Genomic DNA, 71263 nt, shown 5'->3' with positions numbered 1-71263 from the left:
ACAATGTGGCTAGTGTGTCTGAGAAACTGAATTTTAAATTTTGTTTGATTTAAATAACCACGAGTGACTGGTGTCTCCCTCATCTCCTCATTCCACGCTGGAGGTAACCCTGATGACCCTGCTGTGTGTGACCTTACAGGTCTTTCTTTGTGCATTCACAGCGTATTTCACGCACATATTTACACATGCACCACTGAGGGTTTGGCCAGTGAGGATTTCGCACACATGACATCAGGGAGAGCTATCAGAGTGGCGCTGTCAGCTCTGCTTTATTCATCTCAACTGCTGCACAGTGTCCGTTGCTCCCTGGTCTATTTGGTCATTTCCCTATTGAGGTACATTTAGGTTATTCCAAACAAAGCCACCAATTCATTCATATCTGCTTCCTTGTACATATGAGCAGGTGCCAGTACTAAGAATGGGATTTCTGAGCCAAGGAGAGGAAAAGTGCTGATATTCCCTCTGTGAACCTCCTAGCACTGGTTCTCCTGGGCTGCCGTACAGGGTCAGAGCTGATGTGACCTACCAGCCCCCGTATCTGAGACAGTGTTGGGGAGCCTTTGTTATTATTATTACTTTTTTGTAGTTGGCTGGCAGCTGTGTTCTACTCTGATCTTTGTTTTCACTCCCCATGCTGAGAAGCTGAAACCTAGATTTTATCAAACAGGCTGTGATGAGCTCTGAAAATACTGAGATGTTAATAACAGTTTGAGGATGACAGGCACAGACAGCATCCATCTACAAGCTGAGTTCAGTGCGGACTTGGACAATCTGGAATGTTGAGTGCCTCGTATTCAGTTAGATTTCCTGAACCGTGTTCGCTAGACCCATCTTGGGACACAAATATACTGATAAGATAACTCGGTTTAAAGATCTGTGTATTTGCTAGCATTTGATACTGGGTGTTGAGCAATGAGTAAAACAAAGACTCATTGTCTGATCTGTACCAGAGTCACTTTCTAATTGAGGGAAAGGAGGCCCAGGCCCTAGGGATGGCTGGGAGTCAGTGACATAAAAGTGAGGAGAGAAGCTGTCGCGCATTGTGGCGGTCACAGTTTATCTCAGGCCATACTTCCCCCCACCCCACTCCCCTTTTCAAAGTGTGCTGAAATAAAAGTTATTAAAGATTCCACAGCAAGTTTTTTCTCTCCCAGTAGTAATTCAACCCTGGAGGGGTTAGTGATGGCTGAGCTGAAATAAAAAATGGAGGAAGAAAAGGGTGAGCAGCCCATAGCATCCTTTAAATTAGAAATGCCCCATCACAGCCAGGAGTGGGCGTGGTTCCCTCTGCAGCAAAGAGCTGGAAAAGGAGAGAGGAGTGAAGTGAGCCCAGAAAAGGGAGCAGAGGCTCAGAGAAAGCAGACCCTGCTCACCAGGCTCTGTTGTTGTCAGTCGCTCAGTCGTGTCCGACTCTGTGACCCCATGGACTGTAGCCTGCCAGGCTCCTCTGTCCATGGGATTTCCCAGGCAGCAATACTGGAGTGGGTTGCCATTTCCTTCTCCAAGCTTACAGACAAGCAAAATTGAGGCAAGAGGGAATTGCAAATATCCAAACAGTGTTCATGGAAATGAAAATCAAGGAGAAAATTTCCTGTGGTTTGATACACCAGCAGGTCAAGCTGTTTTTCTTTTCTCCAAATCCCCTGTCCTAATTTAATCATAATTTTCATGTGAAAGTAAATGAAGTATATGAAAGTGAGTCTCTCAGTCATGTCCGACTCTTTGCAACCCCATGGACCATACAGTGCATGGAATTCTCCAGGCCAGAATACTGGAGTGGGTAGCCTTTCCCATCTCCAGGGGATCTTCCCAACCCAGGGATCGAACCCAGGTCTCCTGCATTGCGGGTGGATTCTTTACCAGCTGAGCTATCAGGGAAGCCCTTAATTTTCATAGCTTGGGCCATACTGTGGATATAGTTTTGTGCATATATACCTTTCTCATCCATCACTCCACTCTAGGCATTTTTCCATGCTGTCACCTGGTCTTCCAAAGTATGCCAGTAAGGTTTGCACTTAAATTATTTATTCAAATACGTTGCAGCCATCTGGCTAAGTTACACTGGGTTCCTTCATTTGCAAACATCATGGTAGTAGTGCACGCCTATGATTAATAGACATCAGAAAACAGAGTGCAATGCTACAGGCTTCTGTCTGTTGTTTGCCTTCCAGATTTGTAATCGGCTTTCGGTGCATTGATTTTACTGGGTGGTGTTATGGCCCTAATCTACCTTTTCTCATGGCCGGTCCCCAACCTTGCATGTCACTGTGGTGATGTGATATTACTGACATTGTCATTCCACAGTGGCAGGAAGAGTTTCTAAGCCCATTTCCAAGACCAGTGTGGGCAGGAAGCCACCGCTGGGGGGTGAGACATCCCCATTTCTATCATTAATTCCAAGCTCTGGACCCCTCCCCCCACCTTTATGCAGTCAGTCATGGCTGTGGGTTGTTCTCACTCAGGTTTGGCCCATCTGGCTCTTCCTTTCTCTTTTGCCGCTACCCATATTTCCCTATGTCTTCATTCCAGCTCCTTTAAAAGAAAAATTATTTATTTGGCTGCCCTGGGTCTTAGTTCAGAGAAGGCGATAGCACCCCACTCCAGTACTCTTGCCTGGAAAACCCTGTGGACGGAGGAGCCTGGTAGGCTGCAGTCCATGGGGTCGCTGAGGGTCAGACACGACTGAGTGGCTTCACTTTCACTTTTCACTTTCATGCACTGGAGAAGGAAATGGCAACCCACTCCAGTGTTCTTGCCTGGAGAATCCCAGGGATTGGGGAGCCTGGTGGGCTGCCATCTATGCGGTCGCGCAGAGTTGGACACGACTGAAGCGACTTAGCAGCAGCAGCAGCAGGGTCTTAGTTGTGGCATGCAGGATCTAGTTCCCTGACCAAGGATCAAACCCAGGCCCCCTGCATTGGGAGCACAGAGTCTTAGCCACTGGACTACCAGGGAAGTCCCAGATTTGGCATCATCTGGCTCTTTCTTTTCCCACCACCTGTATTTCCCTACGTCTTGGTCCCAGCTCCTCTTGATGGCCTTCCTTCTTCTGCTGTCTCTAAACTCAAACTCCAGTGATGATATTACTCTTGATTGGTCTTCCTAGAGTACACTAATCTCATCCTCTTACACCTCCTTTTCAACAAACCTTCAAATAATTCCCCCTTACCTAGAAGATCAAATCTGGATTCCTTACCTGGGCAGTCAGAGCTTCTTGTATCCTAAGGACTTGAGAGGCTTCTGCTTGAAACCGCCTCTCGACCTAGTCTTGGCCATTTCCTGTTCCTGAAGAGGCAGTTCAAAGTCTCAAGTCTTAAAAATATCCATATCTCTTGACTTGAATTCTGAACATCTATCCTAGGAGATAATCCAGAAAGTGAAACAATCTGTAAGGTACACACCCTCATTTCAACCTTATATCTTTATTTTTTTAATTTTAAGTTTATTTATTTTTTAATTGAAAGATACTTGCTTTACAGAATCGTGTTGGTTTCTGCCAAACATCAACAATGAATCAGTCATAGTCAACCTTATTTTTTAATAGCATGAAAATATAAATGAGGTAAATGTCAAATAATATGGAAACAGTTCAGTAAATTGTCATAGATCTTCTCCCTGGAAATTTGAGCCACGCTAACAATGATAGTTCTGATGACAATTCAGCAACAGGAAAAATGCTTATGAAATAGGATGAAGAGACCAGAGAGCTCACCTCTATGGCGTGCCTACTGTGTGATGGCTTCCCTGGTGGCTTAGCAGGTAAAGCATCTGCCTGCAATGTGGGAGACCCAGGTTCGATCCCTAGGTTGGGAAGATCCCGTGGAGAAGGAAATGGCAACCCATTCCAGTACTCTTGCCTGAAAAATCCCATGGACGGAGGAGCCTGGTAGGCTACAGCCCATGGGGACACAACCGAGCAACTTCACTTTCCACTTTCCACTGTGTACCAGCTCATGCTAGGTGCCTTGCTCATCTCCCACAGAGGAAGAAATCAGCAGAGAGCTTGGATGACCTATCTGAGGTCACACAGCTCATAGTCCCGTGCTAAGTCACTTCAGTCGTGCGTGACTCTGTGTGACCCTGTGGACTATAGCCACTGTAGAACTTTCTTTAAGGCTCTTGAAATTCTACTGCCCCTGAGAAGTCTTCCTTAACCAATCCAGCCTAGGGAGCGTGTTCTTACCTTTGAGTTGCTGCCGTAACACGTGAAACTTTCCTTGAGAAACTTCAAGAAAAGTACACCCAGGCCAGCTTAGATTTTATTGACTGTGCCTTTTCTCTCCAACTAGACTGTAAGAGCCCCAAAAGCCAGACTTGTGTCTTGGTAACACTTCACATCTCCAGGAAGCCTTTGGCACAACAGGGGCCTGTGATAGGTGCTCAGTATGTGTGTTGGCAAACCTTATTTCTCCCTCCAGTTGTAGGCAACTGAGTGTGGGGCTGGCTGGCTACCCAAAGGACTTGTGGGAGAGGTTCTGGTGTGACACCGTGCTCCCCACCCCACGAGCAGATCAGTCCTGTATCAAGTTCCTCTACTAGTTACTGTCTCCACTCAAAGGAAGTGAACTCTGCCTTCGTTGTATGCCACCTTTTTTTTTTTTTGACGGACTTTCTGTAGTTGCAGTGACCAGGGGCTATCTTGATTGTGGTGCCCAGGCTTCTCTTGTGGCATGCAGGATCTAGGTGGGCGGGCTCCGTAGTTGTGGCAATGGGCTTAGCTGCTCTGCAGCAAGTGGAATCTTCCCCGACCAGGGATCAAAGTGGTGTGCCCTGCATTGGCAGGTGGATTCTTACCCACTGTACTACCAGGGAAGTCCTATATGCCATGCTTTAAAAAAAAAACTTCTTATTTTGAGGGCTTCCCTGGTGGTCCAGTGGTTAAGAATCTGCCCTGCATGGGTTCAGTCCCTGATCCAAGAACTAAGATTCCACATGCTGCAGGGCAACTGAGTCCGCGGGCCTCAACTACTGAATCCCGCACACCCTAGAGCCGATGCTCCCCGACAAGAGAAGCCGCCGCAGTGAGAATCCCATGCCCTGCAACTGGAGAAAGCCAGAGCATGGCAACAAAGACCCCAGCAAAGACCCAGCTCAGCCATAAATAAGTTTAAAAAGATTTATTATTTTGAAATATAGATTCCTAAGTAATTGCAAAGAAATGTACAGGAAGGGCCCCCGTACCTTCCATACAGCCTCCTCCAATGTTAGCATCTTGCACAAGGATAGTTCAGTATCAATTCCAGGAAATTGGTGTGGATACCGTCCACAGAGCTGGCTCAGATTTCCCCCATCATCAGCTGTACATAAATTTTATCATTTTCTACTCAAGTACTTTTTCTTCATATCCCTGCCTAACATATTTACTCTCACTTCAAATTGTATTGCTCTGAAATCAGAGGGCCTTCCTTGTTCTGTTCCTGGCCTTGTTCATTGCTCCCTGAGTGATCCTGGGCAAATTAATTAACCTCTCTGAGCTCTGCTTTTTCTCCCCTAGAAAGTGATAATACTTCATGGGATTAAAAAAAAAAAAAACTGGAAAGTGTTTAAGTTAGGCACATAATATAATAAGCACTCAGGAACTGTCAGTGTTTTCTTTCTACCCTCTTGCTTCATGGAAAGCCCTCTTTTTGTCACAATTGAAAGCCCTCTTTTTGTCTTATTAAGGCTAGTTTTGTCAAAATTAGCCTCCTCTGACGTGTTCCAATTCCATTTCTTAGCAATCCTACTCTGTGGATGTGTAGCACTTAATTAGAATGATCCTGATTATTTGGTCCACATCTCTGTTGATTGTATTTTCATTTCTGTTTTTACCTATCAACTCAGTGCTTTATTTTCTACAAGCCAACAGGTTGAAAGAGCCTTGGTTTGGTGCCATCTACAGAACAAGGATACTTGTATCAACCTCATAGACTTTTGTAAATAGTAAATGCATAGACGCAGGTGAGACACATAGGGTGGTGCCTGGCACAGACCATCTGAAAACATGGTAGCTGCTGCCGTTGGTCAGAATAACCCCCAATCAGTTGTGCTTCTACTCGGAGATTTGTCCTTGGGCATCCCAGAGGTCATGTTTGTCTATGTGGATTTGGATTTAGATTTCTTAATAGCTGTTTGTGCACTCCAAGTATAAAATGAAAACAAAAGGCTTTAAGGGCCGTTCTTGCTCTAAAATTCCTTTTTATTCTATCCTGCCTTCTCTCTCCTACGTAGGTGGCACTAGTGGTAAAGAACCCACCTGCCCGTGCAGGAGACACAGGAGACCAGGGTTCGATCCTTGGGTCAGAAAGATCCCCTGGAGGAGGAAATGGCAACCCACTCTAGTAATATTTCCTGGAGAATCCCATGGACAGAGGACCCTGGTGGGCTATAGTCCATAGCATCATAAAGAGTCGGGCATGACTGAAGCAATTTAGCACACCTTCTCTCTCCTAAGTTAGGGAAGAGATTTTAATAATAACTACCATATTGGTATCGATGATGATAACAGCTACTATTTTTTTAATGCTTATTATATGCCAGGAACAGTTCTAATAACTTCACTTCTGTTACCTTATCTAATGAGTTGAGTGAGTGCAAGTCGCTCAGTCATGTCCAACTCTTTGTGACCCCGTGGACCACAGAGTCTATGGAATTCACCAGGCCAGAATACTGGAGTGGGTAGCCATTTCTTTCTCCAGGGGGTCTTCCCAACCCAGGGATAGAACTCAGGTCTCCTGCATTGAAGGCAGATTCTTTACCAGCTGAGCCACCAGGGAAGCCCAAGAATACTGGAGTAGGTAGCCTATCCTTTCTCCAGCACCTTTTCTAGGCTTCACCACAAATCTATGAAGTAGGTTCTATTGTTCCCATTTTGCAGATGAGTAGCCCAAGGCACAGAAAGCTTGAAACCCTGCCTAAGTTTGCACAGCTTGTGAGAGCTGAAACTAGGGTTGGAAATTAGGCTGCCTGGTTCCTGAAAATAGTTGGGATACATTTTTCCTGCTGTTAGTGTTTCCAAGAGACAAGGAATGGAAAAACATTCTGTTTATCTATTATTTGCTTGAAGTGTGATACCCAAGCCCAGGGAAGCTTACATTTCGTAAAGAATAGAAGCCCAACTGGACACATTTCTCTGTTTTTAAATGCCCATTCTCAATTAAGATGGCAATCAGATTAGCCAAGATTGGCCAGAAAGCAGTGAGCGTATTGGAAGTGACGGAGTTCGAAAAAGTCAGGCTACTGACTGCTACTGGTTGTCGGTGAATTCAGACACAGCCTGGTCCAAACTGTCTCCCCAGGGAGAATTCAGCTGCTGTTTAATTCCACTTCCAATAAAATCTGTCTGGAAACTCGGACTCTGCCTCATTCCCCAAACACGTTTGCGTCAGCACCTCCTCTTGGTCTTTCGATCCTCATCCTTGGACAAGATAACCAGGTCCTGGTGCCTAGAGATGCCCCCTCCCCAGCACTGCTGGCCTCTCAGACACCTGGCGCCACTTGAGTTCCTTATCACCAAAAAAACCAGATCAGGCTCTCCCTGTACAATTTCTGGCTTTAATTATCAAAGGCAAATCACTGTATCATTCAGAATAATGAAAAATTGGAAACAGCCATGAGGATCTGGTCAAAAGATGGAATAATAAGTAACCTCTGAAATGAGGTTCTGAAAAAATTTAGTGAGATGACAGGCACAGTATAAGAACATAGGTTTTAATGCTATACTGTATGAGCCCAATTTTATGTGCATATTTTCAATATGCATAAACACAGAAACTAGAACAAATACATTAAAATGTTAATAATTACAAACAGTGCGATTACAAGTGATGTTTGCATTCATTTTAATTTTTTTCCTATTTTACACTTTTATATGCATGAGCATGTATTCATTTGAAAATCTGAAATAGGGGAAAACAGAAAAGAGAACCTTTATGATTTTCTTAAAGTTTTTCCCTTTGAAGACCTGTTGACTTTTCCTTTCATGGGTTTACCAGTACTTACCAGCTCTCTCCGCCTCAGGTCTTGCCTCTTCCAGGAAGCTTTCCTGGACTCATCAAACTCCCAGAGATTTCTTCAGTTTTGGAGCTACTTAGTCTCATTGTGAAATATCATTGACTTTAAATGTGGGTGGGTTTTATGTCCCAAACTAGAGAGTAAGTTCTTTGATGGCAGAACCTATCTATTTCAAACTTTTTCCTTTTCCTAACCCCACCCAGCAAGAATACTGTACAAAGTGCTAAAGTTCAGTTCACATCAGCTGGATACAAGACCTGGTCCTCATGGGAGGTACTTGAATCTAACACCCCTTTCTGTCTGAACTTTGTTCTGTTTCCTCCAATTCATTTCAAAGGAGTGTCTGTGCCATTAGCTGTGGGTTAAGTTTTATTGTAAATTGTTTAAAAAGAATTCAGTTTTCTTTGGTTAGGACGAGCAAGTCCAGCCCTTGCCTTTACAAGGGGATTGTAAAGCTAAGAAAATAAATATGAACTATTTTGAGCAAAAAGGCATTTTTCTTGGTGAATGGGGATAATGGCATTGATGTTTATAAAAAGGAAGCCAAGGTCTAGGAGAGTAGGTGACTTCCCTGGATCTCACGCTGATCAAAGGCATCACGCGTCATGCCAGCTTTCCTCAAGTCCTGCTGGGCTCCAAATACTGTACTGAGGTTGGGAGGAAATGAGACCTGAGGAATTTACAGTTTATCTGGGGGGGTAGAAAATACGATTCACTGAAAAACAGCTTGAGCAAGCAGGAAGCAAGTAGAAGACGGTGTGGTATAACATGGTACTAGACTTCCCCGGTGGCACGGCGATTAAGAATCAATCCTCCTGCCCTTGCAGGCGACACAGGTTTGATTCCTGGTCTGGGAAGATTCTGCATACTGGGAAGCAACAAATCCTATGTGCCACAACTGCAGAGCCCTGCTCTAAAGCCCATGCTCTGCAGCAAGAGAAGCCACCGCAGTGAGAAGCTGGCACACCACAACGAAGGGTAGCTCCCACTTTCCATATCTAGAGAAATCCATGCTAAGTAATGAAGATCCAGCACAGCCAAAAATAATTAATTACTTAATTTCTAAAGAAAGATAATATGGTACAAGGGGTATACAGAAGTTAGCTGGCAGAGGGGAAATAAAGCCTAGAGTTGGGGGTGTTATTAATGAAGGTCTTCTAAGGAGGACTCAGCAGGAGCTGGGGTCTGCCAGCCGCCCAACCCCACCCAGTGTGATGACTTCTAGGCCCCCAGGACACTCTTGGGGCTCTGATTCCCCTGCTCCTTTACCGTCTCCAGTTTTTGCCTGGTCCTTATCACCTGAACATCCTCTCCTCCTCAGCTGTGGGCCTCAGCATGGTTGCATGGTCCCCCTCAGTCTGCTCCTCAGACCACCCTGTCCTTCTCACAGCTGGACTCTGCTGTGACTTCTGGCTGCTGGACAAGAGCTGTGCCAAGAGGAAGGACGTGAAGGCAGAACAACCCCCACCTTTCCAGGGCATCCCTTGTTGAATGCTAAGTGGCAGGATTGACGTGTAATGGAATGGTGAGCCACGTTCACAGCTTGGCTGTGCAGCAAACTAAAGCAAGCAAAGATTTACCTCAGAACTACCCAGGGAATGAATGGAAGCAAGGAAATGGGCCCAGTGGCATTCACAAGGACTGGATATCAGGTATCAAGAAGGTGACCTTAGAACAGCAGCTGTGGCAAAGGAGAGTGCAAGGTGAAGCTGAGAAACTGTTGAGGATTTATTTTGAGGGAACGTGATGGGAAAAAAAAATTAGGGGACCCTTATTGCAGAAATGGAGAAGGAAATGGCAACCCACTGCAGTATTCTTGCTTGGGAAATCCCATGGACAGAGGAGCCTGGTGGGGGTCCATGGGACAGTCCATGGGTTTGCAAAGAGTCAGACATGATTGAGTGCACACACACATACACATTGCAGAAGAGCACATGCTGTGTGACTTTGAGCAGGCATCTGACCTCTCTGATCCTGCTTCTTTTTTGATAAAATGAGAATAATAGTACATACCTTAGTGCTTTGTTATGAGTATTATACATATGAAAATATTTATAAAGTGTTTGGCCTAGTGCTTTGCACAGAGGTGGTAAACAGTGGTATTTTTTAGGTATTAAAGATCAGCATGACAGAGGCTGGATCAGCGATGAATCAATCTAAAGAATCTAATATTATATCTCAGGGGGCCTGGCAGACGATGCTGGGCTAGAAATAGGGAATTGGAGGGGAAGTGGCCTGGATGTTTAGAAGCATGATGTGCTTGGTGTTTTGAGAGCATTTGCTTGTTTCAAGCCTCCCATCACCCTAGGTAGTGAGTAAGCTCTGATCAAGGGGTCAGCTGAGTCGAAAAAACAGGATCAGGCAAGCGGAGCAAAGGAGGCCAGGGCAACGGCATGCGGGAGGTGTGAGCACACAGCTGCGGCCAGTGAGAGGTTAGAGTCCACAGATGCTGCCAGCAACTGTGAGATCTGCCGTCGCATGCCGCCAGGCAGAGAGCTGGGCCAGGGCTTCTTACTCTGGCCATGCGCCAGAGTCACAGAGGATCTCCTCGGGCCCCTCCTCGGAGACAGGAGGAGATTCTGATAGCAGGCTGGACTGGAGCCAGCAAGCGGGGCTGTGGGGGTTTGGGGCTAGCAGGCAGAGGGCCAGCGGGAGGCAGGGGAAGAGCAATGGAACCCAAAGACCCCCTTCCCCCACTCACACACCTGGAGGGAGTTTGGCCCCAGCGAGCCTGGCTCTGAGCCTCAGGTGCCAACCCCAGAAGACAAGCTGGGCAGGATTCAGGAACTGGAGCCAACGGTTCTCAATAGAAACATTCCCCTAGCCCTCCCAGGACAAGGTCTTGTGAGCACCTGGGGACCTTTTGTTAAATGCCCTGTCATTCCCTTAAAGTGAGTGAAAGTGTTAGTCGCTCAGTCAAATCTGACTTTGCGACCCCCTGGACTGTAGCCCACCGGGCTCCTCTGTCCATTGGATTTCCCAGGCAAGAACACTGGAGTAGATTACCATTCCTTTCCCTTACTGACTTTGAAATCCATGATTGCTTTTCTCCCAATCACACAATCTTTCCTTTATTCAACAGACGTGTGTGACCATTGCCCCCCACCTCCCCGTCACAGGTTACACCCTGTTCAGGCTCCGGGATGCACAGGGTAAAATAGGCATGTCTCCTGCTCTCCACGAACTTAGCTTCGAAGGGGGCAGACAGAGTGTGGACACAGACGAAGGATGTTGATCGGTTAAAAGTGCTACGAAAGGAAATAGAGATCAAAAATTAAAGGAGGATGGTGGTTGGGGAAATTCTCTAGTTAGGTGACACTGGGGCAAACCCTTGAGGGAAATGAGCGTGGGAGCCTGGAGGAAACACAGAGAAAAAACCCTCTGGTGGGTAATATTAAGTCAAGGGTCCTGAAGCAGGATGGTGTGCAAGGAGGCCCCTGAGGTTGGGGCAGGATGAACTATAGGGAGATGACTGGGGCAGGTCTAAAGATTCTTAAGAGTTTGCAAAGTTGGAAAAAGCCACTGAAATGAAGCCACTGAGTGTCATTAGACACTCTGTTAATCTCACTGATTTGATTTTTCAGTAAAACCAGAGCAGCTGTATATTTACTAGCGAAACTGGCCATATCACGTTTCCCTCTCTTTCTTAAAAAATAGGTATAAAAATATTAGATAAGACAAGTCCTAGTGACAGAAAAGCATCCTTATTAAATTTACTTTTGGCATCCATGGTTTAATCTGCCAGACCTGATCCCCAGAGAAGGGGAGAAGGCCCTAGTAGAGAGTGCTTCTCTCTTAAAAATAAAATGGCTCAGAATCTAAAAGGTTCTTTTAATAGGCACTTGGCTGTGAGTTGAACTCCATATACTTCTATGTATGAACATTAAGGATAAATACCATTAGAGGCCGGACTAAAGAAATATGCTAAAATGTATCACAATCTCTCGTAACAAAGAACTGCTTTCAATTCCTTTTAAATATCTTCTGTTCTTTGGGCTTCTTTTCTCTTGGCCTGGTTGTGGCTACTTTGAAATGACCTTCTTCTGGTGGGAAGCTTTCGAGGGGTGCCTGTGGGTTCCGGTCACCTCCTGGGCTGCTGTGGCATGCAGAGGCCAGGGGTTCCTGACCAAGCCTTCAGACTCTTGGCCTTATCAGAGAGGAGAGCTTTATCTGCTGCTTTGATTACCTACCCAGGAAGATTTCGGTGCCACTCAGGGTTTTCTGCCTTCTGGCTGAGATTCCAAATCTCTTTACTTATATGACTGGTCATCTGCTTTCTAAGTAGAGCAGATTTAAATTGGTAAATCGCTTTGGGTTTATTTCCCTCAATGATCCCTTCTTGTGTTTCTTTCCTTGAATTAGGATATGGTCAGCTCTATGGCTTCATAGTTGCCTACCCTCATCCTCTTTTGAAAGTTACTGTGATTACTTAAAAACAAACAAAAAGTGGTTAACATTTTCTATACTACTCCACCCCCAACCCCTGGCCAAAACAGTGCTATTAACTTTGCTTCTTACTTTTCTTAAAATGGGGTATGTAAAAGGTTAAATAACAAACTTTAGAGCCCAACATAGCAGAACAGTTTTCAGACACTTGTATGCTGATTTCCTCATGTAAATACTCTCCACTACCTAAATTTTTTCAAAGTTCAACTATTAGACATTATTTTACTTGGCTTCAAGCCTTTATAAATGCATATGAAGAAAAATGCATAAACCTTCTGGAAGACTATTGATCAGCTACCAGCATCTCTAGAATTAGATAATCAGACAGGGATTTTGATGGAGTGGGTGCTAATAAGGGAGTATTTCTGGGGTCAGTGTGAGCAGCTTGAAGTCCCCAAATGTCTTAGCTGGGAGGACCTTGGGGAACAGGCACAGAAATGAGAAAAAGAAAGGTGAAAGGCTTTATAGGAAAGTAGTGGGTGGGGAAAACAGGAAGAAAGTGACAGAGAAAGTGGACAAGGCAGCCATCCTTGGGGATCTGCTCCTCCATCCTGCTCCTCCTCCCCTGAGCAATCAGGTTCTCTCTGCTGCACCAGTGCTCACTGAGCGCCAGTGATGCTCAGATCTTCAGCCTAGTCTCTCCCATGAGTCTCAGCGCTCCCCACGACTAACTGGATGATCCGAACTAGTTGACGCCGCGCCCCCAGTCCCAGCCACCTCCGTCTCCTCCATTTCAGTCAAGGGGGTTGTGGTCTCCAGTCGCTGGAACAGAAAGCCCGCAGTCATGCTTCATACCTTCCTCTTCTTCTTTCCTACAGAACCCCTCACGTCTTGCTGATTCTTCCGAAATCACCCAGTTCAGGTATCTGCCCCTCACCTGGGGTGATTCACGAGGTTCCTAGAGCTCACGGTTCATCCAGGCAAAATCTAACCGCTTCAGCCTGTTGTTCAAGGCTGTGCTCAGTCTGGCCTCAATCTGGTCTTCTGTATTTTTCCTTCTAGAAATTTAGAGGAAAAAAAGAAAAAGAGAGAATCCAGGAAGATGCTATCATTTAATCTCCAGCCCTCTAGGAAGACGGGAGAAGGAAATGGCAACCCACTACAGTACTCTTGCCTGGAAAATCCCATGGACGGAGGAGCCCGATAGGCTACAGTCCATGGGGTCGCAAAGAGTTGGACATAACTGAGTGACTTCACTTTCACTTTCTTTTACTTTCCTCTAAGAAGGAACCATATCATCTTCATTTTTCATATGAGGAAACTTGGCTTTAGGTTAAGTAACTTAAGATCAAACAAGTAAGAAATTAGGAGAGCTGAGGTTTCAACTTGAGCCTGCCTGACTCGAGCCCAAATTCTTAGCCGCTGTGCTCTGGTGCCTTGCAATCTCAAAGTGTGGTCCCTGGACCAGGGCCATCAGCATCACCTGGAGCCTGGTGGGAATGCAGAGCCTCAGGCCCCAGCCCTGGTCTGCTGAAGCAGAATCTGCATTTTAATAAGATCCCCAGATGATGAGTGTGCTCTTTTCAGTTTGCAGTTGTAGAGGAGGAAAAAGTTTTCTTTGACCCTCTTAGGGTCCCCGGCTGGGTCTGAAAATGAAGCTGACAGAGAGATTAACAGGAGAGACACAGACAAATGTGATTGAATTCTCACATGTGCATGGAAGCCTTCTCAAGAGAATGAAAACCCGAAGAAGTGACCAGAGCAAAGAGATTTTATACCTTTTAGGCAAAGAAACAATGCATTTGTGAAGAACTGACCTATGGGTAGTGAAGGCTGAAGAAATAAGTGGGAGGATAAGGGTTCAGTTCAGTTCAGTTCAATCGCTCAGTCGTGTCCGACTCTTTGGGACCCCATGAATCACAGAACGCCAGGGCTCCCTGTCCATCACCAACTCCCGGAGTTCACTCAGACATCGAATCAGTGATGCCATCCAGCCATCTCATCCTCTGTCGTCCCCTTCTCCTCCTGCCCCCAATCCCTCCCAGCATCAGAATCTTTTCCAATGAGTCAACTCTTCGCATGAGGTGGCCAAAGTACTGGAGTTTCAGCTTCAGCATCATTCCTTCCAAAGAACACCCAGGGCTGATGTCCTTCAGGATGGACTGGTTGGATCTCCTTGCAGTCCAAGGGACTCTCAAGAGTCTTCTCCAACACCACAGTTCAAAAGCATCAATTCTTAAGTGCTCAGCTTTCTTCACAGTCCAACTCTCACATCCATACATGACCACTGGAAAAACCATAGCCTTGACTAGACTGACCTTTGTTGGATAAGGGTTAGTTTAACAAGGTTTGTTTGCAGATTTCTCTGGTGACTTCTTAAAAATCTGCCTCCAGTTTGTCGTTGTTGTTTAGTCGCTAAAGTAAGAGAAACATTTATTTCCTGTCTTTAGGCCAAAAGGGGGGAGCTTTTTCAGCCTTTTGCTGCCACTTAATTGCTTTCAGCTCAAGACAGTTTTTTATGTCAAAGAGGCATATTTGGGACGACATACTCTGGTTTCCTTCAAGATGGACTGCCTTAGTGGTCCTTGCCTTTCTGTATAAGCCTGGTCTAGCTCCCTAGCTAATGCATCCCTTCCCTAGAATAGTACCTAAGAACGTCAGTGTCTCTAGAGGTAGATTTTGGGGTTTCAAATCCTGCCACTTATTAACTATGAGGCTCTAGGCAGGTAACTTAACCTATTGGTGCCTCGACTTCCACATCTGTAAAAATAGGAATAAAAACAATACCTACCTCAAGGGGTTGTAGGCTTAATGAGTTGATGCTTGTAAAGTATTTCAGCACTGTGTCTGACACATAGGTCCATCTAGTGTGCCAACAAAGGTCCATCTAGTCAAAGCTATGGTTTTTCCAATAGTCATGTGTGGATGTGAGAGTTTGACCATAAAGAAAGCTGAGCACCGAAGAATTGATGCTTTTGAACGATGGTGTTGGAGAAGACTCTTGAGAGTCCCTTGGACTGCAAGGAGATCAAACCAGTATCCTGATGGAAATCAGTCCTAAATATTAATTGGAAAGACTGATGCTGAAGCTGAAGCTCCAATCCTTTGGCCACCTGATGCAAAGAACCGACTCATTGGAAAAGACCCTGATGCTGGGAAAGATTGAAGGCAGGAGGAGAAGGGGATGACAGAGGATGAGATGGTTGGATAGCATCCCCAAGTCAATGGACATAAGTTTGAGCAAGCACTGGGAGTTGATGATGGACGAGGAAGCCTGGCATGCTGAAGTCCATGGGGTCGCAAAGAGTCGGACATGACTGAGCAACTGAACTGAACTGACACATAAGAAGTAAAGCAGCCACTGCCCTGTGACTCCCGCCCCTCATCGTCTTGTCTGTCCTCTCCTGAGAAGCCTTCTCCCAACCAGCAGAGCTCAAGGTGTTTTCTCCCTTTCTAGATTCTATTGCAAATGGTCTGGGACTTCAATCATAGGATTGTACCTTAGGGGAAAATCTTCTCTTATTATATTAATGAGAAAACTGAGTCTCAAAGATCAAATGGCAGAACTGGGACTTGAACTCAAAACCTTTTAAACTCCAAAATTTGCACTGTTTCTGTTAATAGTGACTCTATGGAGCAAAATTGCCACCAATAACCCCTGTTGTTTGAAGAGTTGACAACAGTCACCTTGGTGCCTCCTGTAGAGCCAGATCAATAATACCATTTGGATTTCTTTTCTGGTCTTGATCTATTCAAGTATGCTACTGGGCCATTTTGACTAATTTTACACTTTTAAAAAAGTGTCCATTTCATCTGATATTAAGGTGTGCCTTTGTCAACACTTTTCTCCCCGTGTATGTTCCATTTTTGTTCCTAAACTTATTATTTGGTGTATCTCTTTTTCTTTGATAACTGGCAGTGTGTATCTTTTGGTGTGTGCCTATGAGTATTTTCAAATAATGAGGTCGTATTTTGTGATTATTTTGCTATTTGTTTTCTGTTTCCTTAACGTCTTCTCATATTTTAACTCTGTTTCTCTTTTCATTTTGTTAAGTTTCAAACATAATCCACTTATTTTAATTATTTCTTATATTCTAAAATAAAATCCTATTTAAGACCTAGAAAAAAAATAGCACTGTTTCCAATGTACTCTATTTACAGCAGTGTATAGCTTTCTGTTCCCACCTAGTGCATACATGTTGTCGCTTGTGTCCGACTCTTTGCAACCCTATGGGCTGTAGCCTGCCAGGCTCCTATGTCCATGGGATTTCCCAAGCAAGAATACTGGAGTGGGTTGCCATGGCCTCCTCTAGGGGATCTTCCTGATACAGGGCGTCTAACCTGTGTCCCTTGCATCTCCTGCATTGGCAGGCGGGTTCTTTACCACTAGCGCCACTTGTGAAGCCCTCCCACATAGTAGGCAATATATATGCCTTGAAAAAGGAATATTAAAAGTATTCATCATGTTGCTATTTATAACAGTGAAAAATGGGGAGATGTTGATTTGAAATTTTAAATAGATTTCTTTGCCTTATGACTTTTCAGAGGCTTTAGTAAGCTTATTGGCCTGCAAATCTAAAATGAGGGATTTGGTGTGCATGGTTTCATAGATTTATTTGTCCTCAGACCCTTTTTCTGAAGAGTGCTTGTTAGTTACCCACCACAGCTGCTCTCCGGGTGACCCTCCAACAGCCAGCCAGTCCCATGGGCTCTCTCCAGTGAGCCTCTTGCTTTATCTTTCAACAGCATTTGACTCTGGTCTGTTGTGTACGCTGGAAATATGTCATATTTGCATTGAGGTTTGTGGAGCTGATGCTGAGGCAGGAAATTTTGGGAATGCTGACTTTGAGAAGCCAGCTGGCAGTGACTGGAGGTTCAGGTCAATTTATCATTGCAGACCCATAGGCCAGTGAGGTTAGGTCTTCTGAAGGAATGTTCTGGGACTCTCACTTCTTAGGCCTCCAGTTGTCCCTTTCCCTTGGTCACCATTACTGAGTAAGAGAATGGTGGGGAAGCTGCACTAAGATGTACCAGCCAGCATGGACCAGCTGGCAGTCTGGGAAGGGCTCTGCCGCCCTGGGCTGGGGAATGTGGAAGGAAGGGTGGCTGGTGGTGATCTGCCCTGAGTGCTTTGCAGCATAAACTCACTTTGGCCTCATAGCAGCCCCAAGCGCTAAACCAGGACACTCGCACCCACAGAATGCCACTCCTTGCGCAGCATCACATCTGGGAAGTGGCAGTGCCAGGATTTAATTTGAAACTTATGCTGTTGCCCACTTGGCCTCAACTAGCCCCTGCCCTCCAGGAGTAAGAGGAGGCTGGAATGAAAGAGTGGACAAGAAGGAATCACAGGATGTAAGTCAAGTTAGTTGCTCAGTCATGTCCAGCTCTTTGCAATCCCATGGACTGTAGCCTCTGTCCGTGGGATTCTCCAGGCAAGAATACTGGATTGGGTTGCCATTTCCTTCTCCAGGTGATCTTCCTAACCCAGGGATTGAACCCCAGTCTCCTGCACTACAGGCAGATTGTTTACCGTCAGAGCCACCGAGGAAGTCTGTAGGTCTGGAAGCACCCAGAAGCAGGGCAGTTCTGCTGACCGGGCACCTGCTTGCCTCTCTTGTTCTACAGTTTTCTCACCTCTCCCCGCAGGAGGGAAATGCCCGGGCCTCCATGTGATGGGTTCCCCCTGCCTTATGGCTTCTGGGGGCCTCTGTGCTGGAAGAGGGACCCCTGCACGGAGATTTATACCCTAAGTACCCAAAATAGGCTTGTGCTTTCTCAGATAAGTCTGGGTTTCTAACAACCGTGAGCTTGGCCTCAGTGCAGGGCAGGTCCCAGCTCATGGGTCCTTCAGAAAGGTTTGAAAATGGGACTGACATTGGAGGGCTTGGGGGCTCTAATTTCTCCTTGTCTCTAGTTCTAACTCCCTTGAAGATGCAAACATCCATGTTGCTGTTTTAGCGCGCAGGGCCCATGCTCCGGGGCATCCTAGAAGAAGTGCACTGATGGCCGCACTGGGCAGAGGGCCCAAGGGCAGGTTTCAATCCTGAGCCTCGGGGTCAGGGTCCCCCCAGGGAGCTGCCCTGGATGCCAGCCAGTTGGAGCCCTCACACCTTCTCCCAGGTGGGCAGGGAGGAGATGAGGCGACGTCAGTGCCAGTTCAGCCCAGAAAGATGGAACCCAGAGGCCACTGTGCAGCTGTGGACTGCTTCTACCATCCTCCTTGTGCCTGGGGTGGGTGAGGGATTGGGGGACACACTGGGACCCTGGTGGTCTTTTGATATCAGAAATCTGATATCCTGCCTTTGGAGTGCCCCATTTCCCCAGGGACATGCCCATCCCCTAACACCTGGGTCTCTCTGGGAGCCCAGATTGCCCCGTTCCTTCCTCCTCCTGGTGGTGCCGCCTACCCCTGACCCCCTCCCAGTCCAGGTCCCCCCACTCCACCCCCCAACAGCTTTTCTCTCCACTGTAAAGCTCTTTGTGGCTCTTTGTGTGATTAAAGTAATTCCCACTAAAGTAATTCATTCTTCTCTGAATGACCTGTAGGCTTGATTCTTCCAGGGCACCTTTGCGTTTCAAGTAGAGCATTTGTACAAAAAAAATTAAGCGTTAATTGGTAGAGTGAGAAGGCAATTATTTTGGAAGGGAGTGGACTTTCCCAGGCCCTTCCCTGCCATCCTCTCCACTCCCTCAGGGGTCACTGCCCCCCTTCCCAGTTCTTGGAGGGTGCAGCTGGGATATGCCAAGGGAGGTGTCTGCCGAGGATGAAAGGGAGGAAAAGAGCAGTGGTTCTAACTGAAAACTTTTTACGGTGGGACCTCTAGAATCAAGTTTTTATTTTTCCAAGGTTTGTTCTATTATCACTGATTTCTTAACACTGTCTCACAAAGGAGCTCACATCAGTCTGCAGCTTTCTGACAACGTACATTATTCTTTCTCTCAGTCACTTCGGTCGTGCCTAACTCTTTGTGACCCCGTGAACTGCAGCCCACCATGCTCCTCTGTCTATGGGATTTCCTAAGCAAGAATACTGGAGTGGGTTGCCATTTCCTTTTTCAGCGAATCTTCCCGACCCAGGAATCAAACACGAGTCTCCTACGGCTCCTGCATTGCAGGAATCTTTACCACTGAGCCACCAGAGAAGCCCACATTATCTTAGGTTTTTGTTTTGCCCCAGACTGGTGAGAATCTCCTGTGGTGGGAGAGGGCTGGTGTTGGGAACCACCGACCAGGTGGCCCTTGGAAACCCTCCAGCTCTCAAAACCACGGCTTTCAAACACCGTGGTCTCGCTGTATTAAAGATGCATTTTCAAAGGTTAATAATTAATGGCAATGTTAATTTATCATAGTTTCACATAACATTCTGTAATAGAAATGGCCCCAGGAGAGAGGATGGTAAAGGAGATTGAGGACCAGATAGAGAAGAAGTGGACAGAAAGCTAGAGGGTAGGGTAGGTGGAGTAACCGCCCTTCCCAGCTGGATGATCTCCCAGGACCTGGGGAAGAGTCTTGGGCTACAGGAGGCAGTTTTATATAGTCTTGGCCCAGAGTGTATGTGTGTGTGCTTGCGTGTGCATGCACACGCAAATGCGCGCACACGTGTGTGTTCAATGGCCTGGCTTCCTGAACTAATTCTAATCTGCTGGCACCTATGCCTGATCCCCAAGCGAAAGACACCAAACAAGAAAAGCAATGTCTTAGAGTGGGGGAGGGGTAGAGAAACAGCAGGAAGTGCCGAGGCCCTGATACTCTAACAGAGGGACCCTTCTGTTTCCAGTCTGGATTTGGTTTCTCAGAAGCCGCCCAGCCTGGCCCCAGGAGGCTTAGCTCACAGGGCATTCTCGTTGCTGTTCCAGGTGTGTGCGGCTGCTGCGGTGCCCTGCGTCCCAGGTACAAAAGGCTGGTGGACAACATCTTCCCTGAGGATCCCGAGGTGGGTCGCATCTCCTGCCACCAGTGTGCCTCTCACTGTCTCACCCGATCCAGGGCCCTAGGGGCTTCCACAAGGAGAGGCGAGCCCCCCAAGGTCATTCAGACACACCGAAACCACAGCCACAGCCCTGTCAGTGACCAGAAGCAGTTGGAAGCCTGAAAGCTGAGGATCTTTGGACCCCTCTGAAGGCAAGATCTGCAGAGGGTTCGGAAGTTTGTCTTGGTGCTTCTGGCCACTGCTGAGCATCTTGCTCACTCGTCTCTCTCTGAGTGATAGTTCCTGGAGCCACTAACTCTCTGGAGGGTACTATTTCCCTGACATCAGGTGTGAGCATTTCCCTTCCTGGGTTTTGGCTCTGGAGCTCATGGTCTTCTGTGTGCTCCCTCGGGTATCTGCTAGGTGTCAGGTGGGCACACGAGACGCCTGGTTTCTTGGTTTCCAAGCCGCCACTAAACTGTCAGACTGCAATGTGGGTCATGTGGTTTCAGAAATGTCAAGGTTTGATGTACTTGATTTGCTCTCTAGAAATCAATGGACTTTTCTTGATGGGCAGGGGTTGGGGAGGTCACATTTCCAGCATCCTCTGGACTCTTCCCTGAAAGCTATAGAATAGAGCTGCCTTCTTTCTGTTCACTTCTTGATTTTGGAGATCCAAAACATTTTAATTCTGGGTTGCTTTCATTGAAGTCTTGTCGTCCATTCATATACACATGCATTCACACACATATATATACATTCATGAACATATACATATAAGTGTGTAAACCCATATCATATACACATACACACATATATGTACATTTCTGTCACTATTTTTATTTATAGCTAGCACACTTTGGGCTAGGTTGTGAGCTCCTAGAGAGCGGGGTCTATGTTTTAATCATCTCTGTATCCCCGAAACCCACATGATACCTGTCACATACATGATGGGCACTCTGTTAAACATTGATTAAATTGCATGATCACTTACCTTTGGACTTGAACTCTTCTAGCCATCACATGGCCACAGTGAAGATGACCTGTCTTTTACAGGATGGCCTGGTGAAGACCAACATGGAGAAGCTGACCTTCTATGCTCTCTCAGCTCCTGAAAAGCTCGATCGCATTGGCGCCTACCTCTCCGAAAGGCTCATCCGTGACGTGGGTCGTCATCGATATGGGTAAGTAGTATGAGAGGGGGAGAGAGATTTTCAGAAATTATATAATATTATATTTTTAGGGCAATACTTGGGGTCCTCAATGGAAAAAGTCAACTGCAGGAGAGACATGTCTGTTACCTACTGTCACGATCTGGAGTGGGGTGGATGTAAAGGGAACACTAAGAGGTTTCTAGTGGCGCTGTTGATGGGACAGAGGGAAAAGCAGATCCAGGGCAGTTGTCTGTAAGTCCCATTGGTTCTATTCTCCATGAAGCCTTTTATATCCATCCCCTACTTTCCTCTGCTCCTACCTTTTCCCTGGTGCAGACTCCGGGTTACTGCAGTGGCCTTGGAAATAGTCTCCCTGCTTCCCATCTTTCCTGTTCTGGCCCTTCCAGATCAATACTGCTAGCTATGATCATTAAAACAGACCCAAAGCTATACTTTCCTGGCTCCTTTAGCTTCCAATCCAAGCTCCTCAGCCTGACTTCTAAGGTCTTCCACTGCTGCTGCTGCTGCTAAGTCGCTTCAGTCGTGTCCGACTCTGTATGACCCCATAGACGGCAGCCCACCAGGCTCCACCATCCCTGGGATTCTCCAGGCAAGAACACTGGAGTGGGTTGCCATTTCCTTCTCCAATGCATGAAAGTGAAAAGTGAAAGTGAAGTCGCTTAGTCGTGTCCAACTCTTCACGACCCCATGGACTGCAGCCTACCAGGCTCCTCTGTCCATGGGATTTTCCAGGCAAGAGTGCTGGAGTGGGTTGCCATTGCCTTCTCCAAGGTCTTCCATTACCTGCCCCCAAATGGCCTTTGCGTGCGTGCTCAGTCACTTCAATCATGTCCAACTGTTTGCGACCCTATGGGCGACAGCACACCAGGCTCCTCTGCCCCTGGGATTCTCCAGGCAAGAATACTAGAGTGGATTGCCACACCCTCCTCCAGGAGATCTTCCTGATCCAGGGATTGAACCTGTATCTCCTATGTTTCCTGAATTGCAGGTGGATATTTTTTACCACTGAGCCACCAAGGAAGCCCCAAACTGCCTTTAACCCCAGCCAAACCCACCACAACTGCCATAGCTGCTCTACACCTCCTCCAGATGGACTAGCTAATGACCCCCCACCTCACTCTCTGGCTTCTGTGCTTTTGCAGTGATCACCTCCCTGGACCCTCTCTGTCCTGCCCCCCAGCTACCACCTGTCACCCCCACCATCCTCCAAGGCCCTTTCCTCCTGATGAGGAAGGTGGAGTGAGAACCGGAGGGTGCGAGTATGCACTGTGCCGACAGTGTGTAGAGGTCCACCCTCCACAGGACCCACCAGCCACTCTCACATCAAGCTATCCCTGATAGAAAAACAAGGCTGAAAACAATTCATTTCTATGATCCCTTTCTATTAATATAATAAAATTAGGTTAACATGCTCAGTAAAAAGGGCATGAATATACTGAACATGCTGATTATATAAATCGCCTTGACATATTATAAAGCAGGCTCAAGCAAGTACAATAAAAATATCTTTATCCTAGATTGAACCTGAAACTAATATGCAAGCAATGACATTAAACATTTAATACTAATTTTGCCTGCCCTCTCTGCAGTGATGGTTCTCTCAGTAAAAAATGTCCTGTAGCTAGCAGAGCCACTTAGAAGCATTCCACTGCCCTCAGAACTATCACTCAAAATTGGCCACATTCTGTTAAAAATAGCCATTGCAGTGTCTAAGTATTTAAAGCCTTGATGGCCTCACTGGGGGCTTTAATCATAAACATTGGGAGAGAGAAATCTGTTAGATCTGTTCTCTGGGTCTCTTCCTGCTTCTTCCCCGAGTTTCCTTACCCAGCTCCACACTCATCACCATTGTCCTAACCACTGATGGCAGCTTTGGAGTAGCAAAATATTCACCTACAGACAGGTGAGATGGTGTGAGGAGCCGTCTCCCTGCCATCATTCAGGTGTTTGTGTTTATGATTTGACCATATACATGAGAACTTTGGGTGTTGGACCAAGTGGTAGAACCACCCTCCTCAACAGGCATGTGTTTAGCATCAGGGGTGATAACTCAGTGTGGGCGGAGAGAGAATAAGATAAGAATTTCAAGGTATTTCTCCTTGGTGTGGGCTACGATGGACAGTGAGATGCAGAGCTACAAAAAGCAAGAATTCCTCCTATTTTCCTCCCTTCAGTTCAGCCCAATTGCTAGAGCACCCCTGGAAACTGAAGAGTAAGGGAGGTGACAGCAGTTATGGGTCAGACTCGGGGTTGAGTGACCCCAGAGCAATGACCACACGTAGAAGGCTGCATTGGAACCTGTCAGATTGGGACTTCGCTGGTGGTCCAGTGGCTAAGACTCCAAGCTCCCAGTGCAGGGGCCCCAGGGTTTGATCCCTGGTCAGGGAACTAGATCCCACATGCTGCAACTAAGAGTTTGAACACCATAACTAAAAAAAAAAAAAAAAAAAAAAAAATCCCAAATGTCACAATGATGATTCAAGATCCTGTGTGTTACAGCTAAGACCTGGTGCAGCCAAATAAGTCAACGAAAAAAAAATTATTTAAGAAAGTGAATCGTCAGGTTCCCCAGTGACTGGAGGATGGAGACACCCATGCCGAAAGAGTTGAGCTACTTCCCCAGGAGCCTGGGCCTGGTACTGACTTAGTGGGGCTCCCAAGAGATATACAGTCCCCCAGAGGGACTCTGAACCCTGTTAGAGAGTGGAGCTGACCCTGCAGACAGAGATTTTGCAGATTCCTACCAGACAGGAAGGTTCATCCTTCCCTGCCTTGGCTGACGTCAACCCCTGCTTCTGGGCTCCTAAAACCAGGAAGTTTCTGTTCGGTAGGGAGAACTTGACTGCATACATTCAGACTGCCCAGAATGAGAGGTTCTTCGTCAAGACTACCGCTCTCGGAGTGATTCTCAGTCGACGACTGACCCAGCTAAAGCTGCCCCCTCTCTCTGCCAGCTGGTCCCCATCTCGGACCCTGCATCTGCACTCCTTTCCAACCAAGTCTGGTACCTAGACCTTGCATGCTGGCTCCTCCTTTCCCAGAGGGTCCTAAGGCCACTCCTTGCTGAATGAGAGGTGTTCAAGCAGCAAGTGTGACAGTGTTAGTAGCTCAGTTGTGCCCGACTCTTTGCAACCCCGTGGACTGTAGCCCACCAGGCTCCCCTATCCATGGAATTCTCCAGGAAAGAATACTGGAGTGGGTTGCCATTTCCTGCTCCCAGGGATCCTCCCCCAAGGAGTGAACCTGGGGCTCCTGCATTGCAGGCAGATTCTTTGCCATCCCAGCCACCAGGGAAGCAGAAGCAGCTGCATATTCTAGAATTCAATTCAAGGAACTTCCTGACTCTCCCCAAGCACCAGGCCCCCTGCGTCTTTTTCTCAGTTGTTATAACTCACCTTCTGCTTTGATTGGCCCATGACCCTGAGTTCCTGTTGTTGTAACCTACTAACTGGCCACTCCTGACCCCAGTGACTGCCCATGAACTCCAGTCCATCCCAGATTCCTTGATTTCTGCTGGGAAGCCCTACTAGTGGATCCAAGACCCTTGGTCATCCCCTGCTGCTGTGGTCTGTGTGCCGCTCTTGCCTTCTCCCCTAGGCCTCTGCAGTAGGTTAGTCTTCACCACCTTCGACCTTCCCCACCCTGCTCCAACAACCCAGTCAAGTCCATTTCTCAGACCTATTATTACACTGGATCCCTTTCAGGATCCCAAGTTCAGATTAGATCTCAGCTGAGACTGATCTGGTCCCAGTCCTGCTCAGTGAACATCACCCTGAGAAGCCTGTGCTCTCTCCCTTTGAGATTATGGATATAAAGCATAGGATGTACCCAGGAAGGTTATTGTAAGATAGGACCAAAGCAGTGAGCATTAAACTAGGAGGTTCCAAGATCCCACTAAGTTCTAGTCTTCTGAGATACTTTGAAAAGTTTAAGTTCTCAATTACAGTCCTTCCTTCCCTAGTGTTAGGATTAAAGATGAGGATTGAAAGAGAGTGTATTCAAAGGGGCTTCTCAGGTGGCGCTAGTGGTGAAGAACCTGCCTCCCAATGCAGGAGACCTGAGAGATGCAGGTTCAATCCCTGGGTTGGAAAGATACCCTGGAGAAGGAAATGGCAACCTGCTCCAATATTCTTGCCTGGAGAATTCCATGGATAGGGGAGCCTGGCGGGCTGCAGTCCATGGGGTCACACAGAGTCAGACACAACTGAAGTGACTGAGCACACAGCATGTATGTGTTCAAATAACAAGGCTTTAGAACTTCCCTAGTGGTCCAGTGATTAAGGCTCTATCTTTCAATGCAGAGAGTTCAAGTTTGACCCCTGGTCAGGGAGCTAGGATCCCACATGCCTCTTGGCCTAAAAGCCAAAACATGAAACAGAAGCAATATTGAAACAAATTCAATAAAAACTTCAAAAATGATCCACATCAAAAGAAAACAAAAATCTTCAAGAAAAAGAAGGGAACTTAAACTTCATTTACTTTTCAGTTTCACTTCTACCATAATTTTCACTTTCCATCAAAATTTCCACTCCTGGTAATTAGACAATTTTTTTTCTTCCCCTGGCTAGCAAAGGACAGTTTTCCTTATCAGGACTTTCTGGGAGTTTTTTTACAGGAAAAGGAAAAGCAGCAATCTAAGCTCTGGGGTTTGGGAGGCCTTCTAGTTTCTTCTCTTGCCAAACCCCACCCCGTCCCTTCCTTTCCCTCATTTAAACTCTGTAAAATAATGGTGAAACCCTTCATATTGAAGGACACTGGGATGATTCATGTCATGTCTGACTCTTTGTGACTCCCATGGACCATAGCCCGCCAGGTTCTTCTGTCCATGGAATTTTTTAAGCAAGAATACTGGAGTGGGTTGCCATTTCCTACTCCAGGGGATCATCCCAACCCAGGAATTGAACCTGCGTCTCTTGCATCTCCTGCATTGGCAGGCGGATTCTTTACCACTGTGTCACCTGGCATGCTCTGGGATGATTCATAGAAGAAGAGAATTCCATGCTGCTGTCTGCTCCCATTTCTCAGCTGCCGTGTTTCATTGCCAGAATATGTGCATGTTTCCCTGCCAGCCCTTTGGAAGGGCCCCACCCCAGGCTGCTCCCTCAACCCTGCAAGAGTCAGCCTGCTTCATGACCTACACGGTGGACCCAGGATGTGCCAGGCTTGGGTCTGCAAGATCTTAAGATTTTAATAACTTCCTAAGTTCTTTTCAATTTTTACTAATTTGTTTATTTTGGCATGGGTAAGATCTTAGTTCTCCCACCAGGGATTGAACCTGTGCCCCCTGCAGTGAACTCTGGAGTCTTAACCACTGGGCTGCCAGGGCAGTCCTTAGAACGAATCTTTTAATTCATCCCCTATTATATACGTGGCCTATAAACCTGACGCTGGGCAGCTTCTTGAAGAGAGGCCTTTTCCTACTTGCTCTGACTTACAGGCTTCAGCCTGATTCCTCAGCACCCTGGTAGGTTTGGAGTTGTCCACTCTCTCTGTCTGGCCTGCATTTTGTTTCTATCAGGAAGTACTTTTCTGTTCCATGGGGTTTGACTCTGCGAGTAGAGGGATCGCTGCCCTGTAATAGGCACATGAGCCACACTCCTCATCCACAGAGTCTTGAGTGACTCCCGCCTCCTACAGGATGGAGTCATGTTCAGCCCTCACTTCTCTTGCCTGTGAGTTGCTTTGGATTGCTCAGGTTCTACTTTTATTTGTGCCCTCAGGTTTCTAAAGCACTCCTAAATCTGAATATCAGATACTTGTGTGATTTAGGTATAAAGAGACTTAAATATACTGGCTCCAGCAGTAGAAGAAATCAACCCTGAATATTCATTGGAAGGACTGATGCTGAAGCTGAAGCTCCAATAATTTGGCCACCTGATGCAAACGGCTGACTCAGAAAAGACCCCGATGCTAGGAAAGATTGAGGGCAGGATGAGAGGGAGTGACAGAAGATGAGATGGTTGGGTGGCATCATCGACTCAATGGACATGAGTTTGAGCAAGCTCCGGGAGATGGTGAAGGACAGGGATGTCTGGCGTGCTGCAGTCCATGGGACTGCAAAGAATCAGACACGACAGAGCGACTGAAAAACAACCAGCAGTAGAGAAGTATTTTTTCTCTCTCTCAAGCAGTAATCCAGTCTGGGCCAATAGGCTCTGTTCCACAAGGTCATCTGGGGCTTTCACCTCTTGCCATCCAGTTGCCCCCACTCCACAACCAGCAGGAAGAGAGAAGAGAGGACTCAGAGGACAGGGCAAGCCTGTTTTTCAAGCAAATGATGCTCGACACCGCTTGCATCACTCCCCCTCATTTTAATGGCAATGTTTAAGTCATGTGGCCTCACCTAGCAGCAGGAGAGCCTGGGAAATGTTCCCAATGAGCAGCCACAGTTCAGATAAACTTCTAAATAACCAGTGAGAAGGGCAAAAATAGTTTCCAGGGGAGACATCTAGCATTCTGCCCCAGACACCTAAATCCTTAATGAAAACTATAACATTTTTAACCAGGTTAGCTTTGCTGAGGCTGCCTTATTAGAAGTTAAAAATAACCCTTTTTTCTGTGTATGTCTGCCTTGCTTTCTTTAGAATGCAAATACTTTGTAAGTGGGGGATGTATCTTTCCTGACATGCCTTACCTGACCGTATGCTCGTTACATCACTATTGTGGGATAAATGTTGGGTTTGAGTTTAGGCATGCATCCCTAATTCTCAGTAGGAATTTGATTTGTGGCATTTTTCTTGGGATTTAAGAGAGGCATTGAAGACGATCACAATTAGGGGTTGTCCTACAAAGACTAGCCTGGAAAGGATTGGGTATTTTAACTTTTTCAATGTAATTTAATTTTTTTTTTAATTTGGTCATGCCATGCTGCTTGTGGGTATCTTAGTTCCCTGACCAGAGATTGAACCTAGGCCCTCAGAAGTGAAAGTGCAGAGTCCTAACTGCTAGACTGCCAGGGAATTCCCAGGGCTGGGTATTTTTAGCACGAAGAAGAGAAGAACATGGTAAAAGAGATTGTTGTTATCAAGTGGTTAAAGGGCTGGCAGGTAGAAGGTTCAGTCCTCTTTTTTGCTGTTTCTGAAAGTAGAATTGTGAATAAAGGATAGGGGTTATTAGGTTTTCTTTCTGCTCAAATTTCCTCGTGAAATGGTATACCTTGTCTGTCCTCATATTCTTCGTGTGTAAAATAAGGGGCTTGATGAATTCACCTCTAGGCTCCCTTGCAGCTCTGCTTCATTCTGCTTCTCAGTGCTGGGCTGGAGTGGGTACTTGATGGAACAGCTGTCCAGACATGGCAACCTGGGAAGAGCTGTATTAGCTGGATGCTGCCCAGGTGGTCACTGCACTGCCATCGAGGTTGTCCCAGACATGTGGTGCAGGTGATTGAGTGATGAGGCTGAATACTTTGTGATGAGTACTGAGTACTCAGCATGAGGCTGAGTGATGGCAGTGGCGCTGCTTTCCCCAGATACGTGTGCATCGCCATGGAGGCGCTGGACCAGCTGCTCATGGCCTGTCACTGCCAGAGCATCAATCTCTTTGTGGAGAGTTTCCTCAAGATGGTGGCCAAGCTGCTTGAGTCAGAGAAACCCAATCTGCAGATCCTCGGCACCAACTCGGTAAGGAGGTCTGAGGGGCCCTGGAGGGTGGGCATGGTGGGGAGAGCAGGGCAGAACCTCTGGGTCGGCTTTGTTATGATCCATTCCTATTTGTTTTCTGATGTTTAAAAATGAATTTTCCCTTAAATAATTATAGGTGGGGCCCCAATAGATATTAAAGTAGAAAGGTGGGTATTCCTTTGAGAGCAGGCGGTGCCCAGCACCCTCAAAGCTTGGCCCCTGACTCCATGGGGCATACGTTGAAAGCTGTCCAGGTTGTGCTTCTTTCAAAGATAGAATACATTGATGTTCACAGGACAGAGGCATCAGATAAGTGGAAAGATCACGGGGAAGCAGGAGGCAGGGCTTCTGGCTTAGTTCTGCCCTTTCTTAGCTGGGTAACCTCGAGAAGGTTATCTTTCATGAGCCTAGCTTTTCACTGATACCATGAGTGGATTGGACTCAGTCCAAGCTCTGTAACATAACTTATCCCTGAACAAGTGGCTGCTATCTGCTGGTGTGTGGAGAGAAGAACTATCAGTTGTGTCAAGAATTCCCAAGTTTGAAGGGATAGTTTGAGAGTTTGGAATGGACATGTACACACTGCTGTGTTTAAAATAGGTAACCAAGAAGGACCAACTATATGGCACATGGAACTCTGCTCAATGTTATATGGCAGCCTGGATGGATGGGAGGAGAATTTGGGAGAGAATGGATGCAGGTATACGTATGGCTGAGTTTGTTCGCTGTTCACCTGAAACTATCACAACACTTAATCAGCTATACCCTGATACAAAATAAAAAGTTTAAACAACAACAAAAAAGAGCTCCCAACTTCCTAAGCATCTCTTCTACTTGAATATCCCAGTTGCTTTCTTCAATTTCTTGCTCTCTCTCTCCGTTCCTTTCCCTTCAGGGAATACTTTCAGCTCTAGGCCTTCAAGCAGCTTGGTGTTGAAAGCCCTGACATGCAACTATTTTACAGATATCACCAGAAAAAAAAGGAAGGTTTAAGGTTTGTGCTCTTAGCTTTCCCAACCTGACTTTTCTGAATCTTTATTGCACAGGTCACAACTGCTTTCCTCTTCTAAAGTTGATTTAACCAGAAGATAGTCTTTCAACTCTTCTCTCAAAGACCAAAACTAACCACCTATTCCCCTCTTTCCTTTCTCTGTGAACCAGCTGCCTTTGATAAATTACATATACAGTAGCAAGGGTGAAGTCTTTTGTCACATTGCCCTGGCAACAGCTTCAGATACCATTTCACTTGTCCTGTTTAAGATAACTATAGTCTGGAAAAGAACATCTAAATGGAAGATAAACCACTCATCAATGTGTCCGCACGGCACCTCCCCAGGGGGAGATATAGAAGCAGGTGGCTGCCAGCCCCAGAGTTCCCTGCAGCACATCCTGGCCCCTGGTACACATTTGTTAGCAACAGCCTTGAAAATTCCAGATCCTGCAAATTCCTCAATTCCTCATCACAGTGAATCACTGACTTAGCAAGAAAGCAGTTGACTAATGGTTAGTGTACTGCAGACAGTGGAGATTATATAAGGACAGGTGATTATAAATGAGTCAGATAATTGCAGGAGGTTCAGAGTTCAGCTTCAGAGGCAACCTTGGCTAGCAGAAAGATGCTCTTTCCAGCTCTCCAAGCCTGAGACTTCTCTCTGTTTCTTCCTTCTTTCTTAATGGATATTTATCCAGCCTGTGCTTGACCACCCCAAGGTTTGAAGCTGTGCTGAAATTCATCACCCCCAAAAAAATCTGATTTTGCTAATACCATTCCTGCATATCATATGCAGTATAGGTTTTAAAATTTATTTGATGCCTTGAAGTCTTTAATGAGAATATCTGAACTTGAGGTGACATTGAGGGATCAGGAGTCAGGAGATGATGGAGCCAACTAAGCTCAACTATTTGCTTAGACATTTATTTCTGCACACCTGCCTTATTGCCTGGTGGGTCCAAATGTAAGTTCTGGGAACAGTGCAGTGACCATGTGCTCTGACTTTTGAGGTCACTCTAAGGATAAACTGAAAATATTAAATATGAAAATGCTGAGGTTATTTACATAAGCGATCTAATAAATGAACCTAGTATAAATAACAAAATACTATAAAGGATCATGGATTTAAAGTTTGTACTTTCATCCTTACCTCACAGCATATATAAAAATTCACTCAAGGACTTCCCTGGTGGCCCAGAGGTGGGGAGTCCGCCTTGCAATGCAGGAGATGTAGGTTCAGTCCTGGGTCTGGGAAGATTCCAAATGCCCTCAGGTCACAACTAAGACCCAATGCAGCCAAATAAACAAATAAATATTTTTTTTAAAAATTAACTCAAAATAGATCAAAGACCTAAATATAAGAGTTAAACTTATCGAACTCTTCGAAGAAATACATGGATGTATCTTTATGGTCTTGAATTTTGCAGTGGATTCTTCAATATGATAGTAAAAACAAAAGCAACAAGAAAAAATAAATAAATTTTACTTGTTCAAAATTAAAAACTTTTGTGCATCAAAGGACACTACAGAACAAAAGACAACTACAAAATGAGAGAAAATGTTTGTGATTTTCATATACAATAAGGGCTCAGTAACCAGAATATATGAAAAACTCTTACAACTCAACAACAAAAAGAAAACCCAGTTAAAAATGGGCAAAGGACTTGAATAGACATTTCTCCAAAGAAGATATACAAATGTCCAAAAAGCACATGAACGGATGCTCAGCATCACTAATTATTACAGAAATGCAGGTCAGAAATCATAGAGAGATACTTCCTCACACCCACTAGGTTGTTTGTATATTTTTTTAATCCTATAAAATGACATGTTGGTGAGGATGTGTAGAAATTGGAACCCTTGTACCTTGCTAGCAGAGCTGTAAAACAGTGTAGACACTGTGGAAAACAGTTTATTGGTTCCTCCAAAAGTTAAACATATAGAATTACCATATGACTCAGCAATTCTCCCTGGATATGTACCAAAGAGAACAGAAAACAGATACTCAAACAAGTACTTGTATACCAGCGTTTCTGGCAGCACGATTCATAGTAGCCAGAAGGTGGACACAACCAGAAGGTCACATATTGTATTTCCATTTCAGTGAGATACCAGAATAGGCGAATCCATAGAGACAGAAGACAGATTAGGGTTTGCCAGGGGCTGGGGTGGGTGGGGGGACAGGAATAGAAAGTGACTGATGGATGACCAAAATGTGGGTTTCCTTTTGGGGTTCTGCTTTAGTTGCAAAACATTGTGAATGTATTGAATGCTACTGAATTTTGCACTTTAAAAGGGTTCACTTTTTGTTTTGTGAATTTTACCCAAATTTTTAACAATTGTGGTTTCATCTCAGATTGTGGCATACAGCCCTTTGTGTTTACACTGCACCCCAGCCTGAAGGCAAGAATACTCAGAGGCAGCACAGAAGTGAGTCCCTTGGGAGGGGAGGGAAGCTCTTGAAGCATGTCAGGACCGGGTGGGGGGAGGTCTCTCCACCCGGTAAAGCAGAGGGGCTGTGACTTGCCTGGAGGCTCTGTGAATGTGAAAGCCGCTTAGTCATGTCTGACTCTTTGCAACCCCATGGACTGTAGCCCACCAGGCTCCTCTGTCCATGGAATTCTCCAGGCAAGAAGACTAGAGTGGGTTGCCATTCCCTTCTCCAGCTTATCTTTCCAATTCAGGGATTGAACCCAGCTCTCCTGCATTGCAGGCAGATTCTTTACCATCTGAGCCACTAAAAAACCACCCTCCCCGCTTCAAGACCTCACCTCTCAGACGCCTTCCCTTCTCTCTACCCAGGGTCAGCTCCCTCTGAGGCTCCCTTTCTTGGCCTCCCCGCCAGACCCAGCAGGAACCAGGCTCCTGTCCACCTGCTGCAGTCATGCCCTGCCTTCTGCACCCAAATGCCCCACTCAGAGAACCACCCTCAGAAAACTGCCTGATGTGAGGACTGGGGCATCTACAGATGCATGCTTTAAAGTTGACTTGGGCTTTCATGGCGGTTCCTTATCCATTCTCTGACCACCGCCTTCTCTCATCTTCTCAGTGGTCACTAGAGACCTCCTGTTGTCTCCTCAAGCACCATCCTGAATCTGCTTCCTCAGTCTCAGAGGTGGTCTTGCCTTCTTCTGTTCATTGAGCAAACAGGGACTATCTGCTGGGGGTCCCTCAACTTGTATCCATCTTTTTGTTCCTCGAAGGTTCCCTTCTCCTCAGGAATCTCCCTACATCCATGATTTTTCTCTCCATGTCTCCACTCTTCCCCTTTTTCTGATTCCTTCCCTTAGTCTATATATAAGTTCAAAACTTCCAGTATAAAACGAAAGAAACAAGGCAAACACGGGAAAGAAAACTAAAAAAAATTTACATTCTGCATAACCACAGAGTACCTTCAGCTCACCTGACAAAACTTGCCATCTTTCCCTGATTTTAAAAAATTATTTGATTCAAATTAAAATTTCCCTCATAGTCCCCCCATTGTCTTGTATTACTGTCTTTCAAATCAGGATTCAGTATAGATCACGTTGATTTTGTTTTCGGTGTCTCGTATGTCTCTTAACCTGTCCCAACCCCTCTCCCATCCCTCTTCATTTTTCATGGTGTTGGCCAGGTCATCACTTTGTAGAACGTCGCACATTCTGGATTTGCCTGCTTATCTCCTTGTGGTGTTCTTCGTTTTGCTGTCTTGTCTCCTATACTTCCCACAGACTAGAATTTGGTCTGAATGTTTGATTGGATGCAGTTAAATACCTTTGGGGCATAACGCTTCATGGAGAGTGCCGGGCACTGAGCACCTAAAAGGGGCAAAAGTGTCTGGCAGCCCTCTTCTATGGATGCTAAGTGCCATCCCAAGTTAGGGTGGTGACAGCCAACCCTCTCAGTTGTAAAAGTTTTTGTGTGTGTGTCTTTGCACTGGTGGCTCAGACGGTAAAGCGTCTGCCTACAGTGCAGGAGACCTGGGTTCGATCCCTGGGTCAGGAGGATCCCCTGGAGAAGGAAATGGCAATCCACTCCAGTAGTCTTGCCTGGAAAACCCCATGGACGGAGGAGCCTAGTAGGCTACTGTCCATGGGGTTGCAAATAGACGGACACGACTGAGCGACTTCACTATCTACTATCTATTGCACTTAGAAATCTGTGGAAACCATGCAAACAACCCATTCTTCACTCAACTTCCAGCTGATGTTTCTATCTCTGGTAGCATTTCTCCCTGTTGACTGCACCTTCTTCATACTCCCTTGACTTCCTGGCCCTGTCACCCCAGCTCTTCCCACCTGGCCCATCCTTCTTAGTTTCTATGGTTGGCTAAATAATGGTCCCCTACCTATATCCACATCCTAATCACTGACACCCATGAATGTACCTTAGATGACAGAAGGGACTTGGCAGGTTTGATCAAGTTAAGGATCTTGTGATAAGGAGATTCTCCATGTGCTCCCATCTTTCTAAGAGGGAGGCAGGAGGATCAGAGTCAGACAGCAGATCAGGAATAGAGAGAAAGAAGTTTGAAGATGCTCCTCTGCTGGCCATGAAGATGGTGGAAGGGGGCCATGAGCCAAAGAATGTGGGTGGCTTCTGGAAGCTAGAAAAGTCAAGGAAACAGATGCTCTCCTGGAAGCGTCCAGAAGGAATGAAACCCTGCAGACCCATTTGAGACTTTTTTTTTCATTTACTTTTATTTTTGGCTGTACTGGGTCTTCAGTGCTGCGTGCGGGCTCTCTCTAGTTGCTGTGCTCAGGCTTCTCACTGTCGGCTTCCCTGGTTGCAGAGCACAGACTCTAAGCCTGCTGGCTCAGCAGTCATCGCACACTGGCGTAGTTGCCCTGTGGCATGTGGGATCTTCCTGGACCAGGGATCTAACCTGGATTAAGGTGCATTCTTAAACACTGGACCACTAGGCAAGCCCCCATTGTAGACTTCTGACCTCCAGAACTGTAAAGTAATAAATTTGTGTCGCATTAGGCCACTAAATTGTGCTGTTTGTTACAGCACTAAATTATTATGGCAGCAATAGGAAACTAAGACAGTTTCCTTGAGTGATTCTTTTCCGCCACGTCCCCCTGAAATGTCTGTGGTCTCCAAGGTTACTGCTCTATCCTCTTCTCTGTGTGCTCCCTCTGGACAATTTCATCAATTCTTGTGGTTTTAACTGTCACCTATAGACTAGAAATTCTCTTGTCTCCCACATCAGGGTAGAAATCAGCACTGCTAAAAACCAGCAGGCTAAAAGTGGGTTCCATGAAGGGAGATGGGGCCAGAACTGTGATGCTGGGGGAACAGCTCAGGACACAGGGGTCAGCCCCAGCAAATGATGAGGGTTTCAGAGCAGAAGCAGCCCGGGCTTCCCTGGGTCTCTACTTCCCAAGTGTAGGCCTTGGAGGCTGGCTAGCACATGGGGCTATTTGGGACCAGAGAGGTCACCTTTTCGGGCAGCAACACTGGGCTTTCCCAGGAGTTTTTAAAACTACCGTCAGTTTTACAAAGAATCTTGAAGGAGGAAAGCTGTACTATGGGTAGACAGGGGAGGGTGTCCTAGGGCTTCCCAGGTGGTGCTAGTGGTAAAGAACCTGCCTGCCAATTCAGGAGATGTAAGAGACACAAGTTCAATCCCTGGGTTGGGAAGATCCCCTGGAGAAGGAAATGGCTACCCACTCCAGTATTCTTGCCTGGAGAATCCCACGGACAGAGGAGCCTGGTGGGACAGTCCATAGAGTCACAAAGAGTCAGACACGATTGAAGTGGCTTAGCACATATGCACACAGGGGAGGGTGCCCTAGGTGGAGGGACTCACCTTGGCCAGCAGTCAGGCAATTTGCAGGGCACCAAATGGCAACCCACTCCAGTGTTCTTGCCTGGAGAATCCCAGGGACGGGGGAGCCTGGTGGACTGCTGTCTATGGGGTCGCATAGAGTCGGACACGTCTGAAGCGACTTAGCGGCAGCAGCAGCAACATGTCACAGTAGGACTGTTCCTTCGACTTTAAGGAAAACTTCTCCCAGGACTAGCTATAAACAAAAGCAGATGGGAGAATGGATAGGGGATGTTAAAGTCAAACTGTGTGGTTCTACTGGGTATATACCCTGAGGAAACCATAATTGAAAAAGACCCATCTACCTCAATGTTCAATGCAGCACTATTTACAATAGCTAGGACATGAAAGCAACCTAGATGTCCACTGACAGATGAATGGGTAAGGAAGTTGTGGTACATATACACAGTGGAATATTACTCAGCTATAAAAAGGAATGCATTTGAGTCAGTTCTAATGAGGGGGATGAACCTGGAGCCTATTATACAGAGTGAAGGAAGTCAGAAAGAGAAAGGCAAATGTTACATATTAACACACACACACACACACACACATATATATATATATGGAATCTAGAAAGATAGTACTGATGATCCGACTCACAGGGCAGCACAGGAAACACAGACATAAAGAACAAGCTTTTGGACACAGTGGGAGAAGAGTGTGGGATGATTGAGAAAATAGCACTGAGACATACACATTACCATGTGTAAAATAGATAGCCAGTGGGAGTTTGCTGTATGACGCAGGGCACCCAAAGCTGGTGCTCTCTGACAACCTAGAGGGGTGGGATGGGGGGGAGGTCGGTAGGGGGTTCAAGAGGGACGGGACGTATATATACCTATGGCCAATTCATATTGATGTATGGCTGAAACCATCACAGTATTGTAAAATAATTAGCCTCTAATTTTAAAAAAAGGTAAGTGCGGTTTATGAGATCTTTCCCAACTAGGGTTCATCTTAGTGCAGCAAAACAACTTTCTTCTTATGAAGGTGAACAGAGTAAAAAGGCCTGCAGTCCTAGATCCACCAAAGAGTCGGGGTTTCTCAATACCCAGTATTTTAGACCATGGTTCTGTTGTTGACAGCAGGAAATTGTGTGGCTCAGAATATCCAACTACAGAAGAGAGGAGGCTGGCTTGTGCTTGGAGAGACTTGGCTAGCGCTGAAGTAAGGCCGACCAGCAGCTCAGCTTCCATTTTCCAGACCCAGGGAGGGAAGGTTTTGCAATGTCAATATTTGGAGCTTGCTTTCTCTCTATTGACCCAAACGCTTAGTGACTCTCAGTTTTCATTCAACTGCAGCTCTTTCCTGCCTGTGCCAGAGGGTGGGTGAGCAACTCCTGCAAGCATAGCACCCTTTGTTGCGTATGAAGAGCTGAAACTTTGATCATGAAAGGGTGGCTCTAGCAGTGCCCATGGCCTTTGAAATGTCACATCTTCACAGTCTCCAATTTGTTGCTATGGAGACCTTCCTCATCGTGACAATGTCTTTAAAAAATAAAACAAAAAGCCCTACTTTATTATTATTTTTGCATTAGACAAGTAGCATTTTAACGAAAGCCATTCTTAAGGTATGAACTAGCAGTGATCGGCATGAAGTAGACAGGAAGTTCCTGCTGTTTCAGGCATTTAAAAACATTAGTGGGTCACACAAGTACAGGGGCCCAGTGGAAACTCATTAAGTACTGACAGCAAGCCCAAAATCCACTGCGGGAAAAATGGGGTGGCAACTGTTACCGGTGATGGACTGGTCATACAATTCTATGAGGCAGCTGCTCTTGCTAGCCCCATTGTACAGATGGGGTGGCTGAGGCACAGAGAGCCTCAGATCAGCCTCCTAGTAGTCTGGCTTCAAACCTCTTCTCGTAATCATGACACTGTTCTGCCTCTAATAGGAGGAATGGAGGCTCTGCTTTAAAGCCCAGAGTCTCAGCCCCCGTCTCAGCCAGCTTTGGGCATGTTTCCCACGTGGACTTCTACAGTGAGTGTGGCCCCATGACCAGGGCCCTCCGATTTGATCCTCTGAACCACGATTACCAAAGTTTCCATTTTGGCCTCCTCTCATCAGCCCTGGAGGACTCAGGAGCAGCTTAAGGTGGGCTTTCTTGGAGCAGCACCCATGGGGATACTCAGGCCAGCATTCCCTGACCATATCATCTCTGTTGTCCAACTTTCAGACTCGGGGAAGGGAAGCTCCTCCTATCAAGCTACCAAACCAAAGGTTCCCAAGGATGCTCAGAGATCCTGGTACCAAAAAGTGGCTGTTTTATTAGCCCTGATGCCACTCATAATGTAATAAATGGGGCTCACACCCTGTGGATGGCATCAAGTACAGTCTCGTCCCCAGATCTTGTAACAGAGCAAGAATCTTAGAGAGCAAGGCAATGGAATAATCAGCCTGAGCTGGGAGGCTGTAGCCTCCTGGGCAGTTCTGGGCCTCAGAGACAGAGACACTTGCTCATTGGAAGAAAAGCTATGACAAACCTAGACAGTGTATTAAAAAGCAGAGGCATCACTTTGCTGACAAAGGTCCATATAGTCGAAGTTTTCCCAGTAGTCATGTACGGATGTGAGAGTTGGACCATAAAGAAAGCTGAGCACCAAAGAGTTGATGCTTTTGAAGTGTGATGCTGGAGAAGACTCTTGAGAGTCCCTTGGACTGTAAGGAGATCAAACCAGTCCATCCTAAAGGAAATCAACCCTGAATATTCATTGGAAGGACTGATGCTGAAGCTGAAGCTCCAATACTTTGGCCACCTGATGTGAAGACCCGACTCATTAGAAAAGACTGTGATGCTGGGAAAGATTGAGAGCATGAGGAGAACGGGGCGACAGAAGATGAGATGGTTGGATGGCATCACCGACTCAGTGGACATGAGTTTGAGCAAACTCCAGGAGATAGTGAAGGACAGGGAAGCCTGGCATGCTGCAGTCCACAGGGTCGCAAAGAGTCAGACACGACTGAGCAACTGAACAACAACAAAGATCCCCATCTGGGCTTTCCAGGTGGTGCTAGTGGTAAAGAACCCGCCTGCCAATGCAGGAGACATAAGAAATGGGAGTTTGATACCTGGGTCAGGAGGATCCCCTGGAGAAGGTAATGACAACCCGCTCTAGTATTCTTGCCTGGAGAATCCCCATGGACAGAGGAGCCTGGTGGGCTACAGTCCATGGGGTCCCAGAGTTGGACACGACTGAAGTGACTTGGTTTACACAAGGTCCTCTCCAGCGGTGTCTTCATCCTCTGCCCATTCCCCCTGACAGCTGCCCCCATCCCCAAAGCAACGCTCCTGGGTCGTTTGGTCTGAGGCGCTAGAGGAAGCCAGGATCAAGAGCAAAGCCGGAGGTTTTCTGGGCAGAGCTCTGCTGGAGAGACCTGCAGTGAGGCCTCTGTGTTGATACCCGGGTTTTTCCTGCAGGACCCTGGGCAATTATGTAACATTTGTGGAGACCAGTCTCTTTGTCTTCAAAGTGAGAATAATAATCTCTCTCTAAATTAGAGTCATTTTATGAAATGAAATAGCTGATACATTTAAAATGCTTAGGGTATGATACATGTATGTTCTAAACATCATTGCTATTAGCCTATCAACTCCCACACCAGTGACCATGAAGTCTGGTTATTCATTCTCCTGATACATATTTGGGTCTACACAGTCAATATATATTTAGGACCAGGTCTTTTTTTTTTTTTTAGTTATTTATTATTCTTTTAAATTTTGGCTGTGCTGGGTCTTCATTACGCTGCTCAGGGTTTTCCTGTTGCGGAGCTTGGGCTCTGAAGTGCACAGGCTCAGTAGTTGCCTGCAGGTGGGCTAGTTGCTCCAGGGCACGTGGGATCTTAGTTCCCCGACCAGGGAGCAAACCAGTGCCCCCTGCACTGCAAGCCAAGTTCTTAACCACTGGACCACCAGGGAAGTCTCAGGGACCAAGTCTTTCTTTAACAATGTCTCCTCCTTTATTACTGGCCTCTTTTATTCTTCAGTCTTGTTTCAATTATTTTGAAAGGCACACACTCTTGCATACACAGTCTTATCTTAAACTGCCTTATCATATCTGAAGTAGATGGAGTATCAGTAAAAGAAAGAACTATAATAAATGAAGGGCTGCTTATTCCTCACATGGGAAGACCAAGACATAAGAGAAGACAAATGTCTCACTCAGAGGTCCTTCTGCCAGTTAGAGGCAGATCTGTAGTTAGAACCGCATAGCTGCATGACTCCTCTCACCTGATGGACCAAACCAGGCTTCTGATTCGGGGAGTGAAGGCTGGGACCATCTCCGTGGTGGTTAAGAGCAGTGATGCACCCGTATTTAGCTCCAATCTCTGTATCAGCTCTGGTAGCTCAGCTGGCAAAGAATCTGCCTGCAACGCAGGAGAAAGAAAGAAAATGAGGTGGCTCAGTCGTGTCTGACTCTTTGCGACCCCGTGGACTGTAGCCTACCAGACTTCTCCGTCCATAGCATTCTCCAGGCAAGAATACTGGAGTGGGTTGCTATTTCCTTCTCAGGGGATCTTCTCAACCCAGGGATCAAACCCAGGTCTCCAGCATTACAAGCAGATGCTTTACCCTCTGAGCCACCAGGACCTGGTCCAATTCCTGGGTCAGGAAGATCCACTGGAGAAGGGATAGGCTACCCACTCCAGTTTTCTTGGGCTTCCCTGGTAGCTCAGCTGGTAAAGAATCTGCCCACAATGTCGGAGACCTGGGTTCCATTCCTGGGTTGGGAAGATCCCCTGGAGAGGGAAATGGCTACCCACTCCAATATTCTGGCCTGGAGAATTCCATGGACTACACAGTCACAAAGAGTCAAACATAACTGAGCGACTTTCCCTCACTCTGTATCAGCCTGACTTTGTGTTCTAGCCTGCAGGGTTTAGGAAGATCACATAGCCAAACCACAGCTTTATCGTTGTTTCTGGAACTCCCGAACTTATGTCTAATCGATGATCTTGTGATCACATGGATTAACACTACACTTCTTCTGCATTACCGCATCAATAAATCAAGCAATGTCATTTGGATTTATTGCTAATAGCAGAATAATCACTTCCAAATACATATATACATTTTAGATGTATCTTTGAAGGAAAGATTTCCTTATTTGCTTTGCATGTTGAGATCTTTGAGTCAGCAGAAAATAAATGTGTATTTATTACTGCAAGAATAAAATGCTATAATAATTAAGAATGCTTGTGGGTTGCCAATTTTCATCCCCAAAAAAGTTATTAACAACTTTTAAGTATTTAAATGGGGACAACAGGTTGAAGATACTGAATATTGTGAGAGTGTACTAACCAGATAATTTTAGTAATAACAGTATGTCTTTTTTGAACCAACAAAAGTTTGTAAAAATTGAATAATAGTACAAGGCAGAATAATGGAGAATATAGTCTAAATCAAATCTGTTTAGAGTTGTTTGTAGTACTAAGCAAAATAAGCTGTAAGAATTATATTTCATTTTGGGTAATTTAACTCCACTCAGTCTATGACTCTCGCTTCTCCGCGGGGCTCGGTAGAAATCAAGTCCCTATTTAGAACTGCAAATTCGCAGCACAGCGATGGCAGAAGGGATCTAGCAGCTCAGAATGCTGAGCAAGACTTAATGAACTGAAATGGCACACCTTCAACACATACTCAAAATTTTCACAATAAAACGTAGTTACGGTTTCTAATCAAAGTTCAGATTTGCCCTGATTTCCCAGAATGTCTTCTAGGGAGGTGCTCTATGCTTTAGGATTGGCTTTTGCTCAATTGCAGCATTGCTCTGCGAAGCCTCTCAGCCTATGTTTTTGGGGCAGCTCTGGATGTTAACAGGAACAGGAGTTTAAGTGATGGAGCTCCCCTTTTCTCTTCCATTCTCTGCTCACCTAGCAGGGAAGGGCCAGGGATTCCTGTCTCATATAGACAAGAAAGGGGAGCAGAATTTGGTACTCAGATCTCCAGAACCTGGTTCTCAAATCTCACAGTGTGCTCTGGGAAGCAGACTAGAGCTGGATCCAGGGGTGTGTGTGTTGCCCGAGATGTGTTAGCCTGTGGCTTTCCTACGGCAAAGGGTCTGGGGACACCAAGTGCCAGAGCCCAAAGGTGGGGAGCCTGGCGGGTCACCTTCCTGTCATTTCTCCCTCTTCTCTCCCACACACAGTTTGTGAAGTTCGCCAACATCGAGGAGGACACCCCGTCCTACCATCGGAGCTACGATTTCTTCGTGTCTCGCTTCAGTGAGATGTGCCACTCCAGCCACGAGGACCTGGAGATCAAGACTAAGTGAGTATAAGGCAGGAGCATCAGCGGGTCCCCAGAGCTCCCAGCCCGGACTGCGTGTGTAATTTCACCGCATTTACCACAGCTCTGGTGTTGCTGGCAGGGAAAAGGTTCCCAGCGGGACTTAGGTGAGTGCATGGGCAGAGCTGTGCTCCCGGTACGGTACGTGTTTTCTAAAGGAACAGCCTCAAGGGACAGAATACAGAGTGAGGTGTAAGGTCATGGTCCTCTGAGCCCAGTCTGAGAGCCAGCCACTCACTCACACACACACACACACACACGCTCTCTTTTGAGAAGTGCATGCACTTACACACCCCAGAAATATTCCCACTTACCACTCTCCATCAAAAAAAGTGTGTTAGTGTTAGTTGCTCAGTAGTGTCTGACTCTTTGCAACCCTATGGATTGTAACCTGCCAGGCTCCTCTGTCCATTGGATTCTCCAAGCAAGAATACTGGAATGGGTTGCCATTCCTTTCTTCAGGGGATCTTCCTGACCCAGGGATTGAATCTGGGTCGCCTGCAATGCAGGCGGATTCTTTACTGTCTGAGCCACCAGGGAAGCCCACAAATATACACCCAAAAATAAAAAGCCAAACTCCTCACATTGGCCAATCCCTGCTGCCCTCCTGACTTCATCTCATCCCCTCTCCCACTGCACATTCCCCTTCAGCCACACAGGCTTCCCTGCTGCCTTGGAAACACACCAGGCACATTCCACAGGGCCTTTGCACTGTCTGTTCTTCTGCCTGAAATGCTTCTTGTGTGGATCTGTACAGCTCACTCCTTCACCTCTTCCAGGCTTTGCTCAAATATCCCCTTGTCAACAACGCCTTCCCCTGAAAATTCCCACATACCCCATCCCTTTCTCCCTTACCCTGCTCTGTTTTTATTTCCCCTTCAAACATGTTTCATCATTTGCACCTGTCTCTCATTCATTGTCTCTCTCTCCCCACTAGAATGTCAGCTCTGTGAGGTCAGGAATCACTTTCATTCACTGAAGCATGCGAAGTGCCTGGAGAGCAGCAGGCACTCAAGAAATACTTGTTGAGTAAGTGAATGAAGGAATAAGTGCTTCTCAGATGAACTTCTTAAATGACAGAGCACACTTTTACACACACACATGTGCACACACTCACACAAAAATACTTCACTCACAGAAATAGACTCATTGACATAGAAATTAAACCCCTCAAATAACATCACAGAGAAATTCACACAAGTATAGGCTGACACAGATAGACAAATCACGACACAGCATCAGGCCGATAAAGCAGTACGTTGGTGCTTTGTGCCAAGCATCATCCTTGAACTGAGAGGTGCAAAGGATGAAAAGTAAACCCCTGCCTATGAAGAGTATGTTATCACCTCTGGGAGGTGATATGAAACCAAGGAAAAGGAGGAGGGAGGAAGGAGAAGGGCTGAGCCATTCACTTGACAAAGCTTCAGGAGTCGGAGGAGGCAGGGGCTGGGAGGCTGAGGCTGGGTGGCCAACACGCCCACAGGAGACCAGTTCTCCATGGGTTTTTTCTGGAACTCAGCTGCTGGCTCCTTCCTGCATCACGTCAGCACCCCAAGGGACCCGGAGTGCCACATGATGTGTGATGGCAGGGTCAGGGGGCCCCGTGTGCCCTTAATGACAGCTTGCAAACCATGGCTGATGTTCTGGGTTGGAGGAACATCAGGACGCAAACCCCTCCATCCCCCAGGCTGCCAGCTCCCAAAGCTTCTGAGCCTCAGGACTGCTCTGGGGCAGGACCCATGTGACTGGCCTGCAGTATCCCAGCTCCCCAGTCTCCCCTCTCTGGAATCAGCCAGGGGGTCCTTGGGGCTGAGCTGCTGCAGTGCCTCTGTGAGGCCAGTGGAGGTCAAGGGAGGAAGGAGCCCCCTATCTCCCCAGTGCTGATTCCCGCAGCAGCCAGCTCACTCCAGATGGCTATGAAGAGGCAGAAGCAGGTGCAGGTGGGGTGTGTCCAGAAGCAGGTGAGGAAGAGGCAGAAAGGTAACCAGGTGTGACCGTAAGGGATGCTGATCACACAGGCAGAGCCCTGCTTTGGGAAAGGGAGGGCAGGGGACACTTGTCTTGCCGCTCTACACACACTCACACACATACGTAATCACATACATGCACACCATCACACAATACACAATTGCATACACAACCACACACATGCATACAATGACAGCCACACACATAGTCACGTTCACTACACAAACCCACATGTCTTGTTGTGTTAGTCGCTCAGTCGTGTCGGACTCTTTGCGACCCCATGAACTATAGCCCTCCAGGTTCCTCTGTCCATGGAATTCTCCAGGCAAGAATACTGAGGTGGGTTTCCATGCCCATCTCCAGGGGATCTTCCTGACCCAGGAATTGAACCTGGGTCTCCTGCATGGCAGGCAGATTCTTTACTGTCTGAGCCACCAGGGAAACCCACACACAATCATACGCCCATACACATACAACCGTGCACATATACACAGTCCACGGTAGGAGAGGAGAAGGCACAGTCACACCCCGTCCTGATGACGTGGACAACGAATGAACATTGGGAGAAGGGTACTGAGGTTTGCTCCTGACAGCTGGGTAGTGCCCTCAGCACCCACAGCCTGGCACCTGCCACCCATGGAAGGGAGGCTGAGGGGTGAGAAGTGATTCTCCCTTCCTCTTGTCTCCCATCCATAACCTCCCTGCATGCCTTCTCCAGGAGCTCTCCCCTGGTCCTTCGCAGCCTTTGCAGAGCCCAGAGCTCCCTTCTAAGAACTATCCTTGGGTCTCGTAAATAGGGGTGTGGGGTATGTGTGTGTAATCCCCTTGGGTTCACCCTCTCTAGGTCCCCTGCATGCAGGCAGACCTCCACTAAGCCCATTACAAGGAGCAGTAAGAAGCTGCTTCTCCTTCAGTCCCAGTTAGTCAGCGCCAGGTGTCATGGAATGAAATGTGTTCATATGTGGAAGGGATTCTGGAGAAATTGAAAGAGTGAATAAAAATTAATTCATAGTCATGAAGAGCGAAACCCTGAGTAGAAAATTTTCCACCTCCCAGGCCTGGTTTCCCTGCCAGCCAGACTCTCTTGGGTGGGACAGGAGTCCAGCGTGTCTGGGATTTATTTCTGTACTGCACGAGGGAGAACCTTTAACCTGAAGCCAACAATAGTTAACAGAACTGTATTCCAGTTAATTTTTTCTCCAATCTGGAAAGCCTCGGCTCAGGGTGCTGACTGGGGGTCAGGATGGGAGTAGCTGAGTGTTTGCCCAGGGAATCTGTGTCCATTGCCAGCGGCCTAACTGGTCCTGGGCCAGGGCATCTTGATGCATTAGGCAAACACCACTCCCCATTTATGTTCTCTGGGTTAAAAGCTCAACATAGCACCCTGGTGCACATGTGCTCAGCCTCTCAGTTGTGTCCAACTCTTTGCAACCCCATGGACTGTAGCCCACCAGGCTCCTCCATCCATGGGATTTTCCAGGCAAGAGTATTGGAATGGGTTGCCATTCCCTTCTCCAGGGGATCATCCCGACCCAGAGATTGAACCTTGGCAACAGCACTTAAGACTGAAGTTGAAGTTACAAATGGCAACTAAATGTTTAGAAAAATGGCTCAACTCCAATAAGGGGTACAGGAGTTGAAATGGCTACAAGATGTGAGGATTTTTCTGAGCTACAAAATTAGAGCAGTTGTTTAAAATGAGATCCCAGTGCTGAGGCAGAAACAGTGAGGACAGCCGTCTCCTGCAGCTTGTACAATGGGGGTGGGGGAGGAATCTGGCAAAATTGGGAGTCTTTTATTTCTTATCTTTCGACTCAGTAATTCTATTCACGGCAATGATTTGGAATGGAATGTAGTGAAGTCAGACTTGGCTTAGCAACTCCAACTGTGCAACTCACCAACAACAAAGTACTTTATACAAGGCTGTCCACTGTAAACTTACTTGGAAGCAAGTTTACCAACAACCAATGACCAATAGGAAACTAGTTTAGAAACTCATAACAGTGTATCAAGTAACCATTCAACATGTTTGTGAGTTTATGATATAGGAAAGTGCTTGTAATAGAATGCTATGGGTGAAAAAAGCCAATACAAATTAGATATGCAGCAGGTTCTTTATTCTATTACATATTATACACAGAAGAAAAGCAGGACACCAAAATGCCAGTGATAATTATCTTTAAGTGGTGATGGCAGGGGATAAATCATCTTTGCACTTTTCTATAATTAGCATGTATTATGTTATAATCAGAAAAATGTTTGGTTAAAAAGAGGAACCTCAGGATGAAATAAACAGGCAGGAAAGAGGGCCCCCCCCTTGCAGGGCCGTTCTGTCACCTGGCTCAGCACAGTGGCTACTCAGTTCAGTGCATTTCAGTCGCTCAGTTGTGTCCAACTCTCTGCGATCCCATGGACTGCAGCACGCCAGGCTTCCCTGTTCATCACCACCTCCCGGAGCTTGCTCAAACTCATGTCCATTGAGTCGGTGATGCCATCCAACCACCTATCCTCTGTCATCCCCTTCTCCTCCTGCCTTCAATCTTTCCCAGCATCAGAGTCTTCCAGTGAGTCAGTTCTTCAAATCAAGTGTCCAAAGTATTGGAGTTTCAGCTTTAGCATCAGTCCTTCCAGTGAATATTCAGGACTGATATCCTTTAGGATTGACCAGTTTGATCTTGCAGTCCAAGGGACTCTCAAGAGTCTTCTCCAACATCACAGTTCAAAAGCATCAATTCTTTGGCTCTCAGCTTTCTTTATAGTCCAACTCTCACATCCATACATGACTACTGGGAAAACCCTAGCTTTGACTAGATGGACCTTTGTCGGCAAAGTAATGTCTCTGCTTTTTAATATGTTGTCTAAGTTGGTCATAGCTTTTCTCCCAAGGAGCAAGCGTCTTTTAATTTCATGGCTTCAGTCACCATCTGCAGTGATTTTGGAGCCCAAAAAAATAGTCTCTCACTGTTTCCATTGTTTGCTCATCTATTTGCCATGAAGTGATGAGACTGGATACCATGATCTTAGTCTTCTGAATGTTGAGCTTTAAGCCAACTTTTTCACTCTCCTCTTTCACTTTCGTCAAGAGGCTCTTTAGTTCTTTTTCACTTTCTGCCATAAGGGTGGTGTCATCTGCATATCTGAGGTTATTGATATTTCTCCCAGCAATCTTGATCCAGCTTGTGCTTCATCCAGCCCAGCATTTCTCATGAGGTACTCTGCATATAAGTTAAATAAGCAGGGTGACAATATACAGCCTTGACATACTCATTTTCCTATTTGGAACCAGTCCATTGTTCCATGTCCGGTTCTAACTGTTGCTTCTTGACCTGCACACAGATTTCTCAGGAGGCAGGTCAGGTGTTCTGGTATTCCCATCTCTTGAAGAATTTTCCACAGTTTGTTGTGATCCAAACAGTCAAAGGCTTTGGCATAGTCAATAAAGCAGAAGTAGATGTTTTTCTGGAACTCTCTTGCTTTATCCATGATCCAGTAGATGTTGGCAATTTGATCTCTGGTTCCTCTGCCTTTTCTAAATCCAGCTTGAACATCTGGAAGTTCACAGTTCACGTATTGTTGAAGCCTGGCTTGGAGAATTTTGAGCATTACTTTGCTAGTGTGTGAGATGAGTGCAATTGTGTGGTAGTTTGAGCATTCTTTGGCATTGCCCTTCTTTGGAATTGGAATGAAAACTGACCTTTTCCAGTCCTGTGGCCACTGCTGAGTTTTCCAAATTTGCTGGCATGTTGAGTGCAGCACTTTCACAGCATCATCTTCCAGGATTTGAAATAGCTCAACTGGAATTTCATCACCTCTACTAGTTTTGTTTGTAGTGATGCTTCCTAAGGCCCACTTGACTTCACATTCCAGGATGTCTGGCTCTAGGTGGGTGATCACACCATCATGGTTATCTGGGTCATGAAGATCTTTTTTGTATAGTTCTTCTGTGTATTATTGCCACCTCTTCTTAATATTGCCCTGCTTCATTTTGTACTCCAAGGCCAAATTTGCCTGTAACTCCAGGTATCTCTTGATTTCCTACTTTTGCATTCCAGTCCCCTATAATGAAAAGGATATCTTTTTTTGGTGTTAGCTCTAGTCTTGTAGGTCTTCATAGAACTGTTCAACTTCAGCTTCTTCAGCATTACTGGTCGGGGCATAGACTTGGATTACTGTGATATTGAATGGTTTGCCTTGGAAACCGAACAGAGATCATTCTGTCATTTTTGAGATTGCATCCAAGTACTGAATTCTGAACTCTTTTGTTGACTATGATGGCTACTCCATTGCTTCCCTTGTAGCTCAGCTGGTAAGGAATTCGCTTGCAATGGAGACCTGGGTTCGATCCCTGGGTTGGGAAGATCCCCTGAAGAAGGGAAAGGCTACTCATTTCAGTATTCTGGCCTGGAGAATTTCATGGAGTCGCAAAGAGTGGGACGTGACTGAGTGACTTTCACTTTCATTGGAGACTGGACCTGTGCAAAAGGGTTCCCCTCTATGCTGTTACTCATGTTCCTCTGATTTCTCAGCCAGCTTGGTCCCAGCCAAGACCCTCTTGTGCCCAAGAGCCTGACAGCTCTGTGCCTCCCCCTCCAGATCCCTTCCCCCTGTAAGTTGCCCTCAGCCCTAGTTTCTGCCTTGTCAGTTCTTGGCAGCCCTTTGGGCTCTTCTATCTTAGTCTCAAGCTGAAAAAAACCCAGCTGGGTACTAAGAAGCCTGGAGAAAACTGGCACCCTAAGGATGAAACCTGGGTGGTACAGGGCAAGGGCAGTCTAGGAATCTCCAAGACAAGCTGGAAGACATGGCTTTCAGGCAGCCAGCCAGGAGGCCCAGTCACACAAAGAGTAGAAGGGGGGCTCCCCTCTGCCTTTATGGGCATCTGTAAACCCCTCGCTGTGCTCCCCTCCTTGTCACAGAAGCTGGACTTGCCAAGGTTTGCAGACATCATGGCCCCGTCTTCCTTTTCTTTACAGAATCCGAATGTCAGGCATCAAAGGTCTACAAGGGGTGGTAAGGAAGACGGTGAATGACGAACTGCAGGCCAATATATGGGACCCACAGCACATGGACAAGATCGTGCCATCACTGCTTTTCAATCTGCAACACGTGGAGGAGGCAGAGAGGTGAGCAGGCGAGGGCGGCTTGCACGGCCAGTCTGCAGCCCTCCCAGGGTGCTCAGCAACCATACAGCTGGGGCTGGTCGGTAAAACCCAGCTCCAAGGCCAGGGATCTCGGCGTCTGTGGCTTGTTCCGCAGCGCATCCAAAGCTGGTTCCTTGGGAACGTTGGCTTTGGCCTTCTGCCAGCCCTCCGTACCCCTTAAGGTCTGCATTCCTGAAGGAAAAGCAGTGATGGTGCTGGGCTCCCTGGGGTGAGTGTGTGCTGAACACAAAGAGCCAAGAGTCGGGTTTCCTCAGTCTTTCAAGAAGCAGCAGGACAAGGAAGTTTTTAAATGCCAAGAGAACCCAATGCTGGGAGTTAGGGCAAGAGGAGAAGCAGGTGGCAGAGGATGAGATGGTTGGATGGCATCACTGACTCAATGGACGTGAGTTTGAGCAAACTCCAGGAGATAGTGAAGGACAGAGGAGCCTGGTGTGCTGCAGTTGATGGGGTTGCAAAGAGTCGAACTTGACTTAGCAACTGAACAACATGATTCAATTTGCTGAGGAGGGCCCTTCTTCTCCCTCACTTCCTAATGGTGTTTCAGGTCCTTAAAAAATGCCCACCAGCCAGCAGCCATTTGACATGACCTCCAGATACTAGATTTTAATCTGGGAACCCCCAGACATGAATTCATCCTGTTCATGCCACTTGCTCTCTTCCCCTCTGTGAAATGGGATGGAGAGCAAGGTTGCTGGTGCTGTCCACCTCTGCTGTGCATGACACCAAGTGAAGATCTTTTGAGTTCCCCACTTTCTTTCCATTGATACTGTGTAACTAGAGCTGGTTGGGAAATTTAGTATGCCCTCTGGTGGTTGTTCCTGAAATAGCATTATCTCTGACAAGCTCCTTGGTGGTCTCAGGTGGTCTAAGGATGAGGAATCCTGGGACTCCCGTCCAGATCTGAGCCCCCTCCCTGTGACTCGGGTACCACTGAGTCACATCCAAGCCAGCACCCATTTTTCCCTCCTGAGCCTTTCTTTTTTCCTTCCTGCTTTTTGCCCTTGCTCCTCTCTCCCCTTTTCTTTTGCTTTCTCCAACTCTGCCTGCATCCCTCTCTTCTTATCTCATCTCTTGTCCCTTCCAAAGCCTTGGGGGCATGGAGATACCTGTGGTCTGCACCTCCCCAGGTCCACGGTGCTCAGGGCACCTTCCTTCCCACAGAGACCCATCAGGCCTGTCCCTAGGGTGTCCAGAAAAAGAAGTTTATCCCTCCTCCTGCCATCTTCCTCCACTCTGGGCTTCTTTACCCCATTTAACTTCTGAGAGCCTGGCCATCCCCCTGTGACCTCGCACAGCCTACATCAAGTTCCTGCTTGTCCTCCTGGGTCTGTTTGCATGAGGGAAGCACAGAAAGCCTGCACAAAGCTAACTCTCAGACTGTGCATTCCATCCTTCTTCACCCACGAGCTGTGTGTTTCCACAGCCGGTCCCCCTCCCCTCTCCAAGCACCAGAGAAGGAGAAAGAGAACCCGGCAGAGCTAGCCGAGAGGTGCCTCCGGGAACTGCTGGGCCGGGCTGCCTTTGGCAACATCAAAAACGCCATCAAGCCTGTTCTCATGTGAGTGTTCCCCTTCCCCGCCCCCCACCCCCCGGCCTCCAGCTTTGAACTGTTTCAGGTCCAGCACCTCCTTGCTGACTCGGGAGGAGGGAAGCAGGTGTCACAGTTGAGGGGCTGCAGCCAAGTTGGTCCCTTCTCTGTGCCCACATTCTTCTGCATTGTGGCATCAAAAGCTACCACGTACTGGCCAAGCACAGTTTTGGGGAGAGGAGTTGGCAGGAGGAGTCCCAAGGCTAAAGGAAGGCGCTCGGCTTCATTCCTGAGTCCACCGCCCCACCCCCTGTTCCTTGACTTCTCCGCTTCTCTAACCTGACCTGAAAGCCCTTGCTACTTACCTGGAAGCTTCGAGAGGGACTGGGTCTCTCAGGACGGGTTATGTTCCCACCAAGCTTCTCCTCCTTCTTTGTATCACCTGCATTTCATAGTTACTCTCCACTTTTTTTCCCTCACAGCCATCTGGATAACCATTCTCTTTGGGAACCCAAGGTGTTCGCCATCCGTTGCTTTAAAATCATCATGTACTCAATTCAGGTATGATGGTTCTTCAGGTTCAGCTTGTCCCCTTGGCCAGGGGTACCCCTGGGAGCGGGATGGTGCACACCTGGAGAAAGCCAGCCCCTAGTCATCTGAACTGGTGCTGCCTGACCTAGTCGTGGAGATGGACTGGTTTAAACCATTTTATTTCTAATATGTCACAGACTTATACTTTATAAAACACGAAAAGAATTCCCAGAAAAAGTAAGTGAAAGCCTCATGCAAAATACAAGCCCACAGACCATAACTGGCTGCCGTGGCTTTGTCAGATTGCTCACTCAACACTTGCTCTCAATTTCTGTCCTCAGCTCAATGTAAATGGGCATCAGACAGATCTTGAATTGGCACCAGACCATGGGCCACACTTTAAGCAGCACTGGACTAAAGTGCTTGTGGCCCTTACTTTAAGGACTGGCACCTGGGGGAAATGAAATGGAAGACAGTATTTTTAAACTGACTTTTGACCCACTTGAAGTGAAAGGGCCCAGGAAATAGGTGGAAATCCAAGTCTTCATTGGGATTTGACTCAACTCCTCCTTGGACCAAGGATGGGGGAGAAACTCAGGAAGAGGAGCCAGGGTATCTGGGCGCCACTCTAGTGCCCGCTAGCTTTGGGACCTCACTTTTTGTCCACACAACTTTGGGTCCTCCTGGAGGGCTGCCCTGGCTCAGAGGCCACGTGGGGGGTTGCTGTTTGGGGACCAGCACGTCTTCCTCCCCCCCAGCCGCAGCACTCCCACCTGGTTATCCAGCAGCTCCTGAGCCACCTGGATGCCAATAGCCGCAGCGCGGCCACGGTGCGGGCTGGCATCGTGGAGGTCCTGTCGGAAGCTGCCGTCATCGCTGCCACTGGCTCTGTGGGTAAGGGGGGATCTTGAGCGGAACGGGGGCTGGGAACCCCCTCAAAGACGAAGCACTGCCCTTAGCGGTGGGCTGTCCCTCCTTCCAGAAAAGGGCAAGGGTAGGGAGGTGTCGGAGCGGTTATCCTCAGGAGGAGAAATCAGCCAGGGAAGGTGGGGGCCGGGGGGCCAGAGGAAGCCCCTGGCTGGAAGTGGGTCTGGGCTTGCCCGGTAAGCCTGGGCAGGGGACAATAAGCCAGGAGTGCCAGCCCCAGATGTCAGGTCTTCCACCCTGCTGTGCCCAGGGCCCACAGTGCTGGAGATGTTCAACACTCTGCTGAGGCAGCTGCGGCTCAGTATCGACTACGCTCTGACCGGGAGCTACGACGGGGCCATCAGCCTCGGCACCAAGATCATCAAGGAACACGAAGAGCGCATGTTCCAGGAGGCAGTCATCAAGACCATAGGTGGGCCCCCGGGCGGGGCGGGGCCCCGGGCGGGGCGGGGCCCCGGGCGGGGCGGGGCCCCGGGCGGGGCGGGGCCCCGGGCGGGGCGGGGCCCCGGGCGGGGCGGGGCCCCGGGCGGGGCGGGGCCCCGGGCGGGGCGGGGCCCCGGGCGGGGCGGGGCCCCGGGCGGGGCGGGGCCCCGGGCGGGGCGGGGCCCCGGGCGGGGCGGGGCCCCGGGCGGGGCGGGGCCCCGGGCGGGGCGGGGCCCCGGGCGGGGCGGGGCGGGCCAGACCTGCTGAAGGAGGGGTAGATGGGCGGTCCCCGTTCCCCCAAGGATGTTAGTCCCTGGCGTTGTAGGTTTGTCGTCCACTCAACATCGCGTTAGGGCTCCCCTGGTAGCTCAGCTGGTAAAGAATCCGCCTGCAATGCTGGAGACCTGAGTTCGATCCCTGGGTTGGGGAAGATCCCCTGGAGAAGATCATGGCAGCCCACTCCAGTATTCTTGCCTGGAGAATCCCCAAGGACAGAGGAGCCTGGCAGGCTGCCGCCCACAGCGTTGAAAAGAGTCGGACACAGCTGAGCGACTAAGCACGCACGCTCGCACTTGGTGTTAACGCACGGACACTGGAAGAAGTGGAGTCAGCCCACGGTGCTCACAGCTCACAGCTCACATCGTCCCTGGGGCCAGGCCTGAGTCAGATCACAGAACAATCTCCCTGGGTTTCTCAGCCTGGAGTTCAGATCAGAGGCTAAGAGAGGCGAGCTCTTCTTGCACCCAAGTCCCCATTAGGCCTGCCTGATCCTTCCACGTGGAGGGGTTCAGTTCAGTTCAGTTCAGTCACTCAGTTGTGTCTGACTCTTTGTGACCCCATGAACCACAGCAGGCCAGGCCTCTCTGTCCATCACCAACTCCCAGAGTGCACCCAAACTCATGTCCATTGAGTCGGTGATGCCATCCAACCATCTCATCTTCTGTCATCCTCTTCTCCTCCTGCCCTCAATCTTTCCCAGCATCAGGGTCTTTTCAAATGAGTCAGCTCTTCGCATCAGGTGGCCAAAGTATTGGAGGGGAGGGGAGAGAAAGAAAGACAAAAGGAAGGAAAGAAGATAGGGAGAAAGCTATAGTATGCACATGGACACTCTGAAGTCCACACGTGATCGTAAGGGCTCAGAGTCTCCCTGTTCCAGTGCCGCTGGAGCGTCCCCTCTAGGTCCCACACCTTCACCACAGCCACGGGCATAACAGGTCAGGGACAGGAGCCTGGAAGAGTCACCACAGCCACGGGCATAACAGGTCAGGGACAGGAGCCTGGAAGAGTCACCACAGCCACGGGCATAACAGGTCAGGGACAGGAGCCTGGAAGAGTCACCACAGCCACGGGCATAACAGGTCAAGGAAGAGTCAGCTGGCACTCCTCACAGTAGTTTGTTCGGCTGAAAGGCTGAGCAGGGCCCCCCCCCCCTCCTTTCCCCGCAGCTGCCAGCCTTACCAGAGCCAGCCCTCTCCTCTGTCATTTCCCCGCAGGCTCCTTTGCCAGCACATTGCCTACTTACCAGCGCTCTGAGGTGATCCTCTTCATCATGAGCAAGGTTCCGCTGCCTTCCCTGCACCACCCCATGGAGACGGGGAGGACTGGGTAAGTCTACCCTGCCTTCGTCTCCCTTCTTAGATTCCACCAACTCCCCTTCCCACATTCTCGGCTCTCTCCCTTTTCCACCTCAACTTCCCTGGTTCTGCCCTCACACGTCTTTTCTCATTCTACTCGCAAATCCCTCCACAGCCTTTCGTGGGCCTTTGGATCCTACGTTACTCCACTGACTGTCCCATCAGTAACAATCGCCCACCTTGAGAGGTGTGTGTGCGCTAAGTCGCTTCGGGCGTGTGCTACTCTTTGTGACCGCATGGACTGTAGCCCACCAGGCTTCTCTGTCCATGGAGATTCTCTAGGCAAGAATACTGGAGTGGGTTGCCATGACCTTTTCCAGGGGATCTTCCCGACCCAGTGATTGAACCTGCATCTCTTTACATCTCCTGCACTGACAGGCTGGTACTTTACCACTAGCTGGTCAGCGTCCTTCCTCTGGAAGTCACTGTCCTGGGTAACCCAACAAGTTTAGCCTCATGGAGAATATAATCACAAGAGAGAACTGGGCACACAAGTGCGGGGTCATCTGTATCTGTACCACCATCCTGGTGATCGTCTGTATCTCTGATCTATAGGGAGAACAGGAATCGACTGACCCAGATCATGCTGCTGAAATCCCTCCTTCAGGTAAGCCTCTCCTGTCCCCGTTCCTGCTCTGCCTCTGCAGGAGGCAGCTCCTTCCAAGGGGCCAGTAGAAGGCTATCACTTTCTGTTGTGCAGGTTGCACACTGCACAAACATGCCCAGCCAAAGGGGTGAGTAGGGGACTGACTCTAACCTGTGTTCCAACTAGGCAGGCTGGGCACCCACAAGGCTGGGTTATCCAGAGCAGGCAGGACACCTGTTTCTAACTTTCACAAAGGTACCTTCTCAGCTACTGATGGTCTTGTCACTCAAACCTTATCTCTGGATTGAGATGGAATCTCCTGGTCCCTGCCCTTTCTCCTTCCAAGTACCTCACTAGGTCCCCTCCACCTGTTTCTCCCTTGGCATTTATGCCCACCTCAATCTCCCAGTCACCATCTTTCCCTTTATCAGTTTTTTAAAAATAATAACTATAATTATTTTAGGTAATTTAATTTTAAAATTATCTTTTAAATTTTTTTGGCCATGCAACGTGGCTTGCAAGATTTTAGTTCCCTGACCAGGGATTGAACCTGGGACTCAAAAGTGGAAGTGCCAAGTTCTAACTAACCACTGGACCGCCAGGGAATCTCCGCCCCCACCCCTCACTTAGCAATAGTTTTGCATTTGTCTTCTTTCCATCTTTGCAGCCAGCACTGGAGCCTAGACTTATTGTTCTCAAATGCCATTCCCGTGACCAACTTGTTTACTATATAGAGTCCCTAGAGACTTTGAACCATCAGTTTGAATGAGGTCCTAGAATGTGTATTTGTAACAAGTGCCTCAGGTATTTTTGTGAACAGCCCTGGCCTAAACTCTGGACATTTCACAACTAGATTACTCTCTTGGTTTCTCCCTCCCTCCTTGCTGCTGCTGCTGCTAAGTCGCTTCAGTCGTGTCCAACTCTGTTCGACCCCATAGACAGCAGCCCACTAGGCTTCCCCATCCCTGAGATTCTCCAGGCGAGAACACTGGAGTGAGTTGCCATTTCCCCATGGACTGCAGCCTACCAGGCTCCTCCATCCATGGCATTTGCCAGGCAAGAGTACTGGGGCAGGTTGCCATTGCCTTCTCCCCCTCCCTCCTTACCAATCTTAAATTCAACCAAGAATTTTCTAGAAATGTTGCTCCTTGTTAAGTTGATCTCAGTTTCCAATTGATGTACATCCAGATGTCGAACTTCTCAGATTGAAATTGGAAGGCCCTCCATACCCATTCCCTCCCTAGAACCTCCATGTCACCCCCAACCTGTCTCTGTGCTAACCATGCTAGTCAGCACAGCCCCCTCGCTCCTGATCAGGCTTTCTGTCCCCCCTTCCTAGCCCACACCTTTCATGTCACCCCTTATTATAAAGGCTTTTCCTACTGACACCCACATCTGGCTACCTCCTTGGTCTATGTATTCCTGCCATTTCTTTGCTAAGTTTGCCCTCATTGATTTGTACCCAGCGTCTTACCAAGGTGATGGTTGGGGACACACCCCACTTCAGTGAACACTGATGCCACCAGGCTTTACCAGAGCCTCAAGGGCCTGCTGAATCATCAAAGGCATTGTTTTGCAATATGGACTTAACAATAAATCTGTTTGGCTGCTTTTTGACAATATCACGGATGAGATGTCTCAGTATGCCAACAGGCTTTAATCCAAAGACCACCATCATGGCCTAGCTAGAAGAGGTGTAAACAAACTCTATGTGTGTTCTCTGACTGTGACTATGTCTGTGGGTTCTAATTCGTCGGCCCAGCTGTAAGTTCTTCCACTATCTCTCCTTTTGTTTGTGGCTGTCCGTGCTCCTGATGAAGTGTGTTTATGGTGAACATTCACCGTGTGTGCCTTACTGGGCTGGAACTTTAGGTTCAGATACTCTCTGGCTTCTTGCTCCCCTCCAGTGCTCATCCTCTGCTTGCTTTTAGCAGCTTAATGTCCCTGGATACTGTCCCCATCTGCTCAGCTAAACTGAGCTGAGCAGGTCACCTCAGTAGATGTTGGAGGGTTCCCCAAAGCTGCCTACAGTGAAGGACAGGGGGAACTGGACTGGGAGATGTTTAGAGAGGATGGATGCTTGGGACCCAGCTCTTGCTGGCTGCTTCTCCATCTCCTCACTGCTGCCAGGAGGACCGGTGTTCCTAGGCATACGATCCCGGACTCCCTTGCAGGTATCCACTGGCTTCCAGAGCAACAACATGATGTCAGCTTTGCCCAGCAACTTCCTTGACCGCCTTCTCTCCACCGCCCTCATGGAGGACGCAGAGATCCGTCTCTTCGTTCTAGAAATTCTCATCAGTTTCATTGATCGTCATGGCAACCGTCACAAGTTCTCTACCATCAGGTGAACTTAGGGTCTCCCCCCACCTCAATTTGGTATGTGATGGGGGAGAAGGCTCCCATTAGGGTCTCACCCTCAGGTGGGAGGACAGTGCAGATCTTCAACGGGGACCCCTCACCAGGGAGTTGACCATGGACGTGGACCCAAGGTTCTTGCGAGGGAAGGAGACTGAAAGGGTGCTTGCATATAAAGGAGCAAGGAAGGGAATGGAGATTTGAGAGATAAAGAGCAGGTACTCACGGGAGCTCTTTGGTAGGAAGGGAAGAAGAGGATGCTGGGTTATCAGTAGACTCAGGGCAGAAAGGGATGAAAGAAAGTGAGGAAGAAGGTAATCTGGATCAGTATTTAAGAAAAAATGAGACAGGAGCTTGAGAACTTGAGAGAAAGTGGCGATCAGGCTAAGAAGGGTGGGAGTACACAGGGAGACATTGATACAACTAAGGACTGAGGCAGGGCTCAGGGATACCACGTGAGCCCTGCTGGCCTCACGCCAGGGCTCAGGTGACCCCTCACGGTCCCCTCGCAGCACCCTCAATGACATCTCTGTCCTGAAGCTGAAAGTGGACAAGTGCTCCCGGCAGGACACCATCTTCATGAAGAAGGTTAGCAAGCGTGACCTCAAGACACAGTGAAACCTGGGTGGGTCAGGCCCTGTGGACCCCAGCCTTCCAGTCCCCAAATCACCACTGGCCATGCCTACAGAACCCACTTCCTCCTCTCTATGATTCGTCAGGATGACCAGCCGACCCCTCTAGGGGATCAAGCCCCCAGGTCATACTCATCCCAAGCCAGAGGAGGACCATTGCTTGACCATCTTCCCCTGTGTTTGGGCAGCAGCTTTTGTTGCTGGTTTCACTGGCCCCACGTTCCCTAAGCACATATTCCTGCATGTGCTCCATTCCACTGGGGTCTGCTTTAAAGGTATCCTGTCTCTGAGGGCGGAGAGGGAGGGTACAGGAGGAAGGAGGTGGAGCTACATCACCCCCTTCAGACTGCTCTTGCATAGCCCTGGCCCCTCCTGCGCCCATCCACCGTGGCCTTGCTCCCACCCTCACCCACTTCTCCAGCACTCCCAGCAGCTCTACAGACACATCTACCTGAGCTGTAAGGAGGAAACGAACATACGGAAGCACTACGAGGCGCTCTACGGCCTGCTGGCGCTCATCAGCATCGAGCTGGCCAACGAGGAGGTGGTGGTGGACCTCATCCGCCTGGTGCTGGCCGTCCAGGTGGGGCCTGGTGTGGGCAGGACACAGAGGTTAGGGTCAGGGGAGGGGACCTGTTTGGGCCAAGCACTAATGAGAGTGCCCAGTGGCCACTGTTTTAACTACCGTGTTTTGGAGCCCAGGTATGTTGCACTCTTGGTCGGCCATTCCTCTGAAGACCACAAACCACGGTCCTGCTGGGGTAACCACCAAAGAATGCTGAATTCATGGCTTTGACCCATCCTCAGACTAAAGGAGACCCAGGGAACAGGATCTTTCAAAAACACCACTCACCCCTAGTATTTCAGGTCTCTTGAAAGGCCTGAATGAGGCTTCATGGATTACCAAGAGAGTACTCATAGCCTGGTGCTATGCTTAGTCGCTCAGTCCAACTCTTAGCCCAACTCTCGTGACCCTATGGACTGTAGCCTGCCAGGCTCTTCTGTCCATGGCGATTCTCTAGGCAAGAATACTGGAGTGGGTTGCCATGCTCTCTTCCAGGCGATCTTCCCAACTCAAGGATCAAACCCAGGTCTCCCTCATTGCAGGCAGATTCTTTACCATCTTAGTCACCAGGAAGCCCAAGAATACTGGAGTGGGTAGCCTATCCCTTTTCCAGGGGATCTTCCCAACCCAGGAATTGAACTGGGGTCTCCTGCATTGCTGGTGGATTCTTTACCAGCTGAGCTCCCAGGGAAGCAGTGATCCCCAAACAAGCTTGTTTATCTAAACGTCACCTGGTTCCCAAAACTGGCTGTGCTTTCAGAATTGCCTTAAACACTTATTAAAAATATATAATCCCCATACTGTACCCAAGTTCGGGGACCTAGAGATTCAACAAGCCCCCGTCATGACTCCCAGGCAGCCAGTGTGGCACTAGATAGGGTTTAGACTTCCAAGGTCTTCCCGGGTGAAAGTACACTCCCCAGAATGCTAAGAATTGGAGCAGATTCTTAAGACCTCAAAGGCCAGGGTCTGTAGAGTCCTGAAGCTAAGTGGGCATCATATTCTGAGTGGTGGTGAACCTGGGAATTCTGTCAGGGTGACTCTTTAGCTACCTGCTTGATGGTGCTAAATCCTGCAAGACCAACCCCGATGCTATGATAGTCTTCATTCTAGAGTATGAGATTCCTCTGTGTCCCAGTCCCTAGTGACTCTCATAGCTTTGTCAATTTAACGTGTGAATCCAGCATAGCAAACCAATCTAGTCCTCCAAGAATTATCCGAGGTCTGTAGTGAAGGGAACATCATCCTTGAAGTGGGGATTCATGAGGGTTTGGACAATCAAGGTCGCTACAGCTGGAACTGCAAAGTGGGCATTGAGGTTATCGCATCTCCACTCAAGTATTTATGGGCATCCAGCTCATGGATTGTTCTAGGGACCGTTTGCTTCAGTGACTTCTGTCCCCCAGAAGGTTATGGGACAAATGCGGGGAGAGACTTCGTCTAGAATGGTGGGTCATCTCTAAGGGAGGTTGGGAGAGGTTGGTGGAGAGTGGGCACCCATATGGGTTGTTCCCTCTGTCTTGTCCTAGGATGTGGCCCAGGTCAATGAAGAGAACCTGCCTGTTTACAACCGCTGTGCCCTCTACGCACTGGGCGCCGCCTACCTGAACCTTATCAGCCAACTCACGACGGTGCCTGCCTTCTGCCAGCATATCCATGAGGTTGGTGTCCTCATGACCCCAAGAGCTCAGGAGGCCCTTGACTTGGGGTTTCCCCAAAAAACCTTTTGCTGAATTGTGTGAGCTCTGTGCTTAGTCCAGGCATGAGAACTAATGATGAGAAATTCCCAGCAGAGCATCTCCTACTGCAGGACATGACATAGCAGGGTGGGATCAGACATAGTCAGTATCCTGTACCTCTTCCCAGCCTGCTACCTGCCCCCCACCCCGTACTTCCTGCCCCTCTATCCCCCCCTCACTCCCAGAAGCACACATGTACACACCTCTAAGGTCATCTGGGACTGAAACTACATTTAATAAGTGTTTTTGTTACATCACAAAAGCAGTGTGAGTAGGGTAGTGAACATCCACACAGCTATCACACAGATTAAACACTTATGAAGGTTTTTCCACGTTTGCTTCATCTGTCTCTTTTTCTTTTCCTTTGCTGAAATATGCTTAAACAAACCTTGGTTATCACGTCATTTCACCTCTAAATACATCAGTATTCATATCTAAAAAAATATGGACAACTTCCTGCTCAATTGCTATGCTATTTACATAATGAAAGTATTAATTAAATGACTGATTATGCCTTGGTATTATCTTATAGCCAGTCTACAATCCAATGTTCTCAGTTATTGCAAAAAGACATTTTAAAACATACTGAACTGTAGAATGATATCATATGTAGGATTAACTTTATACCAGCAAAACAAAAGTAAACAAGAAAGCCTAGGTCTCGGCTAACCTGACCGGCTGGGGGGCATGGAGGAAGGTGCTACAGCACCTTTGCTGTGCCAAAGACCAGCCTGAATGAAGCAGGACCTTGCCAGCCGTGGGCTGGTCCAGGAGGACAGGAAAAGCAATGCTGACGTCCTCTTCAGTACAAACAGTCACCTCGGGGCTTCCTCACCTCCTGCACGTACTTTGATGCCAACTGTCCTCCCACTTCTCACCATCTTAATAGCTGTCACTTTTCTTGTCAAAAATTTGCAAAGGATGATGAGGGAAACTCACTGTGTCACTTTCCATCAGGATGCTTTGCGGTGCCTCTGGGTTTGGGGAACAGTGTGATCTGTGCTTCCTCTCTCGGGTATAAACAGAAAACAGGAATAGGACATGGGAGCAAGACACTGACTCTCCTGGGAGCAAAGTCCCCTGCCTATGGCGGACGTTTAGTGCGCGTGTGTCACTGGAGACAGCTTGAGCAGTCCTCCTGGGCTTCCTGAGCTGCCCCGAGGTCCTGGTTGGTCTGAGTTTCTCCCTCAGCTCTGGGTGCTCTGCCAGGGACTGTGTGGGAGGAAGGAAGTGCTGTGTTGGGGCGGGAGCTCTTTCCTTGGCCCATTTGCATCTCCCTCTCCCCGCTGAACTCAGCTCTTCTCTTGATTCCTCCCAAACCTCAGGTGATAGAGACCAGGAAGAAAGAGGCCCCATATATGCTTCCAGAGGACGTGTTTGTGGAGAGGCCCAGGTGAGCATCACAGCGGGGACATGGTCAAGGAAACTCTCAGGGCATCTGAGCAAGAAAGTGAGTGATCTGAGGCAAGAAACTCGGGCTTCTGTGAGCTCACAGACAGAAAATGGACCCTGCCTGTGACGCAGAAGTCCTGAGTCAAGTTTAATCCCCCTCATGTGACCGTGATCCCCACCTTGCACTATCTCAACGTGCTGTATGATAGAGTATGGGATAGAGCCTCTGGGTACTTTGGCCAAGCCCAGGGGAACATATCCTGGAGAAGCCGCTCCACCAATCCAAGCGGCCAGCATCACTTCAACATCAGGGGAACTCAAGGAAAAGATATTCTGAAAAAGCAAAATATCCCATAATAGAGGATGGCTTTATAAATTATGGCCCGTCCATACCATTAGACAACTGGTAGCCCACCCACAATGTTTTGGAAGAGCAGTTCATGTGAAATAGTCACTGCATAATAGGTGAATAAAATAGGTCCTGGAACAGGACTGTGGAGGGCAGGGGAATGTTTGCGTGTGTGCATAAATGTGTATGATCGCGGGAACCTACACAAAATGTGGATATGGTTCTCTCTGGGAAGTGGGACTACAGGTGTGTTTTTTTTTTTTTTTTTCCTTTCGCTCCTCTGTCATTTTGTATAATAAGTGTTACCTTGCTACAGCTTGCAGGATCTCAGTTCCCCGACCAGGGATTGAATCCAGGCCACGGCAGTGAAAGCCTGGAATCCAAGCCACTGGGCCGCGAGGGCGCTCCCTTGAGCGTTGCGTTTATAATAAGGAAGGGCCTCCGGAAGTCAGCCTGGTCACCCAGGGCCTTCACATGCCTCTCCCCACTTTCTGTCTCCCAGGCTGACTCACAACCTTGACGGAGTGGTGATTGAGCTGCTCTTCCGCCAGAGCAAGATCAGTGAAGTCCTGGGCGGCAGCGGTTACAATGCCGACAGGCTCTGTGTGCCGTACATCCCTCAGCTGACAGGTAGGAGCTCTGCTCGAGCACTTCCAAGCCTGCCTCTGGCTTTTCTTGGCCAGGTAAGGGCCAGAATGGAAGGGACCTGTGAGCCCTTCTGTCACCTTCCACGGCAACTTGGATGTCACACTGGAGATCTGTGGTGAGATCCTCAGCATCCCCACCTCTTCCCCTCAGTGCAGGGTCCTTGGGAATAACTGGCCCACGAGATAGCCTGGCTTGTCTGTGGGAGACGCCCCCACTGTGCTGTAAAGAGCGCCCATGGACTACGGAGTCAGAGACCCAGTTCTCTGCAACTTCCCTCCTGAAAATTCTTAGCTGAGTCCCTTGGCATCTCTGAGTCTCAGTTGCCGTGGCTGTAAAATAGGAATGTTAACAATACGTGCCTTAGAGGGAAGAGGAAAATGTCCATAGGAGCAAACGCTGCTGGAGCTGTTAGCAGGCGACGCCCATGCTTTCTAGTCATAAGCAGCTTCTTTGTGCTCATCAATGATTGCAAAATCTTAGCCCTGAAGAGCAAAACTCACCAGCCTAAGAGGGGCAGAGAAGCCTCGAAGCCCTCAATAAACTCCAGCTGTAGCCCCCAGGGTATAAATAATCCCTTTGAGCCCTCTGAGGACCCAGCCAAGCCTGGAGGGGTTGGAGGAGGGTGGGAAGATGGGAGATGGTGCTAGAGGCATGCTTCTGGCTCCCTCTCCAGGGCTGGGGGACTCTAGCTTCCGGGCTTCTCTTTTCCCAGATGAGGATCGCTTATCCAAGAGGAAGAGCATTGGAGAGACCATTTCCCTGCAGGTGGAGGTGGAATCGAGGAACAGCCCAGAGAAGGAGGAGGTGAGTGTCCCCTTCTTGATCTGCTGTCCTGGAGAAGCTCAGCATCCCTGGTGGAGGGGACTGGTTCTGCCTCTTTGCCAGGTGGTCAGACACTCCATGATCCAGGCCCCCTTAACTGCACTATGCATTTAAGGATGCATGGAAGGTAAATTTCTCAAGTAAGCCCTGTTTTCTTTCTGACTCTGGTCATATACACCCTAGACATTTCCATCCATCTGGAAAAAGTAACTGAACCTCCATACACTCCCATGAGGCTGTTCTAAAAACCAGTCTTGAAAGTTTTGCTGGTTGTCATTCCCCATTCACGATGGAGGTGAACCTGATCTGTGCTAGAAATTGGAAGGCCCCACGGAGAGGATGAAGGCAAAAATAGCTTTCACAATGTCTCTTCCAGATATGTCAAGAAAGGTGCTTTTTAAAGAGAAAGATGTAGCTTAAAGATCACTGTTTCTTCTATCATCTCTTAAGGACTGTGAATATCTAATTTCTGTTTAAATTAACATGTGGTATCTCTTCTGCCATTATTACTTCTGCCTCATAAAATGAGACAGATGTACCCACAAGTAAGAGAGAATAAGGAGTCATAGTGGAAATACCAAATTTTTTCCCTCAAATGAGAAAGAAATGGGGGCAGGACAGAGAGGAGGGAGAAAGGCCTCTCGAGGGAGCAGAAGCTTCGGGACACAGTACACTTGTTTTCCTTATAGTTTTTTTTGTTGTTGTTGGGGTGTAGTTGATTTACAATGTTGTATTTGTTTCTGCTGTACAGCAAGTTAACCAGTTGTACATATGCATAAATCCGCTCTTTTTTAGATTCTTTTCCCATACAGGCCTTTATAGAGACTTGAGTATAGTTCCCATGCTATACTATTTTCTATCTCATATATGTGTGTGTGAAGTCGCTCAGTTGTGTCTGACTCTTTGTGACCCCATGGACTGTAGCCTACCAGGCTCCTCCCTCCATGGGATTCTCCAGGCAAGAGTACTGGAGTGGATTGCCATTTCCTTCTCCAGGGATCTTCCCAACCCAGGGATCGAACAAGGGTCTCCTGCATTCCTATTTCATATATAGCAGTGTGTATATGTCAGTTCCAATCTCCCAATTTATCCCCTCCCCACAGTACAGAAGCTTTTAATGGCGACTCTGTCCATTAAGGGCTTCCCTTGTGGCTCAGCTGGTAAAGAATCTGCCTGCAATGTGGGAGACCTGGGTTCGATCCCTGAGTTGGGAAGATCCCCTGGAGAAGGGAAAGGGTACCCACTCCAGTATTCTGGCCTAGAGAATTCCATGGACTGTATAGTCATGGGGTGGCAAAGAGTTGGACACGACTGAGTGGCTCTCACATTTCACTGCCAATTAAGGGAATTAATAGAGACGAGGGAACTTAGCAAGAGTGAGGAGGACACACATCTGGGTGGAATTGGGACAAGAAGATGTGCAGGGTCCTTCAGCACTAACAGCCTGGCATAGCCATGGAGGGCAGCTTGGACACTTAGCCACTCCCCAGTGGGCTTGGGGCAAAGACAAATCAATGGGGTCAAGATCAAGCCTCCCCCAACCATGCCCTCAGCCATTCCTTCAACTCCTCAGTTACTGGGGCAGACCTCCAGGGCTGGGCTTTTCGAGGCTTGTCTGGAAGCTTCCCCTGGAAGGAAGCAAGCTCTGACTCAGGCTAATTGAAAAAGCGGAATGAGGTTGAGCCAGGTGTCCTCCAAGGCCCTTCCGGTTCTGCAGGGCTGGAAGCCTCACACGTGTTAGGACCACAGTGTAGTTGGCTGCTGTCCCCTCCATAGTTATAATTCTTCCTTCCTAAGAGTCAAGAGACCCTTAGAAATAGATAAATAAAGCAAATCAGCAAATCAGCAAATCAGCTCCGCTGGGTACATAGCCACCTGCTCCCTGCTGGCCTCCCTGTCACTAACATGGGTTCCTCCCACTCTTTGAGAGTCAGCTCAGCCCAGTGATGGCTGAGTAGCTAGAGCAGGAGTGTGGGGGCCTCCATCCTCTGCCGTGCTTTTCACTTCCTTTTCCACTTTTACTCTGAAGACTCATTCACTCTGAAGGTTTATTCTTTGTCCATCCATCCACCCATCCATCCGCTGTCAGTACTGACCAACATCAGATATTCACAGGTGAGGTGATAGGGAACCATGCGGTAGAGAGAGAGTAAAGGAAGACAGATCGCTGGGTAAGGACAAGTAGAGAGAAGCTGATGGAGGAGGTGGGCCACAAGGCAGGTCTACAAGCCAGCCCACCATGCCCCTTCCCCACGCCTCCAGCGTCCCTCAGTGACTTCCTGTAACCCTCAAATACCAGGCTCATAGCAGGCAATCAACAAATGCTGGTTTGGTCAAATTCCCAACCCAGTGCCTGGCATTCAGAGCCATTTGGAGTCAGGAGTGCCTGGCTGTTTCGTCTCACCTCCCGTCTGGCTGGTATTCAGTCTTCCCCATGCTATCTCATTCATCTCCGTGTCTTTGCTAGTATGGAATCCCATGTTGCAATTACCCTTCGTCTCCACCTCCACGTTCATGAATCTCCTTTCCTTCCTTGCCCAGCTTGTGGCCACCTCCTCCATCAGCTTCCCTCTACCTGCCCTTACCCTGTGATCTGTCTTCCTTTACTCTCTCACTACCGCATGGATCCCTGTCGCCACCGGATGTTGGTCAGCACTGACAGTGGATGGATGGGTGAATGGATGGATGAATGTACATACAAAGAATAAACCTTCAGTGAATGAGTCTTCAGAGTAAAATGATTGCTCTCTATGGTAGCATACTTTGTAGTTGCAATTGAGTGACTCGCTGAGAATCCTACACGTGTTGTTGTGAAAGTCACTCAGTCGTGTCCGACTTTGCAACCCCATGGACTATACAGTCCATAGAATTCTCCAGGCCACAATACTGGAGTCGGTAGCCTTTCCCTTCTCCAGGGCATCTTCCCAATCCAGGGATTGAACCCAGGTCTCCTGCATTGCAGATGATTCTTTACCAGCTGAGCCACAAGGGAACAAAAATGTTAGTCAGTTTTTGAAATTTTCATATGAGATTATGTTTGCTAACCGCCTTCTCTTGTTTCAAATAGTTTCTGTGATGTTTTTCTGAAGACTTGTTTGAATTACAGTGTTTTCTTCCCAGGGGACTTAAGTGGACGCTCTGGGAGGAGGGAGGGGAGAGGGAAGGGAAGGTGAGTTCTTTCAGGTGAGACTTGTGGCTCTTGAGGAACTAGCCTCCATCATTCACTGCTCCCCTTCAGCTGGGGGGTCTGTGCCTGCTCAGAGGCACAGAGCTTCCAGAGACCCTGGTAAGAATGCAGGTATCCTGAGGGAGTTTCTGCCCATTGGGACAGTCTTCTGAGAAGTGAAGCGGCTACCAGGTAACTGAGGAAGCCGAGGCTGCCGCCTCCTCCCTCCCCACTCCACCTTCCTGAGTGTTCTGTGCACTTCTGTCCCTTCTCCCCCAGCGAGTGCCTGCCGAGGAGATCACCTACGAGACACTGAAGAAGGCCATTGGTGAGTGGGAGGCCCCCAGGGAGAGGCAAGTGGGGCTGGGTCCTGGGGTGTGTGTGGGTGTGCTTGCGACTTGTCTGCTGCCCTCCCAAGCGTGGTTCACACAGATGTCAGGGAAGAGGCTGGCAGTTTCCTCTAAATTCTTCACAACTACCGAAGCTGCAATTAATAGTCCCCCTCTCTTAACAGGGGTCAGTGTCCTATGCCAGGAACCCTTTTTCTACTGATGGTTGCCATTAAAAGTAGCTGGTTGAGGGTTATGGTCAATCAGACAGGTGAAAAAGAATTTTAATTTGTATAAATACTTTGACAATTTTTTTAGTGGCGTATGATACAAAAGAGCAAGTTGATCAATGAAAGCTATTAAGACCAAATCCTATTAATATTTAATAATGGCAGTGGATTTTAAAATGCAGTATTATTACCTCATCTGAATTATTGGATTGCGAAGTATCCTGAATTAGAGAATTTTTCTGCTGATAACAAATGTTTACTTTTGTCGTCATTCATGGTGCTCTTTCTGAATGTTTCACTGCTCTGTCTTTTTAAGCTGGGCATGATGAACACATTTCACACCTTTCTCTCTCTCTCTCTCTTTTTTTTTTTTTTTTCATTTTGGGGGCCACGAGGAATATGTAGAAGCCTTAAACTAAATGGCCTCAGACTTCTCTGCCACAGGGGTTTTTCACTGGCTTTTCCATTGTTGATGTCCCTTTTCATGTTACCCCCATAGTACTTCCTGCTCCAGAAGCTTAGTTTAAGAGTCCCAGTGGCAGATATATTAGTTAATGTTATTGTAGTAATAATTTCACAATACATATCTGTATCAAATCATAATATCTGGTGCTTTAAAATTATACCATGTTATATGTCAGTTAACTCTTGATTAAGATAGAAACATTTTATCTAAAGTCTCAAAGGAGTGGGAATATACAATACATTTATGTGAGTGGGGAAGTGAATCATCATTTTGAAAAATAAAATTCTGATAGGACAAACGGAAAAAAAAGAGAGAGAGAAAGTCCCAGTAGCAAGTGCAGCTACAGGGAGCTTTAGCCCCGATTAAGGGTCTACTTAACTAGTTTTCAGACTCTTAGGGAAGGGGGCTGAGCCCTCAGGCAGAATCAGGAAAGGGTCCAGCCCTCCCGGGGCCAAGTGATGGAGGCATGGAGGCACCACGCCCTCCATGCCACCCTACCCCTCGTTGGCAGAGGGGAAAGCTGGTGGCCATCTGGGGCCGCAACAGCGGGCAGGACCCGCGTGCTGACCCGGCTCTCCACCACAGTGGACAGCGTGGCCGTTGAGGAGCAGGAGCGGGAACGGCGGCGACAGGTGGTGGAGAAGTTCCAGAAGGCGCCCTTTGAGGAGATTGCAGCACACTGCGGGGCCCGGGTAAGTGAGGTGGAATGGGGCCCATCCCAGGACCAACTGGACACAGGATGTGTGTCCAGGGCAGGACTGAGTTTCTAGGGGATCTTGGTACCATTGTCACCAGACACTAGGGCTTAGAGCCCAACACTGCATTGATTCCCCATGAACCAGAAGCCTATTAGTCATACACCCCTTCAGACGTCACAATTTTCATATAAGGGAGAAATCCTGACCTCAGCACCTTTTGTACTGAACAGATTATAATAATAATAATCATCAGAGGAAGAACATAAATAGCGCTCACTCTTCACCAGAGCATCTTCCATTTATCAGCTTATCTCCTTCTCATAATTCTGTGAGGTTGCCATTAGGACTGTCACATTATGGAGAGATGACAGGAGGGGCTGTGGCACAGGAAAGATGGCCAGCATTAGCCACTGGGCCGCTTCCAACTGGGGGACACTGGTGGGTAGAATGGAACAGCCTGGCCTTGGAAAAGAAATTTAAATGAGAGGGCACCAGATAAGTAGAAAGACAGTCTGATGTCTCTGGGTAAGGGAGGAGTGCAAACATTTCTTGAAAATGATAGACCAGGATTTGTTAGACCCAGGGTCCATCTTAGTAACAATGAAACATAATTGTAAATATCTGAAGTCTACAGATAACATACTTTATTGTACATTTTCTTCCCCATAAAAATACATGTAACTTTCTAATATATATATACATATATTCAAACCTCTCATATGTTTTAATAATTATAGTAATATGCATTATGGTATATAAAAACATAAGTAAGTACAATACAGATTTTTCTGGATCTATATTATACTAAGTTCTTGTCCTATCTTGAGAGGTGCCTATTTTGTGAGCTCAGAGTTGAGTGCAGTCTCACTCTTTGTGTCCATGGGCTTAGTTGGAGCCAGAGGGGACCAGAGAGAGTGTCTTCCCTAACACACCAGCTTTGCACAGCTGCTCCTTGGGAGTTAAGGAAAGAGCTGGAACCAGCTGCAAACCTCCAGACTCTGCCCAACAGGCCCTGTTGCCTCACCTGGAGGAGCTAAGGGCCCTTCCAGAACTGGTGCTGAAGTCCTTTCTGGGGTTGCCTGGCCTCTGTGCTGTCCCCGGCAGGCCTTTGCTGGGCCCCTCTGTCTGATCTGAACTCACTGTTAGGGTCCACTGATAAGCACTGGAAACAAGCTCACAGCAGTTTCTTTCCTAAGATTGCAGCTGCCCTGTACCTCCAGTGCATGCTGGACCAGTAGGCTTGGGAGTCAAGGTGTGGGGAGCCTCCAGTTCACTTTCTTCTCTGTTTGTCTCTAGGCATCACTGCTGCAGAGCAAACTCAATCAGATCTTTGAAATCACTATCCGGTAAGTGGCAGCCCTGGGCAGGGGATCCCCACCTCTGTGGCCCTCTTGTAGGTACCCCTCCCCACAAGTCCTCCTTTCACACCTGTCTTTAGCCCTCCCTGCCCCCAGCCTCTGTCTCCAGGGCTCGGCCACCAGCTCTCCCCAGGTAAGGAAACAGAGACTGAAGGGAGAAAGAAACAGCTCAGTGAACCCTGGAAAAGAGCCAGGGGCCTTAGTGTCCCAAGCTAGTACTTTTACTTTCTAAAGCAACAGTCACTATAGAACCAGCTAGGAAGCTTCAAGCTGAAGATTCTGGAACAGCTTGAAACCTTGGAACCCACAGAGTGACAAAATCTCTGGTCCCTAGTCAAAGAGAAATCAATCAGCTGCCCTGTTGCACAAGGTGGGACCCTTGGACCCTCATGTCTTTCTCTTCCTTGTGTTTCTGCCCCAGGCCCCCTCCAAGCCCATCAGGAACCATCACTGCAGCCTATGGCCAGCCTCAGAACCACTCGATCCCTGTCTACGAGATGAAGTTTCCTGATCTCTGCGTATACTGAATTCAAGACACAGCTTCTCCGAGGGGCAGGGTCTGAGGGAGGAGCTCGCCTTCAAGCCCATCCCTATGATATGGAAATCTTAACTGGGATCTCAGAGAATAAGCACCTTGGACAGCAGCACCTCCCCAGTGAAGCAAGGTGGAGCCCCGGACCCCCTCACCTCCTATGGGCCCCTCCCTTCCCTGCTTCCTCCTTGTCTTCCCTGAGGGAGATCCGGCCACCTGCCGTTCTGGGGCCAATAAGCATGCCACCTGTGCCCTTTGTCTCCTCTGTGTCAGCCCGGGGCCAAAAGTGAGGGGGCAGAGGTGGAGGGGAGGTTCTCCAGAGAGAGGCTGAGGTCCCAGGAAGCTGTGCTTAATGTAGTGAGTGATGGCTTTCACGCGGGGGTTGGGGGGGGGGGGGGGTGGGTGGCGGTGGTCCTGGGCAGGGAGTGGCATAGTTCCCATTCCCCCAGGAGGGAACTAGATGGAGACACAGGAAGCTGAAGACATAAGGAGGAAGCGAGGCCGGCTCCTCCTGCAAAGCAGTGGTGTGTGGGAACTGGAAAACGGGGCGCTGATCTCCCTCCCCGCCTCCTCCCCATTTGAGGGACCAAAGGCCTCCAAATCTTTGATGTCTCTTCCACTCCCTGGCTCACCCTGCGCCTCTCCTTGGTTCTTGATAATGTTGGTTAATATTGAGCCCTTATAACAGGAGCTGGGGTAGACACCCCATGGCGGGAGTGGGGGACAGCAGAGGATGAAGCCGCTGATAGAGGGGGCTCCTGCTCCCCAACTGCTGGCCTCCTGTAGGGGAGCAGCAGGCAGAAGTGGGCAAGTCTGTCACCCTCTGTAGCGTCTCCCCTCCTTTGTCCAGAGGGATGTTCTCCCGAGTTGATTCTCTTTGATGCCTTTCTTCCTGAAGATCCCAATGTGAGCCACCTCTGGCAGAACCTCCCCTGGGCCTCTTCCTGGGGAAGCACCCTCTGGCCCAGGGGAGCCCTTTGCTTCTTTTCCAGTCTAACCTCCTATAACTTTTGAGCTGATAAGACTCACAGGAAGGGGAGAATGGTC

General features: G+C 48.0%; 1 protein-coding gene across 1 annotated transcript; it reads left to right on the top strand.

The window, feature by feature from the left end:
- The first annotated feature begins 21352 nt into the window (after nt 1–21352).
- EFR3B (EFR3 homolog B) lies at nt 21353–70211 on the top strand. Its single transcript, XM_052649008.1, has 21 exons — nt 21353–21474; nt 28934–29084; nt 42037–42158; nt 49115–49264; nt 50727–50861; nt 51314–51392; nt 52121–52256; nt 52540–52701; nt 54206–54317; nt 54902–54953; nt 57107–57279; nt 57803–57878; nt 58344–58505; nt 60017–60148; nt 61552–61619; nt 62470–62597; nt 63328–63419; nt 66883–66931; nt 68214–68320; nt 69623–69672; nt 70106–70211. The coding sequence occupies exons 1-21, from the start codon at nt 21368–21370 to the stop codon at nt 70209–70211; spliced, it is 2349 nt and encodes a 782-aa protein (XP_052504968.1). The 5' UTR covers nt 21353–21367.
- The last annotated feature ends 1052 nt before the right edge of the window (nt 70212–71263 follow it).

This window comes from Budorcas taxicolor, chromosome 11 (genome assembly GCF_023091745.1).
Source record: "Budorcas taxicolor isolate Tak-1 chromosome 11, Takin1.1, whole genome shotgun sequence".
Taxonomy (NCBI): Eukaryota; Metazoa; Chordata; class Mammalia; order Artiodactyla; family Bovidae; genus Budorcas; species Budorcas taxicolor.
The sequence above is the reverse complement of the archived record's forward strand: the minus strand, read 5'-3'. Positions and strand labels throughout refer to the sequence as shown.

Bases quoted from the DNA above. Each gene is read 5' to 3' on its own strand.
- EFR3B (XM_052649008.1), top strand. From the start codon at position 21,368: ATGGAGAAGCTGACCTTCTATGCTCTCTCAGCTCCTGAAAAGCTCGAT. The intron at 29,085-42,036 runs GTAAGGAGGTCT...TCCCACACACAG, and splicing joins AGATCCTCGGCACCAACTCG to TTTGTGAAGTTCGCCAACAT. The intron at 61,620-62,469 runs GTGAGCATCACA...TCTGTCTCCCAG, and splicing joins GTGTTTGTGGAGAGGCCCAG to GCTGACTCACAACCTTGACG.